The 72,089-nt window shown below is 44.8% G+C and overlaps 1 long non-coding RNA gene across 2 annotated transcripts; it reads left to right on the top strand.

Annotated features, from left to right (window-relative positions):
- Window positions 1-14,319: 14,319 nt before the first annotated feature.
- Window positions 14,320-37,302, top strand: LOC120941434. Of its 2 annotated transcripts, none has more exons than XR_005749541.1 (2): window positions 14,320-15,106; window positions 36,829-37,302. It is a non-coding gene; the product is annotated as an uncharacterized LOC120941434 (long non-coding RNA). The 2 variants fall into 2 exon arrangements; XR_005749542.1 differs by lacking the exon at window positions 14,320-15,106 and adding an exon at window positions 15,683-15,818.
- Window positions 37,303-72,089: the final 34,787 nt, after the last annotated feature.

The following is a 72,089-nucleotide window of genomic DNA, read 5'->3' as shown; positions in this document are numbered from 1 at the left end:
GTTTCTTAGCATGCTAAGAAACATGTCCGCTGGAAGCCTGTCCGTCGGACATGTTCGGTCGTCTGTACCCGCCATGTAGAGCTAACTGCGCAGGCGCCATATAGAGCCGACTCGCAGGTCGGCTATTTACGGAAAACTGGTGATGTGCCTTATGCACCATGGGAAGTTTTTCACCAGATGTCAATCATCTACCTCTGAATAGGAACGCCCAGTCCCGCGGGAATCAGAACCTGGAAGCTGGGGGGAAATAACAATAAAACGGTATGTACGGCGGGAAAAAAAATACCAGCATACTGTACATGTCGGAAGTATACTGGATGTAATGTTATATAAATGTTTTAGGGTGAACCTCCACTTTAAGTTTATGTTTATTTATTTTTAGATGGTAAACACAATGAATGGTATATTTATGCTTCACATACACAGCGCAACTAATTTGGAATGCATCTAATTAGCGGTTTGGTATTTTGTGTTATAGAGTGCGGCTATGGAGATCACGTATTGTTAAGTGTTATTTGATTTAAGGACATTATAGTTCTTTAGTTTAAGGTACTAAAAGCTGTTTTTCTTCATAGAATAATAATGATGTGTACAATTCCTCATTTTGAAAGAAAAAAAAAGGAAAAACTTGATCTCTCATGTCAATCGCAAAGTCGCATCTCCCCAGTTCGTTATACACTGTGCATATCTTATGCCAATGTTACTTTTGAGGCATAACGCTTTCATGCAGCTGTAGACTGCGCATTGAAATCCAAAAAGAAAGGACAGGTGCTCGCACACAGAAATGGCAAAGTGAACAGAACGAGCAATTATTTTTAGCATGATGTGCTAGGCTAGAATGGAAAATCGAACTGACCTTCTGAAAGCAGACAGCCATAAAAGAAGAGCCATCCGAGAGATTTCAATTTAAACCTTAACCATGGAAAGATGAGGCTCAGTTGCCTGAACAATGGAACCTAAAAAAATATCAGTTGATAGGTTATTTAAACCACACAGTGCTATCTAAAATGAACATGTGGAATCTTGTACGTACTAAAAGCAATTCGCCTTATTAGCTCTGACCACGAGCAGATTTATGGATGGATGATATCTGTGAATCTTTCTCAGTCTGCCAACAGCTCTACAAAACCTTGTAAAATACTTGGATTTTTTTCATTTTTTAGGGTTTTGTTAATCTTTCAAAAAAAAAAAAAAAACTCCAAGCCCAGGACTCCAAACTTACACTATATTACCAAAAGTATTGGAATGCCTGCCTTTACACGCACATGCACTTTAATGACATCCCAGTCTTAAGCCTCGTACATACGATCCAATTTTTGGCCAACCGAGCTTCAGATTTCCGATTTTTGGCCAAAAAGCCTGTGCCAGGAACTTGTCTTGCAACTTGTACTGACATTGGTACACAATTGTCGGCCAACAGACACGAACGTAGTGACGTAGTAACGTACTACGAGGAATTTAAACTCTTGAGCGCCACCCTTTGGGACCCTTCTGCTAATTTTGTGTTTGGTAAGCATTGATTCCGAGCATGCGTGTTTGTACTTTCAACTATTGTGTGCCGGACTTGTTTACTGACAATACGAAAATCAGACAGCAGACCGTTGTCCGCCGAAAATTTACTAGCCTACCATCCACCCACCATCCTTGGACAAACCATCACCCCAAGCACTAAAGTCAACAGACTCTGAGTTATCTTTGACTCAGACATGACTATGGACGCACAAATAGGATCAGTAGTCAGCGGATCTCACTATCTTCTACACTTGCTGCGTAGACTCATCCCCTAATCTCGGAAGAGGACACAGCGGTAGTAGTTGGAATAATCATTAAGTCCAGACTCGACTAAGCAAACTCCCTCTACCTAGGACTACCGAAATACCAGATTTCTCATCTACAAGTCGTCCAGAACACAGCAGCCAGACTGGTAACGGGAAAAAAAACCTGGGAATCAACCCCCCCGGTCCTGAGGACTCTCCATTGGCTAGCCATAAAGGATCGGGTTACATTCATGACCCTCTGCCTCACCTATAAATGCACACAAGGAAATGCGCCTCAATACTTATGCGAGAAAATAAAACACTCCTCCGATCAACTAACCGAAACCTCCTCCGCATCCCCAAGTCTCGCTACAAATCTAAAGGAGAACGAAGATTCGCAGTCCAAGGACCACGGCTATGGAACGCTCTACCCACAGATATCCGCATGGAAGAAAACCATCGGGCCTTCAGGAAAAAATGCAAGACCCACCTCTTCTGAAGGTTCTGGACGACATTGGACACAAAGCACCTTGAGGCGATTTAGTTCGCATTTGTAGCGCTATACAAGTTACTCACTCACTCACTCACTCAAAATTTTGCCGGAAAGTTGGACAACAATTGTTTGGAGGAGCGTACTAACGGTCAGATATTAGGACAACAGTCTGTCAGACAATCCCCTGCCAACAATCGGATTGTGTGTCCGAGGCAATAGTCCGTAAGGTTCAATATTGAGTTGGCCCACCCTTTGCAGCTACTATAACAGCTTCAACTCTTCTGGGAAGGCTGTCCAAAAGGTTTAAGAGTGTGTCTATGGGAATGTTTGACCATTCTTCCAGAAGCGCATTTGTGAGGTCAGGCCCTGATCAGGACAAGGCATGGCTCGCTGTCTGTGCTCTAATTCATCCCAAAGGTGTTCTATCATGTTGAGGTCAGGACTCTGTGCAAGCCAGTCTAGTTCCTCCACCCCAAAAATTGCTCATCTATGTCTTTATGGACCTTGCTTTATAGCCTAGTGTGTTCTGTGGTCCCATATACCACCCCCTCTGGTTCTCAAAAACTGAGGTTGCACAGCAGAAATAACAAAGATGCAGAAATTTTGATCAGCAGGAACCAGCCAAGATTCAAACCATGTTTGAACAGGCTGAACGTACCCAAGCTGATTGATTGATTGCTCGACTTGGGTACAACCAGCCTTCCTTTTAAATGTGATTATTGCTAGCCACTAGCCTGGCGGGGACTTCCGCTACCCCCCCCCCCCCACTGGTAGAACACAATGGCTTCACAAGAGGGATTCAGCACTAGTGTTGATGGGGGAACCAAATACATTTCTTTCCTAAAACCGTGGTTGCAAGAAACAAATTCGCTCCATCATTGGTCTAACTGGCTCTCGTAGACCAGCAGTTAATTAATGAGTGTGGTCTTTAAACCTGCCAGACCGAAAAGGTCATGCCATCAAAATACAGAGAAGAGTGGCAAACCAAAATCAGATAAAAGATTCCAAGATCATTTTAGTTGTTGGAAAATAAGTCATATAAAAACAGCCATTGCTTTTCGGGGGCAACATTACGCTCACTTCATCAGGTCTACAAGAATAAGCAAAAAACATAGTCATGATGAAAAGTTATTTTTAGATATGCATATGAATATATATCACAAAATCTAGAGCAGGGGTAGGCAACCTGGGGCCCTCCAGCTTTTGTGGAACTACATTTCCCATGAGGCATTGCAAGGCTCTCAGTAACAATTACTCCCAGAGGCACGATGGGACTTGTAGTTCTGCAACCGCTGGAGGGTCCCAGGTTGCCTACCCCTGATCTAGAGCATTACATAAGAACAGACTCGTCACATGAACCTCTGTTGTTGCAATAGAATTTGAAAATGTTAAAAGATACAATTCATATACATAGTAAACCATCCAATAAAGTGGATATAAATGCGAGGTGTGACAATTAAATTCCCAGAATGCCCACGGCACAGCACTATGGTGGTGAGTCACACAGCTATTCGCACTCAAGTGTGTTCTGATATGTTCTAACTTGCACTCGCCTTGGTTGCAGACTAGTTGACTCTGTCTTTACAGAATAATAGAAAAAAAAAATAACAAGTGTGTGCATTGCACTGTTAGCAGTAAAAGAATGACAGGAATCTGGAGCAGCGGATTAACATCAAATTTTGCGTGAAAATTGGCAAACATGAGAGCAAAACTTTAGCTTGGTTACAACAGTTTTTTTTTTGGAATGAATAGATGAGAGGGAGTGTGAATGATATACAGAAGACATTTTTATTAAAAGGATCATGATAACTGAGGAGGGGAAGAATTAAAAAAATTAAATAGAGGGATAAAGATCCCTAATGCCGCATACACACGATCATTTTTAATGGTCTAGAAAAAACAACGGGCCAGATTCACGAACAATTACGGCGGCGGGCGTAACGTATCCCCTTTTGCTTGATTCACAAAGCACTTGCGTGTAAACTTGCGACGGCGTAGCGTAAAGCCGTCCGGCGCAAGCCCGCCTAATTCAAATGGGGCGTGTACCATTTAAATTAGGCGCGTTCCCGCGCCGAACGTTCTGCGCATGCTCCGTTAGGAAATTTCCCGCCGTGCTTTGCGCGAAATTACGGCACCCCGACGTGTTTTTTGAACGGCGACATGCGTTACGTCCTTTCGTATTCCCAGACGTCGTGGATCGCCGTAAACAGCTAATTTGCATACCCGACGCGGAAAACGACGCAAACTCCACCCAGCGGTCGCCGAAGTATTGCATCCTAAAATCCGAAGGCGTACGAAGCCGTACGCCTGTCGGATCTTAGCCAAAAGCCGTCGTATCTTTGTTTGTGAATTACAAATAAAGATACGACGTGGCAAATTTGAAAGTACGCCGGAGTATCAGCAGATACTCCGGTGTACTTTTTCTGTGAATCTGGCCCAACGTTTTTTTCAACTCGATTATTGCTAAGCTGTCCTTGCCTACACACGATCGTGAAAAAAAAAATGCTCTAGCAAAGCGCGGTGACGTACAACACGTACGACGGCACTATAAAGGGGAAGTTCTATTCGGATGGCGCCTTGGGACTGCTTTTGCTGATTTCGTGTTAGTAAAAGTTTGGTGAGAGACGATTTGCGCTTTTCAGTCTGTTACAGCGTGATGAATGTGCTATCTCAATTATAAACGCTAGTTTTACCAGACCGATCGCTCCCATCTCATAACTTGCTTTTGAGCAGGCGCGTTTTTTTCACATTGTTAAAGCCCACACACGATCATTTTTTACGGCGTTTAAAACGACAACGTTAAAAACGACATGAAAATTTAGAGCATGTTCTACATTTTTAATGCCCATTTTTAAAAAAAAAATGCTCTGGAGCCCACACACGATCGTTTTTAATGACATTAAAAAAAAAAAATGTTTTACATCCCGAAATACGGTCGTGTGTACGCGGCATTACAGAGTTAAAATATGCCTCCCTTGATTCAGTTAAAGTGTAAATGTTTATAAATGTAGATTTTTTTTATTGAATGATTTGTATTATGTAAATTTTGATCAAATTAATAAAAAGATATTGAAAACAATAGCTTTAAGGTATACATTCCATGAAGAAATCAAATGTTTTAAAATGGCATATGTGGTTTAAGGAGGGTCTGGAAGATGTCCATGAGGATGCAAGAAATGGGCAACCAAAAAAGGAAAAAAGTCAGATGAAAATGTGAACAGACTTTAAACCCAGGGTCGTTAAAAGATATAAAATGTTACTTGTTGTTTGTACGTTCCTCAGAGCCCAAAAAGTCCCAATTGTTAGGGGAGTTCCCTTTCTCTCAATCTACCAGGAATGTGGTCGAATTTCAAACAAATTTCAACCTTTTTTTTCAGAGTTTGAACCCACGTACATGTCATGCTGGTGTGTTTTTTGATCACAAGGGGATAGTTCACTACAAATTCATAGAACATAGTACAAAGGTCAACCAACATTGTTGTGTTGTGGATAACTCTGTGCTGCCAATGAAAAAGTAAAGCTGCTAACACAGCTAATTGAAATAAAACAGTGAAGAAAATGGTATGGTATATGTGTAGCGCCTAAATAATACAATAAATAATAAAATTAATATATCCAAAATTAACATAAATATTGCTATATGAGGCAAGACAATTGTGAAAATTATTCAGTGAAAATCTCAAACAGATGTGAACCAAAAAATGATGATATAAGTCCATGTATGACCATAGATGGCCAAAAACATCCACCACGTGTCATAAAATAGTCTGAAACTCAAACATTGAAGTGATGAAAAAATCAAGGTGACTTCTTATGTGCAGTAAAAGAACCCTCCACCGATAAGGATGCAGGCTTACCGGAACATATGGACTCAATGAAACGTATATCTCATATGAGTCAAACAAGCTTAGGGACTGATGTAACTTCCAAAGGCGTCTTGAGAGACCATGAATCAACCAATAGGACTTCAGCAAGGATGGGTTCCACCAAGCAAAGAGTAGACAATAGCCCCAATGGCTTACAACTTGCCCTCAGTGTATTTCAATGGTAGAAGGATGTGAGGAAGGAGAAAGGAAGCACATAGCGTAATTCCGTAAAAAAATCTTAAAATGTAATAAGCGGTTGCACCTACATTTGAAGCGAAAGTACAGCGCATATAAATGTATTTAAGTGAGGCGGCAATGGAGTCCTCTCGACGCGTTTCGTGTCATTACACGTCGTCTGGTTTTCTCAACCAACATTGTTACCTGGAAATTCTCAAAAGGTTATGGAAATCTGTTTGGAGGAAAAAACAAGAACTCTGCCCTGACAAGTGGATTCTCCATCACGACAATGCTTCGGCACAACATTTTTACAGTCCATTCCGTGAATTAAAGGGGTTGTAAAGTTTTTTTTTAAATTGGTTCCTTTAAACTTGTGCATTGTTGGTTCACTTACCTTTTCCTTCGATTTCCCTTCTAAATGTTTTTTTTTTTTGTTTTCTTTGTCTGAATTTCTCACTTCCTGTTCCTCCTCAGTAAGCTGTTCAGCGAGCTGTTCTGGCTGACTAACCACCGCTCGGTTGATGGGGGCAAGTTTACTGAGTAGGAACAGGAAGTGAGAAATTCAGAAAAAGAAAAAAACATTTAGAAGGGAAATCGAAGGAAAAGGTAAGTGAACGGGCCGGATGTGGCCCTTTTGCTAGCCTTTATCCGGCCCTTGGGGCAGTATTGCTTCCAACAATATGAGGCACTATTCCTCCCAATGACACCAACAATGGGGTTCTATTTCTTCCACTAAAAGCAATGATGGAGCACTATTCCTCCTCCTACTGCCCACCAACACCTGGGCCATGTTTATTCTCACTGATGCTCGGCCCTCGGGAATTTTCTACCCCCATTGGTCAGAATCCGGCCCCCCTGAAGTCTCAAAGACAGTAAACTGGCCCTTTGCTTGAAAAGTATGGAGACCCCTGCATTAGCGTATAAGAACCTATTTAGAAAATAAAAAACTAACCTTTACAACCCCTTTAAATTGTGACTTCGTGTATTGTAGACGCGTGTTAATTTCCATCAAAAAGTTAAAAATGTAAAAAAAAAAATCAGGCTGCTGAAATACTTTAGAAGTAATTGGCTACTAGAACTATAACAAGTACTAAACAACAAAGTACTAACACTGAATGTGATGTAGATTTTGTGGTATATATTCAAACACATAGCCAGACATCATTTTTAATCATTATCACTATAGTTTTTGTTTATTCTTGTAGTCCTGGTGGGAGTGGTGGTGCCTCCAAAACGCATTGACTGTTTTATATGATTTTTTTTTACCAACAATTAAAATGATCTTGGCCCCCTAAGGCCTAGTACACACGAGAGGATTTATCCGCGGATACGGTCCACCGGACCGTTTCTGCGGATAAATCCTCTCGAGGATTTGCAAGGATTTTGATCCGATGAAGTGTACTCACCATCGGATCGAAATCCACGCCGAAATCCCATCGCGATGACGAGTCGCGCTGTCGCCGCGATGATGACGCGGCGACGTGCGCGACGCTGTCATATAAGGAATTCCACGCATGCGTCAAATTATTACGACGCATGCGGGGGATCCATTCGGACGGATTGATCCGGTGAGTCTGTACAGACCAGCGGATCAATCCGTTGGGATGGATTCAAGCGGATAGATTTTAAAGCATGTCTTCAAATTTTTATCCGCTTGAAATCCATCCCAGGGGATAAAAATCCGCGGAAACAGATCCGCTGGATTGTACACACCAGGGGATCTATCCGCTGGAGCCGGTCCGCGGATCAATTCCAGCAGATGGATCCTCTCGTGTGTACGGGGCCTTACTGATTTTAGTCTGGTGCTCCTTTCTATATTTCTATGGCTTGAGCTAATGCTAGGTGCCCGTTCAGGGAAGCCTTGCTGTGTGGGAGTGACCATGCCAGAGTTTTTGAGCTTACTTTCCCTTCATCTAACCACACTTGCAAGTCTAAAGCCTCGTATACACGACCAGTTTTCTTTCCAGGAAAACTGCAGGGAGAGCTTTTGGCCGGGAAAACCGGCCATGTGTATGCTTCCTCTCAGTTTTCCCGATAGGGAAAATTGCTGGGAATCCCAGCGGGAAAGTTGAGAACCTGCTGTCTATTTTCCCGCCGGGATTCCAGGCGGTTTTAAACTCAGCAGTTTTCCTATGGGGAAACACTGCGAGGGAGCATACACATGGCCGGGATTCCCGGCCAAAGCTCTCCCCGCAGTTTTCCCAGACGGGAAAATCTCTCATGTGTACACTGGGAATGTTACGAGCAGGTTCTTGGTTTTCCCGTCGGGATTCCCGGCGGACTTTATACCGCTGGGAATCCCGGTCGTGTGTACAGGGCTTAAAACTCTGAGTATGTTGTTCTGGAAACGTTCATGTGGGACAGATCAGGTCATTAGCAGACAGAGGTGGTCCAAGGCTGTAGAAAGTACAAAGAGGTCCGATGTCTAGAGTACATACAGATTCATTTAGCTGAGATGTGTTAGATAGCGAGAGGGCTCAGGGAAACCCCAAAACCCAAGAGACCCAAAGAGTGGGCAAGGAGTAATATTCCGGTACAGAGTGAGTACATAAACTCAGAAAAGAGTGGATATATCAAAAAAATTATAAATTTATTAATACAATATCAAAAAATAAAAAACATCAAACACCAAAGACAATTAAAGCAGTACACGTATCGTGACAGCCAATCAGATCAATTAATTTATAGTTGAGATGTGTATTACAATGTGGTAGACCTGATACTTTTGAACTGTTTTAAAGCAAAAAGGTGTAAACTGCAATTCCCAGTTGAAGTGTACGTACAGCCCACCGATGTCATAATTTTTTTCCTGTGTGTTTCCCCAATGGCAAGCTTCTCCTTCTTTATTTGTCTTGGTGGCCATTGTCTAGTGTACAGAAAGTAATAGAAAATCCTACATTTTGAGCCATATAAACAGGAAGCTAAGGCAAATCCCCTTACTTTGGACAGATTTCCTCTCACTTCTTGCTATGCCTCTTAGACAGGAAGCAAAGAGAAATGTCCCTAAAGGCAAACAGACAGCAAAAACTAAAAAAACTGACAGAGAACTTAAAGCTTTATTGCAGGTATGGCAATTTTCACATAGTTACATTGGTACAGCTTGTATTAGCCATGTAAAGCAAATGGTTGTAGGAGGCTATTAAGAACTTTGGGCCATATTCTCAAACAAATTACGCCGGTGTATCTACTGATACACCGGCGTAAATCGAATTTCCCGCCGGCGTATCATTGTTTTGTATTCACAAAACAAGATACGCCGGATTTAGGCTAGGATCCGACTAGTGTAAGTCACTTACACTGTCGGATCTTAAATGTAATTCGCAGCCGGCCGCTAGGTGGCGTTTACGTTCAGGTCTCATTTGTTTATGCAAATGAGCCTGATACGCCGATTCCCGAACGAAATCGCGTCGCGTAACCGTCGCTAACGTCGTTTGCGTAAGCGTAAGGTTACCCCTGCTATATGAGGGGTAACCTTACGCCAGTCCCACGTATGCCATGTTAAGTATGGCGTCGGGTCCGCGTCGTCTTTTCCCGTTGGGTACGTCGTTTTACTAAGTCGTTCTTGAATACGACTTTACGTCAATGACGCACACGTCGGCGTCATCGACGTTTTCCGTCGAGAACTGGAGCATGCGCACTGAGCTATTTTAAGCCCGGCGCATGCGCAGTTCGAACGGCACGGGGGCGCGCTTAATTTAAATACAAGCCGCCCCCTTGGAATTACGCGGGGATACGCCGAGCCAATTACACTACGCCGCCCTAAACTACGGAGCAAGTGTTTGGGGAATACAGCACTTGCTCCTGTAAGTTGGGGCTACGTAGTGTAAATGGCTTACGCGACGCCGCCGCAGGAACTACGTGAATCTGGGCCATTGATGGTACTGTACAAGGACATTCACACAAATGTAGATCTAAAAAGTATATTTTTATTACAACAATTTTGATTAAACACATAAAAACCAAGAGGGTGTGCCAAAATAGGGCACAGGAAACTCACTCTATTAACTGGATATTGGTAGGGTGAAAGCAAAAGGCTGATACTTATGACCTATCACATAACATGTATCCAGCTCTTCTCTCTCTACATGTTTCACGGAGGAACCCGCTTCTTCAGGAGTTTTAGAGAGCGAATACATTTGACTATAAGAGAATAATAAGAATTATGACACAAATATAATTCAAAAAGATTGTAAATCTACAGAGGCTGTACAAACTCTTACCCCACCCAGAGAGTGACTACACAAATAGCGCAATGGAACACGTCTGTCCCGAAGGGTATGGAAGCACTATAATGGGGGATATACACTCTCGGGCTAGGGGTGCAACATTTTGTAGTTTTAGGACACAGGTACTTTCAACTTTGATACTTCTTTGATACAACTTTGATATTTGGGTTGTTGTATGAGCCACACCTATTACAGTGATCACCAGCTTCCAGATCCCATGCCAAGCAGCTGCCCTGCTGCTCATTGAACACAGGAATCCATTCCCTTGGCATGAATGCCATTCAGAGAACACTTTGCATATTCTCAATGGATGCAAAGTGTTTTATCTTCGGATGAGATGGATAGGCGGGGTGGTAACATTACAATTCCCACTTCATTCAATCAGAGAATGCAAAGCATTCATTGACAAGATGCGAACCATTCCCTGAATGGCACCCATGCCAAGTGAGTGACCTCTCATATTTACAATGCTGCAGGGCAGCAACTTGGCACGGGACCCACAAGTTGGGGAGATCACTGGAGTAGCAGTGCCTACTACAGGGATTTCGGGCTTCCACAGGGATCCCACAGATATGACACATACAGTACATACTTGTATTGATCCAAGCTGGACCAATGTAACTTTTTAAAAAGCACCACACCTAGAATTCATCCTTAGCCATACCCTTTTCTATCCAAAACAAACCTTAGTTTTACATACACTTTAGAGATAAATTAGAATTTTGTCATCATACAGCCGAGTCCAGTTCAATTTGTCATTTTATTTTGATGAATGAAAATAATTGGTACTCATTGCTTCTGTCATTGTAATGAATTAGTAAATTGGACAGTGATTTGAGTTTTCTGTTTTGCAAAATGTTCTGCTACATTTGATCTCCCATTATCTGTCTAAAAAACAGTTCTGTTTTTTGCCCAACGTCACAGCACCGCAGTATTATTTGTGAGGCAATTTATTATAAGTGGATTTACCACATGATACGGAAGACAAAATCTAATCCTTTGTAGTGATCCACACAGAGTCATTAGGATTTCAGGCACACAGGTCAATTAGCAGCAGAGCATCAAAATCAGTGAAATTAAAGATAAAATGATTGGCCTGTTCTCTTTGAAAGGAAATAGAAATAGCTCCTTTGAAGTTAATCCAATTGTCGTCACTCTTTTATCATGGCACCGAGGAAACAATATCAATCTGTTGCAGTGTGACAGAACCAGCCATCACAAGTACCTTCTATGAACTTGTTTTTATGTTATTTACAGGCCTAGATCTGTCCATAGGTACATGGGAACAAATCCTAAGGGCTAAATTGGTGGGAAGATGACTACATGGCCAACACTTTAGGCTTAAAGCTTATCTTAATACAAAAACAAAAATGTTATACCTTGCACCACCCCATGTGGTGGCCGCGTTAGTAACACACTTCATGTCCTAGGATGACAACGCTCACTTACAGTACTGTATCTATGTAAGGAACAAAGTAGTCATGATAGACTGTACTTCTAACTTGGAATACAAACACCTCCTCCTCTCCATTACATGGGAAGGAGGGCTGTTTTGTAGTTCACATTAAATAGCTGGAAAACTGATAACATTGTCTGAGATATCAGTTCAGTACACTGGAAGTTACAAAGACACGCATGTGTCTGCACTGGAGGAAAGCCGAAGAGACAGAGGAAAGTCAAGGACAGCAGGAGCGGGACTGAACTGCAGTTGTGAGAGTGCTACAAACCCAAAAATGAAGCTCAGCAGTAGATAAAAATTACCATTTATCAGAAATTAATAATGTTAGCTAAAGATTCAAAAGAGCTATACCTGCTCATACAATGAAAGTTATACTACAGCATACATAGTTGTTAAAGTCAAGAAAAGGGAAGGAATAAATTTATTGCTCAGTGTGCTGTTTTGATAATTTAATAGCTCAGGTCTTGGTGACTGAAAAGTACAATCCATAAAAATAAATCAGCAGTGAGAGAGGATGGAACACCACAAAGAATTCACTTTTGTAGTCTAATAAGTGATTTCTTTTGAAAAACTATAGAAGCTGAAACACACGTTTTTGATCGAATAAGCCTACTCCTGGGTATGTCTGACCGAGTAGGAACACTTTTTACAGACTACGTGTAGTGGATGGTTGCTACTAGTTACTAACATCCACCATATCACCCTGCTGCCAGACCGCCATATATCACTCTCAGTGTCAATGAACAGTCATTGCTTTGTTTTGTTTTTGTTTATTTTGGGGTATATAACTTGGTTGGGGAAAGGGGTTATGGGATGCCCATAGAACAGATCACTTTGCCATCATAGTTAGAGAATCATTGAATGAATTGAACCTTGAAGAACTGATGGACTCTAGTCTCTGATGGACGGCGAGTCGGCGCTATACTGCGCATGCGCATCGCCGTTCGGCTCCTTTCGCCAATCGTGACGCGGCTTACGCGACGGGGGGAGAGCTCGTTTTTGGGCAAAACGTCAATCAACAGCCTGTGAGGAACGCCCACTCCCGCGGGACTCGCAACCCGGATGCACGGGTGAAGATGCTGTACTAAGGTATGTACAGCAGGAAAAAAATATTAAGAGCATTAATCGTGATGGAATGTGGGGGGGCAGTGGAATAAAAAAATGTTGTTTTTAAGGGGGAACCACCGCTTTAAGTGTTAAAAGGGGACTTTTTATGTTGCGTGTGGATGCAGATTATACTGTAACCATAGTTTTCTTATTTTCTTTTTTTTTTTCTTTTAAGTACTCAAAGAATGGCACACTTGAAGAGTTTTAGTGACTTCTGCAACATGAAATACTCAAACCTGTAGCAACATGTTGGCTTTTACTTGAGAAAGCTGTTAGAAGAATTTTGAACAAAATGCCTACTATCAAATCATATATGGAATCACAGAGAGGAACAGATCCTCAATTAACCACTTGAGCCCTTAGGCCTTTTTCTCTCTAAACCCCTTTGAGTCCCAGCGCATTTGAGATGCCTCGGTTCCGCACATTATGTCTCTTAGCATTTAAAGCATACCCTAATTTAGTATACATTTTATTCATCTATTCATTTAGACATCATTTTTTTTTATTATTTATTCTTAATAAAAGTCAAGAAAATAATACTAAAAAAAATGTATCCAAATAGGCTAGCAAATGCTAGCCTATTTTGATAAAAAAATTGCATTATTTTCTTGACTTTTATTAAGAATAAATAATAAAAAAATAGAAACAATGCATTTTCATGTAATTTTTCCTATAGCACAATTTGCATACCTCCATATCACAAAATATAATCCACAAAGTCTGCTGAATAAAAAATATATTACTTTAGTGTGACATATTTGAGTAATGTAGTGGAATAGTATAGCTCAAAGTGAATGTATGCTTTTTTGCATTCCGCTTTTGAGGCTACATCGTCATGCACACACTAGAAGAAAAATGGTTTGTGTATATTTTTAGCACAATATTAAAATAAGGGATATCGAGGGCACAAATTAGCATGACAGTGACTTTTTCACAGGTTTGAGATCGCTAAGAATTCAATGACATTGTATTCACAAAGGTGAGCATTTATAACGTATGCAGTGGACATAAATGTTACCCAGATCATCTGAGGATATATATATCGATATATATATAAATATATCCATATATATAAATATATCCATATATATAAATATATATATATATATATATATATATATATATATATATATATATATATATATATATATATATATATATATATATATATATACACACACAGTATATATATCACTAATTTGGTGATTTCTCCTCAGGAGCATAGGTATCCAAAAACAAACAAAAAACACATATAAAAAAATATGTTTACATATCAATTCTGTTAAAAAATAAACATAAATCAAAATCACAATTCAAACCAAATGGAGAGACTTTTTAGTGATTGTAAACCTATTTTTTAAAATAACAAACATGTTATACTTACCTGTTCTGTGCAATGGTTTTGCACAGAGCATCCCCTGATCCTCGTCTTCTGGTGTTCCCTGCCAGCACTTCAGGCTCCTCCTCCCTGCCAAGTGCCCCTACAGAAAGCCACTTGCTATGATGGCACTCATGCAGGCTCAATCCTGAGTCATGCTCCGTGTGTCCATTGATACCCAGCCTGCCTCCTGCTCTTTCCTAACTGGCTGTGATAAGGTCAAACATTTGCAAGGCCATGTTTGACCGCCATCTTTTTGTCTGATGTCCTGTGAGGGTAAGTTTGGAAAGAGCATTGTTCTAGGAAGAGCATCTGAATAGTGTATTGAAGTATAGTGACATGGATATATGTTTTGATTCTTATTTTTAGATTTACTTCTAAAAGATTTGGGTAAGAAATATTAGACAATAGTTCGGGACTTAGATGCTATTATTACGGTTTTGAAATGCTCTATCCTGATGCATGATATCCTTTTATTATTTAACATACATCAGATCATCTTAACTCATTATGAAGTTTCCCACTGTTACTCCCTGAGGTTGTTGGACCCTTCCTCCCCATGGACCGGCAAAAGACTGGGCACCGGCAGATTCCTCTCCCCCTTTTTTTGGGTGGTCCCTTGAATTGTAGTTGGAGATTAGAGGTAAATTACTAGATTGGAGATAATTGACAATATTGATTGATTTATTTTCACTTATGTATGTATTTACGTATGTACATTTAGATACTTGAATATACATATATAAAGTGTAAGTTTTTTTTCTTTTCTGTTGGCCTTCCTACTTACCCTTCCCAGGATGCATAAAATATTGTCAACATGTAATTTTGTTATGTTTATAATTTATGTATTGTATTATAGTTTATGTGAAATATATTTAAATTATATTTATTTAACATCTATCACATCATTTGGGGTCATTTGGTCCTGAAGAATTGGGGGATCCCATGAAACGTGTAGACCTTGACATCGACCAACTTTCATGTTATATGACAAATGTTTGCTGACATGACACCTGTAACTATGAGTATTGTTAAATGATTTTAGCGTAATCACCATAATGGTGACTTTTTAACATGGTTGAATAAAATATTGTAAATATATATAGTTTAAAGTCCCACTATCCCACTATCATATTGGATGGTTATACCATATCATGGAAGGGATAGTGCCCCTAATGGCAAAATAAAAATTAATTGCTACACTTCCCCCTGAAATTTCTCCTTAACCTTACAGGCTGTGATTGACAGCAGCAAGAGTCAATGGCCTCTGCTGCTGCCTTTCTGTCCAGTGATGAAAGAGAGAGCCGAGAGAAGCGTTGCTCTTGGGCACAGCCCTGAATCAAGATTAGGCTCAGGTAAGTGTAAGGGAGGCTGGGAGGAGCTACATACAGAACTTTTGCTCAGAAATGGAAAACGCAAATGGAATAAATCGGAACGTGATAAGGATGATTATTTGAAAAATCATGTGTATAATTGGGGCCCTGTAAATATGTTGACAAAAGACCTGTGCCTCCGTAAACAATAATCTTAGTAAATGCAGCTGCTGTCTGTTATCCCCAACAGGAAATCCAACCAATTAAATACTTTACCTAGGCAGCGCTTGCATTAACGTGCATAAACTTATCTGAAATATACCACCATAAATTATCACAACAAACAAACAATTATGACGTAAGTATAGTGAATACAGCAATAAATTGGCAAATAAAATAATAATAATAATAATAAAAAAATTATAACAAAAGTCCTTAAAGTAGACAAGTGCAAATGTAAAAACTTAAGTGCTTGAACACCAATTCCCAGGACATCCTGTATAGTGAATATTCCAGCTTGTGCTTGGTAATACACACTGCACTCACCAGATGTCAATGACCCCCTTACTATACAGCAAGGAAAGTCATCATCTCTTTAGGGTGATTGGGGAACCTATCCCGATCTTCTTGGTGGCTCCTGGCACGGATCCTTTCTCCTCCTCAATGTGATCCTGATGTTTCTCCAGTGAATTCAAAAGGCAAGGACTATGGTAAAAATAAAAATGAAGAGGAAGTCTTTCATAGTATAAAACCTATTTTTGTATTTATTAAAAAACGTTTAAAAAAGCACTACAAAATCCATTAAGCATCATACAGATCGGCCCGCTATTACAATAAGATGGATTTCACCCATTACCAGGTGTGCATTCCACCTACGGACAAGAACATCTGCTTAACACGTTTTGACATCAAACAGTGACGTCTTTCAATAATATTGAAAGCCTATGGTTCCACATTTCAAAACATAATTTGGTTATTACAGGATTACCGCATGTTCCACTGCTTTGGTGAATTATGAAACACCTTTTGGTTCTATCACACAGCAATACGGACATTGAAAGAGGTTTTTCCATGATAAAATAACAAAACAGAATACAGAGCATAACTATCAGTGCACACCACTCTGGCATCTTTTAAAATGAATATGAAAGAAAACAAAGAACATAAATAAAACTACTGTCATTGTGGAACAACTTTTTTAAATTAAGCTAAACGAGCCACCAGAGGAAAGGGGTATGCCTACCAACCTTTAATTCCAGAGCAGACAAACTTGACTGCTCACCGGCTATGGCTGGCAGCATTAATCAAGTGTTTTCTGATTTTGGGGAAGTCTCCTCACTGTCAGAATACAAAGGCTAAGCATTGAGGGTTCCCCCATCCACAGAGAATGTGTGGATGGGGTAATCAAGTCTTTTTTTTTTTTATTCAATCCACATTTTAGTGTTGTAAGATGCCTGCCTCCCCAACCAAAGAACCTCGTAGAGCCTGCCACAATGAAACAAAGATGTGGGGTAGGAGACACAGGCCACCAGAAAGGTGGGTGAAGGAATTCATCTATAGCAGTTAACTTTCAACAGGACTTTGTGGTAAACCGAAAGAGTCCCTTTCAATGGAAGAAAGGTAATCCTAAATCTAAAATTTGCATTTTTTTTTACTTAGTCAAAAGGGAAATTAATAACTTTATGATTATTTGCCATAGCATGGCATTTAGATTGTAATTTTACTCTTATGTCATTCAATAGGTAGATCATTTTTATTTGTCAACTGGTGATTCCATAAGCACTTTTGAGTTCCTGTGACCAGTTAAAAGACTTGCGTGCATACAGGATATTCAAACACACTGTTAATAGATGCTGTTACAGTGTTACATAGTGCTTGATGTGCTGTAAAATCCTTACTTTTTTCAGGTTTCATGCTGATTTCCATTTTGTGATGCCTACGCTGGGTTACTTATCATGTAGCACTTCAAAAACAACTATTCTTCCAAACTAGTCTATTACAATACCGCTTAGCCAGTGCTTGCTTCACATGACAAGGGAATATGATGCACAGAAACCACAGTGGGGTGATGATAATGATAACATTGAATGGCTTATAAGTGGGTCATTTTCTTTGTAGACTGTTACTTTGTTGAGTGCATGCAGTGTGGAACGCTTAGACACCTGCAACTAAAAAGAAAGTCTTGGCAGTGTGGGAGAATTGAACTGGAGTAACTAAAAAGAAAGTCTTGGCAGTGTGGAAGAATTGAACTAGAGTAACTAAAAAGAAAGTCTTGGCAGTGTGGAAGAATTGAACTGGAGTAACTAAAAAGAAAGTCTTGGCAGTGTGGAAGAATTGAACTGGAGTAACTAAAAAGAAAGTCTTGGCTGTGTGACAAAAATAAATAATGATTTAGTGACTGTAAAAGTTAGGCTGTACTGTGGTTATAACAGGGCTTTCTGTCCAGGGGAAGGGGTTGCTGCACACAGAATGAACTAGTAAGTGGTCCTTGGGAGGGCTGGCACAAGTCACACTCAAGTGAGTGGTATATGCTGGTTGCATCCAACTGTTATACACCTCTGCGGCGTTCACAGGGCCTGCTCATACCAGGCTGTGGCCTACTTTCACCACTGTATCATCTTTCACACAGCTCACAACCACTGTTGGGGAATTCTAAGGATTTCATAGCAGGTTGCACACAAACGCTGTACATCTTTAGATGCACGTCTTACTTAAAGTGGAGGTTCCATAAAAAAAACTATTTTGCTTTAAATTGTAGCTTACGACTAAAAAATAAAAAAAAACATTTTTTACTCATCTGGAAATGCCTGTTGCTATGCGGTCCCACAAAATCTGCCTTTGAAAGCACCTAGGATTCTGACATCATCTCCCTCTAATGCTCCTGGGAAATGTGTGTCATCATTTCCCAGGATGCAGTGCGCTGTCCAATTATCACTCCCCATCCAAGACTTCCAGGAAGTAAGTGTCTATAGGCTTCACAATGCCCACAAGCAAAATGACAACGGTGTAGATATAGTTTTATAAACTATCTTTTTTGAATACCTATGCGGATCGGCGGCGGATTGTAAAATAGTAAGTGACCAGATTTATATTATAAAAACGCAGGATGAAAGGACATACATTTAAACAATGCTAATTGTGGTTGGAACTCCGCTTTAAAGAGTTGAGTGCAGCTTCTGAGTCTTACTAAATCCCACCCCACTCTGGTATTCCTGTTCTTTAGCACTTTAAATCTAGATAGCAGGTTCTTTGCATATCTGTCTAGAGCAGGAGTCTCCAAACTTTAATAACAAAGGGTCAGATTACTGTCCTTCAGACTTTAGGGGGGCCAGGGTGCCGCCAGCCAAAGTTGAAAATGTCCTAGTGTCAGTGGAATTAAATGTAGCACCCTTGTCCTAAACAGGACTGATAGTAAATTTAGCTGTGCTAGGTGGTAGTTAGCCTGGCTAATTTGTAGTCTATTGATCTAATGGGTTTCTACTAAGCCTGGTGTTAACTGTGATTTGTCCCTTTTGTCAATAGGTGCAACTGTTACCTTTGGCATCAGTGTGATGAATTATAGTAGATTCAGGTTATGAGTGTATATTCTTCTCTCAGCCAATCAGCAGGAGTTTCTTTGGCTGCCTAGGATGCTGGGAGAATGTATTTATTCAGAGAAGGTCAGGTGATCTGGGTTCTTTTCCACCTGGGCTGAGGCCTGGGTGGGTGTGTGCGGAGCACCAGCAGAGGTGTAGGCCTAAAGCCTAGGGTCTTGCCACATGTGTCAGGGTCTCTGTCAGAGAAAGCCTGGCTGTTGCCAGGAGGCATAGGAGAGGAAGAGGGTCAACTACTCTTGTTGCCGGAGGCATGTGTAGAGGGATGGAGTTTTGAAGGAGTACCAGAGGAGATGCTTTATCAGTCGGGGACTGTGAAGTGGCTGGGAAAGCTTCAAGAGAGAACTTATCCAAAGAATCCAGCGGGTAACTGTGAGTTAAGCTTGTTGCTATAGGAGACAGCAGTTGTTACAAAATACAGATTGCAGAATTCAGCTTAAAGGCTTTTTCTGTATAGCTGTCTGCATAGTTCTATTTTTGTCTAAAGAGTCTGCCAATTTGCTATTGCATTTTCCTAAGGGTGTCCTGTGCCCTACCCTTTCTTTCACATTTTCCTGTTAGAAGAAATAAACCTGTCTTTGTTCATTTTTAAAAGTGACTGGTGCCCATCTTTCCACCTTGAATAACACCCACCATGCCTAGTAACCTGCACCCTGAGGAGGAATGTCCGCCCTCCCTGTCTCTGGGAGTCACCACCCAGCCTCTGGAGGTCAGGGAGAGCGCTACATAAACAATGCCTCAGGTTTGGCGGTTAGATGGAGTAAGAAAATGACATGGTGCCTGTGGTCAGTAGGAGAAAGAATTGTGCCTTATCATTGGTGTCAGTGGGAGGAATCATGCTCCATTGTCGGTGTCCATGGAGGAAATAGTGCCCTATCATTGGTGTCTGTGGGAGTTATAGAATCCTATTGTTAGTGTCAGTGGGAGGAATAATGCTTCATCATTGGTGTAGGTGGGGGAATCGTGCCCAGTCATTGGTGTCAGTGGGAGAAATCGTGCCCTGTCATTGGTGTCAGTGGGAGGAATCATGCTCCATTGTCGGTGTCGATGGAGGAAATAGTGCCCTATCATTGGTGTCTGTGGGAGTTATAGTATCCTATTGTTAGTGTTAGTGGGAGGAATAATGCTTCATCATTGGTGTAGGTGGGGGAATCATGCCCAGTCATTGGTATCAGTGGGAGAAATCATGCCCTGTCATTGGTGTCAGTGGGAGAAATTGTACCCAGTCATTAGTTTCAGTGGGAGGAATAGTGCCCCATGATTGCTGTCAGTGGGATGAATAGTGCCCCATGATTGCTATTTTTGGGCGGAACAGTGTTCCCATCATTGGTATCAGTGGAAGGAATAGTACCCCATCATTAGTATTAGTGGGAGGAAGAGTGTCTCATTATTGGTGTCAGTAGAAGGAATAATGCCCCAAGGGCCGAATAAAGGCAAGCAAAGTGCCACATCTGGCCCATGGGCCGCAGTTTGGAGACCACTGGTCTAGAGGTTATATTCATTAGACTGGAATTAATTTCTCCTACTCTTATGCCCTGTACAAACTATCAGAATTTCCGATGAAAAAAGTCAGACGGAATTTTTTCATCGGATATTCCGACCATATGTGGGCCCCATCTGACTTTTCTCATCTAAGTTTGGAAATAAAACATGTTTTATTTTTTTCCAATGGGAAATTCCGATCCTCTGTGTGGAACTCCGAGGAGAAAAAACACGCATGCTCAGAATCAAGTCGACGCATGCTCAGAAGCATTGAACTTAATTTTTCTCGGCTCGTCGTAGTGTTTTACGTCACTGCGTTTTGTACGGGCGGAATTTGGTCTGACAGTGTGTATGCAAGACAGCTTGAATGGAATTCCGACGAAAAATTCCATCGGATTTTAGGCTATCGGAAATTCTGATCGTGTGTCCGGGGCATTACTGTTGGATGTAAGTTGCCCAACACACACCATGAAATCAGTGCTTCTGCATCTCCTGGAATATCTGTAGGTGGATATAAAAGTTAATTAACAAACTTCCAGATACTGGAAAAGGAAATTACAGTATAATGGGACAAATCCTCCTTAAATTATCGGTAAGTCAAACTAAGATGCGTATCACAGCAGTTAACATCACACAAACAATGTGCTCCTTCTACACCAATACGTGAGATCCCGAGCACTGCCCTAGAGGGATTTTTATTTAAGGAATACTCTAGAATTAGATAGCGAATAGGCTAATTTAATCAAACAATTGGCATCCGCTAATCATAACCGAAGAGAGCGCTTCTTAACTTAAAGATATTATCAGCGTTTTAGCTGAAACAAATTAATAAGTACATCCGAGGATATTACATATTTTTTATTAAAAACGCTCATCTTCCCTATTTTGGCATGTGAATTTTAGAGCTTACAGCAGGAAAACATAACAAGGAAAGAAGATGATTAATTACAGATCTGCATAGCAGTTGATATTGTTGTCATGACAGGGAAGTAAATCTGTCAAAGATTGATGGTTTGGGAAGTAACTGTTCCATGTACAGTGACAAACTTACAGACTTTTACATTAAAAACCTGCCAAGCATCAACAGACTCGTGAAGGCTAAATCCAAACAAAGAAGTTATTTACATTTTGTGTGGGTGCTGGCAAGTTGAATATTATATGGGCAGCTCAGATCTCTCAGGGACTTTATTGATGAGAGACCCCCAACAGAACCTGCAGATCCATCCATGCCCTGCAAAAATTACAAAAGTCACAGTGTTCTCATCTATCTTCCATAATATTAAATAAAACAAAAAAAAGTAGAACTGTGGTCAGGTGATGGACAATCCATATTTGCACATTCTGAAGAAGCAGTAAATGAGCTTTAAAACAATCCCCCCTCCCCATCCTCTTTCACTGTAGCATACCTTCCAACTTTTTTAGATGGGAACGAGTGACACCAATTAGCAAAATTTAGCATAGGACACCCCCTGCCACATCCCCTTAACAACCTAAAGGGGTTGTAAAGGTAATTTTCTCCCCCTAAATAGCTTCCTTTACCTTAGTGCAGTCCTCCTTCACTTACCTCATCCTTCGATTTTGCTTTTAAATGTCCTTATTTCTTATGAGAAATCCTCACTTCCTGTTCTTCTTTCTGTAACTCCACTCAGTAATGCAAGGTGTGGAGTGTCGTGCTCGCCCCCTCCCTTGAGGTGGGAGTGGGCAAGCAGGAGTGTCAGGACGCCCACTTACACACAGCTTCTTCCTCTATCTGCAACGTAGAGAGTGTCCCGACTCAAGGGAGGGGGCGAGCACGACACTCCACACCAGGGAGAAAGCCTTGCATTACTGTGTGGAGTTACAGACAGAAGAACAGGAAGTGAGGATTTCTCAGAAGAAATAAGACATTTAACCTGCTTAGCAGTATCCCCGAGCGTGACTCGGGGTGTTTTGTTCATGCTTCTATCGGTATCCCCGAGTCACGCTCGGGGTAGATGTGCAGAGCATGCAGTGGCGCGGCTTACCTTTGGCAGAATCCACAGACAAAGTTACTTACCTTGTCCCCGGATCCTGCAATGCATCCCTGCTGTGTGAGCGAGCGGGTCCTCGCTCGATTCACAGTGTCCCCGTGTGCCGCCGATCTCCGTTCCCTGCGACGTTACGACGCACGGGGGCGGAGAACAGCGCCAGATCCGAAAAAGGAAACAAACACATTACATACAGTATACTGTAATCTTATAGATTACAGTACTGTATGTAAAATACACACACCCCTTGTCCCTAGTGGTCTGCCCAGTGCCCTACATGTCATTTTATATAATAAAAACTGTTCTTTCTGACTGCAAACTGTAGATTGTCCATAGCAACCAAAAGTGTCCCTTTATGTCAAAAATGGTTTTAGAGCAGCTAGAAAACAGCGATAATAAATTATAATCACTTGCAGAATTGTGCGATAGCGATTTGTGGGGAAATTCATCATAAAAAAATAAAAGTAATGACAGCGACAATTCTGCAACTGAGCAAATTTCAGTGATTTTGAGTTGATTACATTATTGAATAATTTTTATTATAATTATATTATTATTTGTTATAATTATTTATAATTATTTATTATATTATAATTTATCATTTTGTTTTTAAAAAAAATTCATACCCGGGATGCCTACTAGACTCTTGTTTGGTCAGATTTAAATGAGTTATTCCTATGAATTACAGGCCTACAGTATAAAACGCCAAATTTCCTTGCAAAATAATTGTACCGCTTTTGGTACGTAATTCCAGACAGAATCATACCGCCAGGGAGGTTAAAAGCAAAAATGGAAGGATGAGGTAAGTGAAGGAGGACTGCACTAAGGTAAAGGAAGCTATTTAGGGGATTTTTTTTTTACCATTACAACCCGTTTAAGGACCATCCCACGTACATATACTGCGGCAGAGTGACCCTTAAAGGGGTTGTAAAGGTAACATTTTTTTCCTAAATAGCTTCCTTTACCTTAGTACAGTCCTCCTTCACTTACCTCATCCTTCGATTTTGCTTTTAAATGTCCTTATTTCTTCTGAGAAATTCTCACTTCCTGTTCTTCTGTCTGTAACTCCACACAATAATGCAAGGCTTTCTCCCTGGTGTGGAGTGTCGTGCTCGCCCCCTCCCTTGGACTACAGGAGAGTCAGGATGCTCTCAGATAGAGAAAGGAGCTGTGTGTTAGTGGGCGTCCTGACTCTCCTGTAGTCCAAGGGAGTAGGCGAGCAAGACCTTCCACACCAGGGAGAAAGCCTTGCATTACTGATAAGGAAGCTATTTAGGGGGAAAAAATGTACCTTTACAACCCCTTTAAGTGCACAATCACATAACTGTACATGACTTTTTCCTATGTAAACAAGGCAGACCGTCGTTCTTTCAGACAGAAAGAGAGAGATCTGTGATTCCTGCTAATCAGGAACACAGAATGTTTTAAACTGCATGAATTAAAAGCAACTCTGTGGTGGAGTTTTCCTTTGTAAGTAAGCAGTTTGTAAATCATAGCTTAGCACAGCTGGGGTTTTCCATTGTTTGCATCTATTGTTATTGTCAAATTTTCAATTGTGGCAATCAACTATTCATGCCGTTTAAAACATTCTGTACTACTAGTGAATAGAAATGTATATTTATGTCTAGTAAATATGTTGCCACTTTTTGAATTTGGTGTTTGTTGAAATAACAGTACAAAAATACAGCAGGAATTTGTTTTTGTGTAATGAATTCCAATTTTTGATTATCAAAGAGACCCTGACTAGAAGGTAATATAGAGCTGAACAGTCAGAACCTTTCATTTGTATTCCATTAACAAACACGTACAACCTCTGGTTAACAGTTCTGTTATTGTATGGACAGTCTCATGATGTTTAATCACAATCACAAAAATCACATTTGCTATTAACCAGATCACCACTGTTCACAGTCTCACGCTCAGGTGTGACCAGCCAAAAAAGCTCCGAACCAGTGTTGCAGCCTTCACTATATCAGAGTCTTTGCAGCCATCCCTTCAATTGAAAAACTAAAACAAGTGTGTGCAATCAAAACAAAAACAGACCAGGGAAGCACATGTCCTAGTAGCGCAATAAATGTCTTTATTAAGCAAAGCTCAAATGACACATCAGGGATGTATCTTGGCCTAGGCCGACAAGGCCTAGGCCTAGGGCGGCACTTTGCTGGGGGCGGCACGGGCACCAAAGCCGCCCCCCGCACGAAAAAAAAGACCCCTGATCCGTCCTTTTATTTAATCGGCTTCCACAGCCGCCTTCCAGCTCCCTCATAAATTTAGCCCCTGGCGCGGCGGCCTGTAGCGCGGCACTTGCGCTAGCAACATACATGGGGCATATTTGGCCAGGGGGAGGGAGCGACTGACGCCCGCATTAAATGGCCGGTGATTGGCCAGACTGGGTGCATGTCATACCAGAGGCGGACATCAGTCCCTGCCCTCAAGGGGCTTACAATCTAAAGTCCCTAACTAGCATTCATACATACATACACATGGTAAGGGCAACAATTTAGACAGGAGCCAACTGGATTGATTGATTGATGTAAGTATGGAGTGACTGGTGCGTGAGTGTGCTAATGTACAGAAAGTAAGAGGCGGAGCTCTAACAGGAAAAGGTGGAGCCGAAAGTGGAAGGGGTGTGGTTTACAGATGATAGGGCGTGTCTTAAACAGGAAGGGGTGGGTCATATTTAAATTAGGGGACGCATGAGTTTAGTCAGGCCTAGGGCAGCACAAAACCTAAATACACCTCTGTGACACATGATGCACTCACATGCTCCCAGAATGACACCAAGCTCATTCCAACGGCGGATCCAGCAACAGGGCAATTGCCCCCCCCCCCCCCGAGACAATCATGTCACATTGGCTTTTTTTTTTTTTATAATTTTTTTTAAAAACTGCTTTGCGGTGCCTACAGCTGCCACTGCCGAGTCTCTCACTCTCTCTCATCACCAGGGCCACTAGCCCAGCCAGGTAGGCTGCCTGTCCTGAGGCTGCTTTGAGCTGTAGCTGACTGCAGCGCTCCCCCTCTCTCCTGCGTGTATGACACCGGGCATCTCTCGCTGTGTGTGAGAGCTGGATCTCTGTTCGGCTGTGCTGCCTGTGCTAGACCTGCTTGTGTGATAGTAGATGGAGATGGAACACTGATTGAATCAGTGTTTTGTCTATCACACAAGCCAGTCTAGGGGGGGACCTTGCTAGAGCACACTGCCCTGCCGAACACAGACCTACAGCTCCTGTTTGTTCCATGACACACGTCGGGAGAGGAGATACCTGCTGTGTGTGATCAAGGCAATGCCATGGTGAGTGCCATGCACAGTGGGGCTTCATATACAAAAGTGGGGCTGCATTCATATACAAAGTGGGGCTGCGTTCATATACAAAGTGGGGCTGCGTTCATATACAAAGTGGGGCTGCATTCATATACAAAAGTGGGACTGCATTCATAGACAAAAGTGGGACTGCATTCATAGACAAAAGTGGGACTTCATTCATAGACAAAAGTGGGACTGCATTCATAGACAAAAGTGGGACTGCATTCATAGACAAAGTGGGACTGCATTCATATACAAAAGTGGAACTGAATTTATATACAAAAGTTGGACTGCATTTATATACAAAAGTGGGGCTGCCTTAATATACAAAAGTGGGGCTGCATTAATATACAAAAGTGGGGCTGCATTAATATACAAAAGTGGGGCTGCTTTCGTATACAAAAGTGGGGCTGCATTTGTATACAAAAGTGGGGCTGCATTTGTATACAAAAGTGGGGCTGCATTTGTATACAAAAGTGGGACTGCATTTATATACAAAAGTGGGGCTGCATTTATATACAAAAGTGGGACTGAATTTATTTACAAAAGTGGGACTGAATTTATATACAAAAGTGGGACTGCATTTATATATAAAAGTGGGACTGCATTTATATATAAAAGTGGGACTGCATTTATATACAAAAGTGGGACTGTATTTATATACAAAAGTGGGACTGTATTTATATACACAAGTGGGACTGAATTTATATACAAAAGTGGGACTGCATTTATATACAAAAGTGGGACTGCATTCATAGACAAAAGTGGGACTGCATTCATAGACAAAGTGGGACTGCATTCATATACAAAAGTGGGACTGAATTTATATACAAAAGTTGGACTGCATTTATATACAAAAGTGGGGCTGCATTTGTATACAAACGTGGGGCTGCATTTGTATACAAAAGTGGGGCTGCATTTGTATACAAAAGTGGGACTGAATTTATTTACAAAAGTGGGACTGCATTCATAGACAAAAGTGGGACTGCATTCATAGACAAAGTGGGACTGCATTCATATACAAAAGTGGGACTGAATTTATATACAAAAGTTGGACTGCATTTATATACAAAAGTGGGGCTGCATTAATATACAAAAGTGGGGCTGCATTAATATACAAAAGTGGGACTGCATTTATATACAAAAGTGGGACTGCATTTATATACAAAAGTGGGACTGCATTTATATACAAAAGTGGGACTGAATTTATTTACAAAAGTGGGACTAAATTTATATACAAAAGTGGGACTGCATTTATATATAAAAGTGGGACTGCATTTATATATAAAAGTGGGACTGCATTTATATACAAAAGTGGGACTGCATTTATATACAAAAGTGGGACTGCATCTATATACAAAAGTGGGACTGCATTTATAAACAAAAGTGGGACTGCATTTATAAACAAAAGTGGGACTGCATTTATATACAAAAGTGGGACTGTATTTATATACAAAAGTGGGACTGAATTTATATACAAAAGTGGGACTGCATACATATACAAAGTGGGGCTGCATTTATATACAAAAGTGGGGCTGAAATGTACAGTGAGGCTGCAATGATGGGCACTGATGAGGCTGCATTGATCTCTTGTACCATGTCTTCAGTCTCTGACTATCTCTTGTACCATGTCTCCAGTCTCTGACCATCCCTTGTACCATGACCATCCCTTGTACCATGTCTGCAGTCTCTGACCATCTCTTGTACCATGTCTGTAGTCTCTGACCATCCCTTGTACCATTTTTGCAGTCTCTGACCATCTCTTGTACCATGTCTGAAGTCTCTGACCATCCCTTGTACCATGTCTGCAGTCTCTGACCATCTCTTGTACCATGTCTACAGTCTCTGACCATCTCTTGTACCATGTCTGCAGTTTCTGACCATCTCTTGTACCATGCCTACAGTCTCTGACCATCTCTTGTACCATGTCTGCAGTCTCTGACCATCTCTTGTACCTTGTCTACAGTCTCTGACCATCTCTTGTACCATGTCTGCAGTCTCTGACCATCCCTTGTACCACATCTGCAGTCTCTGACCATCTCCTGTATCATGTCTGCAGTCTCTGACCATCATCTGTATCATGTTTGCATTCTCTGACCATCTCTTGTACCATGTCTGCAGTCTCTGACCATCTCTTGTACCACGTCTGCAGTCTCTGACCATCTCTTGTATGATGTCTGCAGTCCCTGACAATCGTCTACAAACTATAGGATAGATTTATGGCATTTATATTTAAATATCCAAAAAGTAGTTAATATACAGAAGTAGCCCTTAAAATCGCAAGATTTTTACAAGATTTACGCCTTATGAATTCAGAGGCATTTACCTCTGAGTTTGATGAATTTTGAACAAGATTTGTCTAACCACTGGAAAGGTTTGCCCATGACTAATGCAGTTATGCATTATACAGCAGGGGGGGACATTTATCAGATTTTTTTGCTTACATACACTTTTTAATACATTCAATCATACATTTCTATTATAGTTAATTTGTTTCAATGCATTACGTTTACATTTTGTAGCGAGGCTTCAAACACATGCTTATGTAGCAGAGCCATATTTCTCACTGGGTTCTATAGAATATAGCTTAGGGTGCCATGATTGCCAAGGTCAGAGCCTAGCCACTTACGCCACTTGAAATTTATGCTGTCACTGCTATTTAAAGGAATGCGGTGAGACAGATTATTGTCTAAGTACAACAAGCCTTTCTACCTGTTATAACTCTGTCTTGTGGCACAGTGTGTTCTGGCTAGTGAAGACCATTGTATCTTTCTTCAACTAAATCTAGTCTATTAACATTCTATGCCTGTTTCTAATTTGGTAAGCTGCACATAGTATGCTATTATATATTCTGAAAATTATGTTCTTGCCGTATAAAGCTGGCCATAGATGGATCTTTTTTTTTTTTTCATTTAGCCACCAGATTTCTTCATACACACAAGCAAGGTGGATAACTGAAGCTCCCCTGCTAGGACATTGTATTTTGAGAGCGGGACTCGGAATATACTTATTAGCAGCTGTAGCTGATTGGGTGCTGTTGTTGATGCTGGTCCAATGTTCCCATTCAGGCCGGGTTCACACTTGTCCGACAAACGCTCCGACATTGGAAGCTCATGTCGCATGACGTGTGAAAATCAATGGGCTAGATTCAGGTAGCTGCGCTTTAGCTTACGGCGGCGCAGCGTATCGTATTTACGCTACGCCGCCGCAACTTACAGGAGCAAGTGCAGTATTCACAAAGCACTTGCTCCGTAAGTTGTGGCGGCGTAGCGTAAATGGGGCCGGCGTAAGCGCGCAGAATTTAAATGTGGAAGGGGGGCGTGTTTTATGTAAATCGATGATGACCTGACGTGATTGGCCTTTTTGTACGAACGGCGCATGCGCCGTCCGTGTACATATCCCAGTGTGCATTGCTCCAGAGTACGCCGCAACGACGTATTGGTTTAGACGTGAATGTAAATTACGTCCAGCCCTATTCGCGAACGACTTACGCAAACGACGTAAAAAATTCAAAAATCGAAGCGGGAACAACGTCCATACTTAACATTGCGTGCGCCTCATAGAAGCAGGAGCAACGTTACGCCGTAAAAAGCCTTACGCAAACGACGTAAAAAACTACCGCCGGGCGCATGTACATGTGAATCTGCGTATCTAGTTTGCATACTCTACGCCGAAAACAATGGAAGCGCCACCTAGCGGCCAGCGTGAGAATACACCCTAAGATACGACGGAATTACAGATCTTAGGCTAATGTCGGCGTATCTTGCTTTCTGAATACAGAAAGAAGATACGCCGGCGCAGATTTGAATTTACGCGAAGTATCAATAAATACGCCGGCGTAAATTCTTTCTGAATCTACCCCAATGTTTCCCTATGAGAGCCATCTTAACTGGTCCGACACAAGTCGGTCCGACTTTGAAAATGCTCCCTGTACTACTTTGGTCCGACATTGATCTTACTTCAGCCCATTGAATATCATTGAAGTCGGACCAAAGTAGGAGCTATGTCCTTACCATCGACTTTTGCCATCTGACATTGTGATTACAGCAGCAGTAAAGGGAATTTATCTCACTCTGGGATTGTTTTGATTGGTCAGAGAACAAGTCAGACTGTCACAAAGTCGGATCAAAGTCATATCCTGTTCATGAAAGTCGGATGGATGTAAGACCAATGTAGGACTGATGTCGCAGAGCAAAGTAGGATGAAAGTCGTACAGCTGTCGTGTAGCATAGTGTGAACCCGGCCTTAAAGGGTCACTAAAGGAAATTATTTTTTTTGCTGAAATGACTGTTTACAGGGCATAGAGACATAATAGTTAACTGATTCCTTTTAAAAATGATTAAAAATAGATAAAAAAACAATCATATAATGTGCCTGCAGTGTAGTTTCGTTTTTGCTGTTGTTTCCTGGTTCTCTGATGTACAGAGAGCCACTAGAGGGCAGTCAGCCAATAGAGAGCAGTGATACTTTGTCTAAAACTCCTCAGCACCAATCCAGTTTAGTTTTACTCACACCTCCTTGATTAGTGACCACCGTGAGAAATCTCCCAGTACTGTGGTCATCAGGAAACAGGCAACCAGGAAGTGTCCAGAACAGAGAGGATTTACAGCAACATGAATGCAAAAACGAACAATGAGGACATGAAACCAGGACTGCAGCAAGGTAAAGGAAGCTATTTAGCTAAAAAAAAAAATCCTTTAGTGACCCTTTAACAGAAGTTGCTCTAATAAATGAATTTTGTCAAACATGAACAGATACATACAGACCAGAATTCATCTGGTTCCTGCTAAATCCACCAAGTTTCAATTCATCTATAGACAGCTTAAGGAGTGTTCTAAGTAGTTGCTCTAGCAAGGACTTTAGCCTCGTACACACGGTACGATTGTTTGAAGGGGATTGTCTGTTGACAGACTGTTGTCCTAAATTCTTACCGTTAGTACGCTCATTTAGACAACAATGACATTTATACACATTTTAGGGGTTGTTTAGGGTAAGCCCCAAAATGTAGCTGACAAAAAACTTTGTTAAGTTACCAGGCTAGGTGTGTATGGGCCCAGGATAACATGCTAGGGAGGTTATTGAAGGAAAATATGCATGTAGGCCAAAAAAGAGCAGGAAAAACTTACAGCATGCATGAGGACAAAGAGGACATTCACAGCATGTTACAATTTTGATATTTATGCAATCAACAAATTAATAAAATACATTAGCAAACATAAATACATAGAATGTGATCTTAAAGGTAAAAACTTACCCTAATATAGTCCTTCTGCAGGACTTGAATGATGGCTGAGCAGGTCTCTGAAATAATGACTCCCAGAGCCTGGGGGGAGATCCCAGTAGTAAACTTGAGGTCCTGAAGACTTCTGCCTGTTGCCAAGAACCACAAGGTGCCTATGAGCCTGTGCTCTGGAGTGATGGAAAGCCTCATACATGTGTCCTTCTTCTTAATATAGGGGGTCACCAATGCCAAGAGGTGGTGAAAGCAGGGATCCGTCATCCGGAGATAATTTCAAAAATCATCCGGATTATTCTTCTGGAGCTCCCGCAGGAATGGCATATGACATAATTGTTCACGATTAAGCAACCGATTTTTGGTCCAAGAACTCCTCCTCCTGTTCCTGGACTGGACTTGGGTCAAAGCAATAACTCCTAGCCCAATAATCACATGTTCTCTCCTCCGATCACGCAACATGGCGGTTTGACGAACGGCCATTCAGAAACGAACTGAAAAGCACGAATCAACACTCACCAAACTTCTACTAACACGAAATTAGCAGAAGGAGCCCAAAGGGTGGCACTGGAGAAATTAAGGGCCAAATCCACAGCCAGCGGCGCAAAATAAGTTTTTACTAACTTATGTCATTTAAGTTACGGCGCCCTAAGTTGGTGTCGTAATTGCCGTATCCACAGCGCATTTGCGCCCAAAAGTGCGCCTGCCGTAACGTAAATACAGAGGCGTAAGGCGGGGTTATGGCAAGTGGGAAGGAAGTGGGCGTGCTTCATTGTAATGAGCCGTGACCCCATGCAAATGAAGGTCCGGCCGTACTGCGCATGCGCGCACGAATCTGCTGCTCACTGCGCATGTGCAGAACTTTGCTTGGCGCAATCAGTGAGATAGGTAAAAGGCCAAGTGTACTTAGTTTGAGGATCGCACTGTGCTTAACTAGCTCCAGTCAAACACACTTCATTTGCAAAAGTATTTCCCTGTGTTCCCTTCCATGAGCAATTTGCTTCTGCTCTTAGTTTGTCAGTGTTTGTTGGTAAGTTGTGTTTGATAGAGAAGTGTTGGAGGAGTAGTAGATAGTAGTTGTTGTTTGTTTGTGATAAGTGTAATTTTTGTTTGATTGTTTTAGGTTTTTTTTTTTTGTTCTGCTTGGATTTTGTGTTTGGTTTTTGTGTGTTTGTATTTGACTTTGTAGTAGCTGTCTGCTTGTGTGTGTATTTTTGTGTGTTTGTCCTGTTTGGCTTCTTGTTGCTGGGTGGTGTCTGTGATGGCCCCCAAACGCAGGAAGCTGAATTTTTCACATGTTGAAAAGCAAATCCTAGCCAGGTATGTCATACAATATGGAAGATATCTACATGGGCCTGATAGCCGGAACACCTCCCCGGCCCAAAGGAAGAGGATATATGCCAAAATCACAGATCACATAAATGCGGCGGGGGGAGGGGAGACGAGGACCCCCGCTGGCATTAAGAAAAAGATCAATGATCTGAGGAGCGTGGTCCGCAATAAGGTGGCCAAGCTCACTGCGCATAGGAGGGGCACTGGAGGAGGGGGACCATGCCCCATCCGGCTGACTGAGGAGGAATGGGCAGTGGCCCGGTGTTTCGAGCCAGAGCAGGTGGTGGGCCTGCCTGGTTATCAGTCTGATGTTCCTGTGAGGCCAGGTAAGGTTTTTTTTTTGTTTTTTTGGTGATTAGCATGTGTGGGTGGGGGAAGGGAACATGTGGCAAGTGTGTGGATCCTCAAACCTGTGATTGTTTGGTGTCTTCCACAGATGACCAGGAGATTGCTGGGCCATCAGGCCAGGCTGCTGCACCACCCCAAAGACAGGAGGCTGCTGAGGAGTCCCCAGGGGAGGGGAGTGGCCAAACCTCCCCTCATGAGGAGGCTGAGGGGGAGGAGGATGAGGGGGAGGAGGATGAGGGGGAGGAGGAAGAAGATCTCCAGATTGGCCGGGAAATCATTATTGCCACTGATCTGATGACCTTTGATGATACCCTTGAGGCTAGCCTTGAGGCTCCCCTTGAGGCTACCCCAGAGGCTCCCCTTGAGGCTCCCCTTGAGGCTACCCCAGAGGCTCCCCTTGAGGCTCCCCTTGAGGCTACCCCAGAGGCTCCCCTTGAGGCTACCCCAGAGGATCCCCCAGAGGCTGGCACCAGTCAGGCCACCATCAGGGGTAGCCCCTCCCACTCCTCCCACAACATGCCGCAACCCACAAGGGTCACTCTATCCCCTCCTACCTGGCCACAAGCCTCAGGGGCAGGCAGGATGGCGACCCAGGACACCAGGGTGGGGTCTGAGCATATGCCGGCCAGTCTGCTGAGGGACAATGCCAAGCAGACCCGCAGTCTGGGTGACATCAAAAAAACTATGGCCAAGATGGAGCACAGCCTGGATGTAATGAGGGAGTCACTCAGTGATGTGGCCACCAATTCATTGGGTGTCATCACCTGTTTGTGGTCCCTGCATACCGCCACAACAGGCGTGGGCCAGGAGGTGACTGCCCTCACCCGGGCTGTGCAGGACAACACCCGGGCTGTGCAGAAGAACACCCGGGCTGGCCAGGCCAATACGGCTGCCATCACTGCCTGCCTGACCAGGATAGCAGTGGCCTTGGAGGGCAGGCCAGCCGGAGGTCAGACACCAGGGGAGGCTCCTCCCTCCCCTGTTCCCCCCCCCAATGAAGATACTCCCTCCCCTGTTCCCCCCCCCAATGAAGATACTCCCTCCCCTGCTCCCCCCCCCAATGAAGATACTCCCTCCCCTGCTCCCCCCCCCCGTGAAGATCCTCCAGGTGGCCGTGCCCGTGGCCGTGCCCGTGCCCGTGCCCCTGCCCGTGGGCAGCCTAGACGGAGCACTCGCCGCCGGACTTAAATACCAGGGGTACTTTTTTTTTTTTATTTTTTGATTTAAAACTTTTGGTTATTATACTGTACTTATGATTTGCTTTATGTGTGTGAATGATGTGTGAATGTGGGGGGGTGGCATTCCTGACAAAATAAGGGTGTCCCCCTCAGTTTTGGTGGAGAAGGGATCCCCAGGACCAGGGAAAAGTCATCCTAGGTTCCTGAATGGTGTATGAATGCACAGTGACATAATTGGAGCCGTGGCGGGGCGTTACTGCTCCCAAGTACCAAAGGGGGGGGGGGGGGGTACTTGGATCTAATCCAATTCGATGTGCATGTGATGTGTTTGTGCTAGGGACCACAGTGGTGTGCATTCATGCATTCTCATTGTGACATAAATCATGTGCGTTTCCAGAGACAAAAACATTCTCAATGTGTCATTAAACATGTGCGTTTACTGTGCAAAGCAACATTCTCATTGTCACATAATTCATGTGCGTTTGCAGTGAAAACAAATAATAACATTGTCACATAATTCATGTGCGTTTGCATCGAAAAAAAAAAAAACATTGTGACATTTTTTCTGCCCATTTACTGAGAAAATATGCCTTCTGCCAGGCGTCTCCTGGCTACTGTGCCCTCAGTAGACCGGGTAGAGTGGGCTAGGGGGGGATTGCCTGGGTGGGGGGTCAGGTCAGCACGCAAGTTAATCTCCAGTCCCCTTCTCGTTGCAAAGTTATGAAGAATGCAACAAGCCCCTATTATTTGGCACACAAAGTCGGGGGAATACAGCAGTGTACCCCCTGTCTTGTCCAGGCATCTGAAGCGGGACTTCAGCAGGCCAAAAGTACGCTCCACTACTGCCCGGGTGCGAATATGAGCCTCGTTGTAGCGTTGCTCTCCTGGGGTTTGGGGGTTCCGGAATGGGGTCATCATGTGAGGGCCCAGGGCATATCCAGAGTCACCTGGAAGGCAAAAGACAGGAGGATATTAGTCATGCATGTGCCCCATGTGATGTCTGCATCATGGGGGGGGACATACCTGACACACATGTCACTCACCAACCAGCCAGCTGTCTCCATACACGTTCTGCTCCAATTCACGTGCTATGTTGGTCTGCCTAAAGATGTAGCTGTCATGGCACGAACCTGGAAATTTGGCACAGACATGCCAGATGAGGCCATGGGCATCCACGATTACCTGGACATTGATTGAATGCCAGTTTTTTCGATTCCTGAACAGGTGCTCTGTTTCATGGGGGGGCTGTAGTGCCACATGGGTACAGTCAATGGCCCCGATGGTCCGTGGGAATCCAGCAATCTGATAGAAATCAGCCATGCTCTTCATTCGCTGGTCCTCCTGGGTGGGCTTTTCAAATTGACTGCCCATGCGTCTCAGTATTGCAGGGACAACCTGGTGCACACACCTGCTCATCGAGGACTGTACCATCCCAGCCAGACCTCCACATGTTCTCTGAAAAGACCCAGTGGCCAGAAAATGCAGGGTGGCCATAACTTTAATATGAGCTGGCAGGGCATGGGATCGTTGGGTTGGGGTGTTCAGATCATCCTGCAGGATCCTGGTTAAGTCCAGGATGGCTTCCTGGTTTAATCTGAAGTGGCCAATGACCTCAGACGCAGTCATGCCAAAGAGATCTTGGCGTGGCCGGTAGATCCTCTCCTGTGCCCTCCTCCTCCTCCTCTGTGCCCTCCTCCTTCTCTGCGCCTGTAAAGTGGCGAGTGCCGTTATTATCATTGATGGCCCAGGCATTTTGGCAGTCTCAATGAAGTGTTGGCAGCTCTTCAGAAATCGTGTTGCTTCAACAGACCTTTACAGGGCTGGTGTAAAATTAGGGCTGCTTTTATAAAGTCTAATTTTGCTCCAGAAAACTAACAGGTGCGCACAGGGCGTTATCTACGGCGCACTCGGCGTAATCTACGGCGCACACACTTAATTTTGAGGATCGCCCTATCTCCCTCATTTGCATCTTTGCCTATCAAATAAAGCGGCGTGACTAGCGTAATTTGCGTCAGAGGATGCGCCAGAGTAATTATTTTAAGTAGGACGTAAAAACCGGATTTTTCGTTTTGAGGATCGGGCGCAAAGATACGCACGGAGTAAAATTAGAAATCTCGAGTTAAGTCGGCGCATCTGCTTTGTGGATTTGCCCCTAACTTCCTCTTTATAGTCTCATAGTAAGTCTGGTACATGACTACGTTTGTGTTGTCGAACGACAATTTGAGTACCGTTAGTATGCAAGACAAGATCCTGGCACGCTCGGTTGGCCAACAATCGTACCGTCTGTACGAGGCTTTAGGTTACTTTATCATTTGGTCAAATGTCTTGTGTCAGTAAATTACTAATTGCGTCTCTGCTTACTTATTAATAATAATTCTTTAAAAAAAATATTTCTTTGGTATTTTTCTAATTATTCGGACATCATAATTTTAAGAATGAAGCTTGCTCTTGCGTAATATTTTTTCGCAATTCTCCTTGGGCTGTTTTTATACTCAGACTCCGGACATCTTTGTTTCATGAGCTTTGCCTTATTTCTTACCTCATCATTAATTTATTGTCTTCTCCTCTGTTTACAGGTTCCTGGTGAAGTTCAGTTCAGCTCAGCGGAAACAACTAACAAATAAATAGCCCCATGTGTCTTGCTCCATTGAATCTGTCCAGCTGTGATGCATTTTGAAAGTGTTAATTTCCTTATAAAGATTTCATGTGTTAGGGTGAAATCTGCAACAAGCAGAAAAGTTCCACTTGTAAAGTGAACCCGACAGCCCTGTGAACTGAACCAAACCCTGACACGATACTGAATTTTGATGCCACAGATAGCGAAAGAGTAGCTTCAAAACTGTCAAAGTTAGCCTTAAAAGTTCATTTTAAAGAAGTATTTTTAAGCACTTTTTCTGGTGACCTTTAACAAATCCTAGATTTACTTAATTGTAAAGATGACATATTACATTGAAAATTCAGGGAAACTAAGATCAGCACTCAACAGCAGGCACTGTGACAGCCTCATGTACCTTCTAGCCTTTAAGAAATAAAGAATCCTTGTAAATGTATAGTGGTGAATTTTTTTATAAGATACCTTCTGGAGACCCACTGTTCATAGTGCTGTTTCTGCATTTATATATGTAGCACGACACCCTTGGGGACTGCTTGGATTTACCTGCTCATCTGCATCACCATGACCCTGTAAACATTCCAACCCACCTGACACTCTGGGTTCAGACATCTTTGTACCACCTTGAAGTAATAAGTCAAACAACTTAGTGTATTTATATTCTTATAATGTTTACTGGAGTACTTCAAATAATATCTTATTGCTGAGAGGAGCTAATACATCAACTGAGCTTTGAATAACAATCCTAGTTTAGCAAAAGAACTCCTCTATAATAATACAAGTTAAGGCAGTTTGGCAATGACAGAATATTATATACAAGTATGTACAATGAAATACCACTTGAACGTGACCTGAAAAGATAAGCAAGAGTTAAGCATTAGTTCTGACAATACTTCTAAAGGTAAAACAATTATGAAAATACCCGTGCTACGGAGACAATTTCTTAAATCAATAAAAATATAAATGTGTATTTTTGGGCTGCTGCTGTAGTGCAAGGTAAAAGAACCCAAGTGAATGAAAATAAATATTATACTCAGCGCTGCTCCAATAAACAATTAATAATAAAGTGCCTACATTAATACAATCAATATCATAATTTTAGTAAACAAGATAAAGTGCTCAGTGCAGTTATAGTGCAAAACATATATAGCCAGATTCAGGTAGCTGTGCCTAACTTTAGGCGGGCGTAGCGCATCTCATATACGCTACGCCGCCGTAAGTTAGAGAGGCAAGTACAGTATTCACAAAGAACTTGCGTCCTAAGTTACGGCGGTGCAGTGTAAATGGGCCGGTGTAAGCGCGCGTAATTCAAAGTAGGCTGTAGTGGGCGCGTTGTATGGTAATGAATTGTGAGTTCACGTAAATGACGCGTCTAACGAACGGCGCATGCGCCGTCCGTGAACGTATCCCAGTGCGCATGCTCAAAATCACGTTGCAAATAGTCAATGCTTTCGACGTGAACGTAACCTACGCCCAGCCCCCTTCTGAATCGGCTTACGCAAACGACGTAAACGACATGAAATTCGACAGCTGTCCCGACGTCCATACTTAACATTGGCTGCGCCATCTTTTTGGTGGTTTATCTTTATGCCTGAAAACGCCTTACGTAAACGGCGTATCTTACTGCGACGGGCGTGCGTACGTTCGTGAATAGGCGTATCTTGCTCATTTGCATATTCTCAGCGTAAATCAACGTACACGCCCCTAGCGGCCAGCATAAATACGCAGCTAAGATACGACGGCGTAGGAGACTTACGCCGGTCGTATCTTAGCAACAGAGAAGCGGAAGTCCGAAGCGGATTCGGACTTACGACGGCGTATCTACTGATACGCCGTCGTAAGTCTTTGTGAATCTGCCTAATAAAGTCCATCCATATAACCATATGGTGTATTGACTAATACAGTTGGTGTAGATCTTGGTGACACTCCGTGTTCCCCTCCTGGGTCCCCACTAACCAACAATATTCTTTAAATATGCCTTGTATTAGGGTTGGAATATTGCCTTCCACCAATGGCTAGGACTGATATATTCTGTGTATAGGTGAAAATATCACCTTTCTTCCACCAATATATTAAAGGTATATCCTATATCCAGATGTACATCTCACCTTCCAAACTTTCCCTGTGATCACATATCCATATAGGACATATGGCAATAAAGAGAAAGGATATAAAGTGAAATACTGCAATTTTTTTTTTTTAAAGTCAAAATCATTACACTTACATCAAAACTTTAAAATTGTGCATAAAAAACGCCACCGTGGCGTGCAAACAAGCGTCACTTGGTCTCCTCGCTTGACGCGTTTCGTCCTTCCCACTGGTCGTCTTCCGAAGCTGGGAGTGCCTGTGACTGGTTGTCACGTACCTGATGGTGGTGAGCCTGATATAGCAGAGGGAGGCCTCCCTTACTGCTCTTACTCTCGGCCCCTGGTAAAGTAACAGGAGGCGCAGGAGTGAGGAGTGGTACGAGTGCCTGGCAGGATCAACAGAGGTAGAGGTTATCCGGACGTTCAGGAACTCCTCAGGAACTGGGAAGCTGAAGCAGCTGACAGGTTAGGCAGACAGGAGCTGGATCACTGGACCGGAACCAGGAACAAGAGGCTCAATTCAGCAGACTGGAACAACTTGTACTGGAACCAGGACAGACAGGAGTCGTTCAGCAGACTGGACTGAAACTAGGAACAGACTGGAACCTTTCAGCAGACTGGACTGGAACTAGGAACAGACTGGAACCGTTCAGCAGACTGGACTGGAACTAGAAACAGACTGGAACTGTTCAGCTGGACTGGAACTAGGAACAGACTGGAACCATTCAGCAGACTGGACTGGAACTAGGAACAGACTGGAACCGTTTAGCAGACTGGACTGGAACTAGGAACAGACTGGAACCGTTCAGCTGGACTGGAACTAGGAACAGACTGGAACCGTTCAGCTGGACTGGAACTAGGAACAGACTGGAACCGTTCAGCTGGACTGGAACTAGGAACAGACTGGAACCGTTCAGCTGGACTGGAACTAGGAACAGACTGGAACCGTTCAGCTGGACTGGAACTAGGAACAGACTGGAACCGTTCAGCAGACTTGACTGGAACTAGGAACAGACTGGAACCGTTCAGCAGACTGGAAAAGACTGGATGGTCAGACAGGCCTAGTCGGTTATCAGGTGGTCGGCAAGGTACAGAGGTGCAGACAGAAGGGTAGCCAGAACAGGCCAAGGATCAGGTGCAGGTGGATGGCTGGAATAGTCACAGGTAAGCCGGAGTCTTTCACAGGTTAAGTCACAGATCAGGTTTCAGATACATAAACGCTGTAGAGCAGACAGCGCGGATGGTGTGTGAGAGGCCAGCTTAAATAACCCGTCTGGCTCCAACAGGGGTGTGCACGCACATGCATACGCGGTTGCATCCGCGATCAGGAACCGCAAAGTCTGAGGCACCTGTTTCTGGCAGGATCTTCATGACACTGGCTGTCCTTTATATATTAAGTCCCGCCTACTACACCAGATGACTCTAAAGGGAAACTCAGGCCAGCCTATTTAACCTTTAATCCTAATGAGAGTTCAAGCAAACAAGAATAGTATGGAATGTTGTAAACCGTGTGGTAGGCCGTAACCTCACTCTCCCTGTACAGAGAGGTCCGTCACACAGCGGGCCCAGGAGGAAGAGAGCGTGGGGCAAAAAAAGCTATATTTGTGTGAAAAAAAGGACAAAAATGTCATATGAGTACAGTGCTGTAGGACAAAAATTTCATATGGGTATAGTGCTGCATGACTGAGTAATTGTCATTTAAAATGTGAGAGCACGAAAAGCTGAAAATTGGTCTGGTTAGAAAGGGGGTTTAAGTGCCCAGTGGGAAAGTGGTTTACCACTTGCCAACCAGCCACTGTCATTCAAAGGGGGCAGGTCGGCTCGTTCCTGCAAATCGCATATATTTACCCCAAAAGGTGAGCGTACCCCTACTGATATTCTATTCATCATACCCAAAGACCCTGTTATGTAGTCACTCCAAATCGCATGCCTGCTGCATGGCAGGGGACCCCGATCCATGTGGCCGGTGGCCACGATGTCCGCCGGCCGCCCATGATCGCAGGCACGAGAGCCAGAATGGGGATTTGTGTGTGTAAACACACAAATCCCTGTTCTGACAGGGGAGGAGAGACAGATCTGCTGTTCCTTTTAATTAGGAACTGTGATCTGTCTCCTCCTCCAGTCAGTCACATCCCTTCACAGTTAGAAACACACATTTAACCCCTTGATCGCCCCCTAGTGTTAAACCCTTCCCTGCCAGTGACATTTACACAGTAATCAGTGCATTTTTATAGCTCTGATCGCTGTATAAATATCAATGGTCCCAAAAAAGAGCCAAAAGTGTCCGATCTGTCCGCGACAATGATGTAGAAATCGCAGATCGCCATCATTACTAATAAAAAAAAAAAATGCCATACATCTATTGCAGGGATATGCAATTAGCGGACCTCCATCTGTTGCAGAACTACAAATCCCATGAGGCATAACAAGACTGACAGCCAAAGGCATGACACCCAGAGCCAGAGGCATGATGGGACTTGTAGTTTTGCAACAGCTGGAGGTCCACTAATTGCATATCTCCGTTCTATTGCCTATTTTGTAGATGCTATAAATAAAAACCGCAGAGGTGATCAAATACCACCAAAAGAAAGCTCTATTTGTGGGGGAAAAGGGCATCAATGTACATAGATCACCCAGATGGGAATGTTTTTTTCTCAACAAAAGTGGAGTAACGCTTTAAGATAAAAAACCTTCTGCCTTTACAACCCGTTTAATGTTTTACATAGCTATACCTGCAAAAGCGGCCAGCCTGAAGTGATAGAACTAAACCTAATGTTCTGACTAAAGTTCCACTTTAAACCAACAGACTTCAAACCATCAAATCAACATATCCATCCAAGAGAGGTACAGCACTCCAGGTTATCATGCTCAATGTGAAGATTTCATATACCAATTGCACAACAGTTGTGTGATTTGTATGTGTTTATGAATTAAAAATAAAGGGCCAGATTCTCGTAGTTCGGCGTATCTTTGTGCGGGCGTAACGTATCCGATTTTCGTTATGCCTCCGCAACTTAGACGGGCAAGTGCGCCGTCCGTGGAATATCCCAGTGTGCATTGCTCCAAAGTACGCCGCAAGGACATATTGGTGTTGACGTGAACGTAAATGACGTCCAGCCCCATTCACGGACGACTTACGCAAACAACGTAAAATATTAAAAATTTGACGTGGGAACGATGTCCATACTTAACATTGGTACGCCGCATGTACGCCACCATATAGCAGGGGTAACTTTATGCCGGGAAAAGCCTAACGTAAACGGCGTAACTGTACTGCGTCGGCCGGGCGTACGTTCGTGAATTTGGGTATCTAGCTGATTTACATATTTCTAGGTGTAAATCAGCGTACACGCCCCTAGCGGCCAGCGTAAATATGCAGTTAAGATCCGACGGCGTAACAGACTTACGCCGGTCGGATCTAATAGAAATCTATGCGTAACTGATTCTAAGAATCAGGCGCATAGATACGACCACCCCAGACTCAGAGATACAACGGCGTATCTGGAGATACGCCGTCGTATCTCCTTTGAGAATCTGGCCCAAAATCTACACACTGGGCAAGAAACTTTGAAATGAGAGGTTTCATAAAAATACCCTGTGAAATACAAATTGTTTATAGCTTTTTCTCTAACAGAAAATACATGTATTGACATAATCAATTTGATTTTAGGATATCTTATATTCTCATAGCATCAGTCATTTAGAATATCAGCTTGAGAAATAACATCAGCATTGATTTCTCTTTCAATAAAGAAATTTAATTTGTATTTTGAAGAATAAAAGTCCCAGCTGTGTCTCGTTTCTGGTGTTGAAGACGGAATTATAAGTCCACATGAAGGCTTTAGTGAATGAGGAATCCATACTCTGAAGAACAAGAGACGGGACTGTGTTCATTCCTCTGGAGAACTGTGTCATCACAGTGCTGGAGGCCTTCCTTCAGGCTCTCTCACTTTACTTTCAGAAAGAAAAAAACATATTTTCTACTCAACTTTGGGCATTTTTTACTGGTTATTGAAGACGTCTGATTGTCTAGTATCTTCATTCTGGAGTAACTAACAGAACTGAACAAATAATATTTGAGGGAACCTATAATTCAATTCCTTTCCTTCTGCTTTACTGCAATACTTACCTTTAATCTGATGCTGCCCCCAACAGTGTTTGTCTTCTAGGTACAGGGACAGCCAGTGTCATTCAGCTGACTTTCTCTGAGCCCAAACTGTCATGGACCCACCCATGAGGTTCAAATGTATTAAAGGATTGACAAAGCACTGTGGGTATTGTATAGAGAGTGTCCAATAATAGAGCTGTTCCATGTAAGATCTCATATTGAATCCTCATGTGCAGGCAAAAATCTTGTTTTTTTGTTGTTTTGTTTTTACTTCCCTTGCACATGATTGGGAATTTAGAGTGAACAAAGCTTTACTTTATTCATTACATCATGTAAAGATTGTAAAGTGAACATTCTTTAAACTCTTTTAGTTTACATGTTTGTGATTTGGCTTGAGCTACTGGACACTGGGCCCCCTTAGTTCCAGTGAAGGGAACTCTTAAGGTCCTTTCACACGGCCATTCTGCCCAGCGGGCTCAGTTTTACTCCAGATTGCTCCACATACCCCTGCAGAGTGGGTGGATGACAGGTCCATCTCTGCACACTGTACAGAGATGGACCTGTAAGAGCCCTGCTCTCCTCTATAAGGAATTTGGATGGAAAACAGGATCACCATCCATCTGGATTTTACAGAGAGGATCGGATAGCAGTAGGTGTCAGCGGACATGTCACTGCTGACATCCTGTCATGGTCTTACCTCTCTCCTGTCTCCTTCGTTTGACATGTGCTGGCGGCCATCTTGGTTTCTAGGTCTCTTGTAGCCTCCCACCCTGCGGCTCCTCCTTCCCACTGGGAGGAGCTGGATGTCTGGCTCACATATATAGGAGGTCTGTGACTTCAGTTCCTTGCTTGGTCCTCCTGTGTGCACATGCTTCTAAGACTGCTGCTGCTTCTGGTTCTGATCCTGGCTTCGTCTGACTTCTCTGCTGGTTCCTGATCCTGGCCTTGTCTGACTTCCCTGCTGGTTCCTGATCCTGGCTTCGTCTGACTTCCCTGCTGGTTCCTGATCCTGGCTTCGTCTGACTACCCTTCTGGTTCCTGACCTCTGGTTTCACCATCCGTTGGACTTTTGCTTTACAGCTTGATTTTCAATAAAGCCTTCTTATTTTCACTTATCTCTTGTTGTACGTCTGGTTCATGGTTCCGTAACATTAGGACCAAGCCATGAATTTTGACGGTACAGAGCCATCCTCGCTACCCACGCTGGTTGCCAGACTTGATCAGCTGGAATCCCTGTTGGGTCAGTTCGCCGTGGCGTTGCAAACCCTGCTTGAACGCACGGCTCATGTCGCTCCCGTTGCCGATGGGTCGGTTGTCGCTCCTGGGCCCGCTCCTACTGCCGCTCCGGTTGTTGCGCCAGAGTCTACCCCGACACCTGATGTTGCGCCTGCGGTGTTTCGGGGTATGTCCGGTTCTGCCCCCCTTCCACAACGATTTGGGGGAGAGCCAACTCAGTGCCGAGGTTTCCTTAACCAAGTGGGCATTTATTTCGAGTTGCTGCCACATGCCTTTCCCACTGAGAGATCAAAGGTGGGCTTCTTGATCTCGCTGCTCTCGGACAAGGCCTTGGCCTGGGCCAGCCCTTTATGGGAGAACAACAATCCGGTGGTTGCCGAGTTTTCCGGTTTTGTTGCTTCTCTTCGGAAGGTATTCGATGTGCCGGCTCGCGCCGCCTCTGCTGCGAAGCTCCTTATGTCCGTCAGACAGGGTTCACGATCCGTAGCCGAATACGCCATTGAGTTTCGTACCCTGGCAGCAGAGGTAGGTTGGAATAATGAGGCTCTGGTCGCTGCTTTCTCTCATGGTCTCTCGGATGCCTTGAAGGATGAGGTTGCAGCTAAGGACCTACCAGTGGAGCTCGAGGCTCTTATTTCTTTCCTGATTTTGATTGACACCAGACTCAGGGAGAGACCTTCCTTTAAGGAGCGCCTGCGGAGGCCTCCTAACAGTTTGGCGCCTACTTTTGCTGTCCCACCCGTGCCTCCCTCTCCTCCCACGCCTCCTGGTGTTGACTTGTATGGGGGTGAACCCATGCAGCTGGGGTTTGCTCGCCTGTCCGAGGGGGAGAGGGTACTCCGGAGACGCGAGGGCCGATGCATGTACTGTGGTCTCGGTGGGCATTTTCGGTTGGCATGTCCGAACCGTCCGGGAAACGCTCGCACCTGAGATCCTGTCGGGGGCAGATCTTGGGTGGAGTCTCCTCGTCCCCGGTTTCCCGTGTTGATAAACCACTGATCACTGTTGTCCTCTCCTGGGTCGGGGGCTCGGTGACGACCCAGGCGTTGGTGGACTCTGGTGCTGGTGGTTTTTTCATTGATAGTGAGTTCGCTGCCGCCAATTCCATTCCTCTACAGGCTCGAGGTTCCCCGCTGGCTCTAGAGGCGATAGACGGCAGACCCCTCCAGCCGTCACACGTGACTCATGAGACCCTTCCAGTGGGGATAGCCATTGGTGTCGCTCACAGAGAGTCGGTCTGCTTCCAAGTTATTTCGTCTCCACACTACTCGGTGGTCTTGGGGTACCCCTGGCTCCAGAAGCATAATCCGACTTTCGACTGGAGATCGGCCGAGATCCTCTCATGGTCACCACAGTGTGGGGCTAAGTGCATCCATGGACCTGTCAAGTTGCTGTGTACTTCCTCGGACTCTCTGTTGCCTCCTGAATACGAGGAGTACCGGGATGTATTCGATAAGGTACTCGCAGTTGCCCTACCTCCGCACCGCCCCTATGATTGTGCCATAGAGTTACAACCTGGTGCCGTTCCTCCTCGCGGCAGGGTCTATCCACTGTCGGTTGCGGAGAATGAGGCCATGGAGGAGTACGTGATGGAGGCGCTGTCCCGTGGTCACATTCGCAAATCCTCGTCCCCGGCAGGGGCTGGATTTTTCTTTGTGAAAAAGAAGGGCGGTGAGTTGAGGCCTTGCATCGATTACAGGGGTCTCAATCGCATCACGATCAAGAACGCTTACCCGATACCCTTGATTTCTGAGCTGTTCGATCGCCTGAAAGGGGCCACGGTCTTTACCAAACTCGACCTGAGGGTGGCATATAACCTGGTAAGGATCAAGGCGGGCGATGAGTGGAAGACCGCGTTTAACACCAGGACCGGTCATTATGAATCCTTGGTTATGCCCTTTGGGTTGTGCAATGCGCCCGCAGTCTTTCAGGAATTCATCAACGATGTTTTCCGTGACCTGTTGCAGCAGTGTGTGGTGGTCTATTTGGATGACATCTTGGTATATTCTGAATCCATGGAGGCCCACATTCTGGATGTCAAACGAGTGTTGCAACGGTTACGAGAGAACAAGCTGTTCGGTAAGCTTGAGAAATGCGAATTTCACCGATCCCAGGTAACCTTCCTAGGTTACATCATTTCTGCTGAGGGGTTCTCCATGGATCCTGAGAAGGTCTCGGCTGTCTTACAGTGGCCCCAGCCCAGTGGTCTTCGTTCCCTGCAGCGCTTTTTGGGCTTCGCCAATTATTATCGGAAGTTCATCAGGGACTTTTCCATGCTGGCCAAGCCTCTCACGGATCTGACCAGGAAGGGCAGTAATTCCCAGGTCTGGCCGCTCGAGGCCATCCGAGCTTTTGAGGCCCTAAAGTCCGCCTTTGTGTCGGCTCCGATTCTGTCGCATCCCAACCCTGGGTTGCCCTTTGTCCTCGAGGTGGATGCGTCTGAGACGGGAGTAGGCGCTCTTCTGTCTCAGCGTAGAACACCAGAGGGTCCTCTGCTTCCTTGTGGGTTTTACTCCCGGAAACTGTCTCCCGCGGAATGCAACTATCAGATTGGTGACAGGGAGTTATTGGCCATCGTGCAGGCCCTTAAAGAATGGAGGCACTTGCTCGAGGGCTCGGTGGTTCCGGTTCTCATCCTGACGGACCACAAGAATCTGACCTACCTTTCTGAGGCCAAGAGATTGACACCACGTCAGGCCAGATGGGCTCTGTTCCTGTCACGTTTTAATTACGTGGTCTCCTACCTACCCGGTTCCAAGAACATCAGGGCGGATGCCTTATCACGGCAGTACTCCGAGCTGTCCAGGGAGGAATCGATTCCGACTTCGGTCATACCTCCGAATCAGATCCTAGCCGCCATTCGCACCAGCCTGACCTCTCCCCTGGGTGAGCAGATTTTGGCGGCTCAATCTGGTGCTCCCTCTGGGAGACCCAACGGCAGATGTTTTGTGCCTGAGGAGTTGCGCACTCGGTTGTTGCGAACCTACCATAACTCCAAGACCGCGGGGCATCCTGGAAAGAATCAGCTGTCCTGGGCTGTTTCACGTCTGTTCTGGTGGCCTTCCCTACGTTCCGACATCGCCGCATATGTAGCGGCATGCTCTGTTTGTGCCCAGAGTAAGTCCCCTCGGCACCTTCCGTTGGGCCTTCTGCAACCCATAGCCACCGGGGACCGCCCATGGTCACACCTGGGGATGGATTTCATCGTGGACCTCCCTGCATCCCGAGGCCATACGGTCATTCTCATGATTGTGGATCGGTTTTCCAAAATGTGCCACTGTGTTCCTCTCAAGAAGTTACCCTCTGCACAAGAGTTGGCCACGATTTTTGCCAGGGAGGTCTTCCGGTTGCACGGTTTGCCCTAGGAGATTGTGTCAGATCGGGGGAGTCAGTTTGTGTCCAGGTTCTGGCGCGCCTTTTGCTCCCAGTTGGGGATTCATCTCTCCTTCTCCTCGGCCTACCACCCTCAGTCCAATGGGGCCGCAGAACGATCCAATCAGGCCTTGGAGCAATTCCTTCGTTGCTATGTCTCCGATCACCAAGACAACTGGGTTGACCTCCTGCCTTGGGCTGAGTTTGCCAGGAACACGGCGGTGAACTCTTCCTCTGGGACGTCTCCCTTCATGGCCAATTATGGGTTCCAACCTGCCGTGTTACCGGAAGCATTCTCTCCCCAGGATATTCCGGCTGTGGAGGATCACCTTTCCGTCCTACGTGCTTCTTGGGTACAGATCCAGAAGTCCCTTGAGGTCTCTGCGCAACGCCAGAAACTCCAGGCTGATCGCAGACGAGCGCCTGCTCCTTCCTACCAGGTCGGAGACCGTGTATGGTTGTCCACCCGCAACCTCAACCTTCGAGTGCCCACTCCCAAGCTGGCTCCTCGCTTTGTTGGTCCCTTCAGAGTACTTCGCAGGGTAAACCCGGTAGCCTATGCCCTTGCGCTTCCACCTGGCATGCGGATCTCCAACGTGTTTCATGTCTCCCTGTTGAAGCCACTGGTGTGCAATCGCTTCACTTCCTCTGCCTCGTCCGGTCCAAGTGGGCAATCACGAGGAGTATGAGGTGAGCAATATCCTGGACTCACGCCTGGTCCGCGGTCGGGTGCAGTTTTTGGTCCACTGGCGTGGTTATGGCCCTGAGGAGCGTTCCTGGGTTCCCTCCGCAGATGTCCATGCTCCTGCCTTGCTCCGAGCCTTCCACGCACGCTTCCCTCAGAAACCGTTTTTTGCACCGCGGAGGAGGGGCCCTTGAGGGGGAGGTACTGTCATGGTCTTACCTCTCTCCTGTCTCCTTCGTTTTACATGTGCTGGCGGCCATCTTGGTTTCTAGGTCTCTTGTAGCCTCCCACCCTGCGGCTCCTCCTTCCCACTGGGAGGAGCTGGATGCCTGGCTCACATATATAGGAGGTCTGTGACTTCAGTTCCTTGCTTGGTCCTCCTGTGTGCACATGCTTCTAAGACTGCTGCTGCTTCTGGTTCTGATCCTGGCTTCGTCTGACTTCTCTGCTGGTTCCTGATCCTGGCCTTGTCTGACTTCCCTGCTGGTTCCTGATCCTGGCTTCGTCTGACTTCCCTGCTGGTTCCTGATCCTGGCTTCGTCTGACTACCCTTCTGGTTCCTGACCTCTGGTTTCACCATCCGTTGGACTTTTGCTTTACAGCTTGATTTTCAATAAAGCCTTCTTATTTTCACTTATCTCTTGTTGTACGTCTGGTTCATGGTTCCGTAACACATCCACTGTTGCATAGAGGTGAATGGAGGGTCCGATGAGGTCTGCTGAGAAAAACTGACAGGCGACCTGATCGGAAAGCCTGTGTAAAAGGGGCCGTAAAGTGTTGGCGACATTTTAAACTATTTTTATGCTCTCAACTTTGTGGGAACAGTTTGGGGTTGGCCCCTTCCTGTCCCAACATGACTACGGACCAGTGCACAAACAAGGTCCATAAAGACATGGATGAGCGAGTTTGGGGTAGAGAAACTTTACTGGCCTGCACAGAGTCCTGACCTCAACACCCACCAGGAGAACACAGTGATTATTGCTAGCGACAATAACAGCTATAACCGCTAGTGATAATCGTATGTAAAATCCTGCAGGCTGAATTTACCCAAGTTGATCGTTAGGCCAGCTTGGGTACATTCAGCCTGCCCATGCATGGTTTGTATCCCAGCCGGTTCCTGCTTAACTGGCCAAGATTCGAACCATGTCTGACCGGCTTAAGTCCACAGCATTCAGCTTCCATTACCAAGTCACAGAACCCAGAGCTGTGGGTCAGGGGCAACAAGGTGCTTCCATTAGTATACCAGTCTCTTCATAGTGTCCCTTCCCTAGCTTTGTCCAGCTGGGCATGCTCCCAGATGACAGTCTCATTCCCAGACCTTCACAACTAATCACACATGAGTACTCTGTCCAGGCCCCCAAGGATTTACGCATCCTTCTACAGGACCCACAGAAGAAGGTCAGGGTGGATAGCTCTTGCTAACATGATTTGTACCACCTTGCCTGGAAATTTGTGATAAGCCCTTTGGATAGGCTCTGTATAGGACTACATTTTAGCAGCTCTGGGGTATCCTATTCCCATGTCTGGGCTACACTGGGCCTCACCCAAATCTGGCATTTATGTGGGCACCAACTTCACTCATTACATAACGACAGGTGAGTCTTTCTCTAAAAGGTGAGCAAACACCTTTAATTTTGCAATACCTGCTAGCCATTGCAAATATTTGTTAATCTTTGCAGCAATAAAGCAAAAGCACTGTGAGTGGCCAGAGCCACGGTGATGTTACTCCTGCACGTGAGCGCAGGAGCCATTGTTTACGTCACAGGACTCTGAAGGAACGGCACGGGTGTACAGTATACAGTGCATGTTTAGGAGATATTTACAGTGCCTATAGGTATTGGTAAGCCTTAATATAGACTTACCTATAGGTAAGAATCATGCATGGGAGTTTACTCCCACTTTAACTAAAGTCAGTCTGGTTTATTCAATAAAAGCAGAAATGTGCATAGTAAGCACTTTTAGCTAGATTCAGTAAGAGTTAGGCCGGCGTATCAGTAGACCAGTTTCAGCAGACATGTTCGGTCGTGTGTACGAGGCCTCAGTGTATTCTCAAACAGAGATACACTTAAACCTATCTAACATACGACGGCTTGCGCCGTCGTATCTTAGGGTGCAATATTTAGGCTGGCCGCTAGGTGGCGCATCCATTGCGTTCGGCGTAGAATATGTAAATCACTAGATACGCCTATTCACGAACGTACGTCCGCCTGTCGCAGTAAAGATACGCCATTTACGTAAGGCATTTTCAGGCGTAAAGTTATTCCATCAAATAGCTGGACTAGTGATGTTAAGTATGGGCGTCGTTCCCGCGGCGAAATTTGAAAATTTTACGTTGTTTGCGTAAGTCGTCCGTGAATAGGGCTGGACGTAATTTATGTCCACGTCGAAACCAGTACGTCCTTGCGGCGTACTTTGCTGCAATGCACACTGTGATATGTACACGGCGGCGCATGCGCCGTTCCTAAAAAAACGTCAATCACGTCAGGTCAACCCATATTAACATAAAACACGCCCCCTCAGCCTAATTTGAATTAGGCGCGCTTACGCCGGCCACATTTACGCCGGCCACCATGGGAGAGACCTGTCAAAGTGGGCCAGTCTGGATGAAGTCCAGGGCCAAATTTCTGTCCCAGTCCAGCCCTGAAGGAGCCTCTTTAGTTTTGAACATCAAACCTTTGGCAACAGTTATAATTTTATTATATGGTCATGCCTAATTTTACAAGCCCACCCATGTTTGTTTAACATTGTCATTTATTCCGCAGAAAACGCCTTCTAGATATAAGCGAAAGCTTTTAATGACTTTTGAGGAAGATAGATATTAAACTCATAAGTTTGTTTCGTTTTGCTTGGCAACACGTTTATAACATATTTTTATTGCAAAGTTAATTGAGAAAGGATTTTTTGATGTTTACTTAAGCGGCATCACGCGTTGTGCAGGAGTCAACACTTATAGTGGTTACAGAAATGTTTATACAGGCAGAACAAACTAAGTGCCGGTTCACACTACAGCGACTTGGGATCCGACTTGTGTCGCCCCAAGTTGCGCGAATGAGAGCCGTCTTAATGTACACTACTGAATTCGCTCCGACTTCAGAAAAGGTTCATGTATAACTTCAAGGCGAATTCTAGGCAACTTGTAGGCAACTTGTACCCAATGGGGTAGATTCAGGTAGCAATTACGCCTGCGTATCCATAGATACGCAGCGTAATTGCCAAGTAGCGCCGGCGTATCGACTTTCTGTATTCAGAAAGCTCGATACACCGACTGTAGCCTAAGATATGACTGGCATAAGGCTCTTATGCCGTCGTATCTTAGGCTGCATTCTGACGCTGGCCGCTAGGTGGCGTCCCCGTAGTGGTCAGCGTAGAGTATGCAAATTGCATACTCACGCCGATTCACAAACGTACGCGCGCCCGGCGTTTGAGTTTTACGTCGTTTGCGTACGGCGCTTCCGTCGTAAGGCTGCTCCTGCTATTAGGAGGCGCAGCCAATACTAAGTATGGACGTCGTTCCCACGTCGCGTTTTTCAAAATTTGCGTCGTTTGCGTAAGTGGATCGTGAATGGCGCTGGACGCCATTTACGTTCCCGTCTAAGCAAATGACGTCCTTGCGACGTCATTTACCGCAATGCACGTCGGGAAAGTTTCCCGACGGAGCATGTGCACTACTTTCGGCGCGGGAACGCGCCTAATTTAAATGATCCACGCCCCCTACGGGATCATTTAAATTACGCGCGTCTACGCCGGCCACTTTTACGAAACTCCCCCGCAAATTACAGAGCAAATGCTTTGTGAATGAAGCTAGCTCAAGTAATTTACGGAGGCGTAGCGTAAAAACGGTACGCTGCGCCTCCGTAGTAGTGCGCGCCCCTACCTGAATCCACCCCATTGATTTCAATGGAAGTTGCCTCCAAAGTCGGATCACAGTCTTAACTGAAGCAACTTTACAGGAAAAGAAAATAGTTTACTCAGGCAAACCCCTCCCTCCCACAGAACTGATTATTCTGTGATTGGCCACAGCTAAAGTCGCCTGCCCTGGAGGCAACTTTAAGTCGCGTTGTAAGTTGCTCCAAGTCGCGCTGAAGTCGCGCTGAAGTCGCCTTGCAAAGTCACGCTGTAAGTTGGGCTGCCCCTGTGTGAACCAGCACTTACAGGGCTCAGTGGGTTTATTTAATTTAAAGTAGAACTAAAGCAAAGCTAATTTTTCTATTTTGGATAGGCTAGGGTAAATGGAGTGTCCTACTGGGGAGATTCCTACTCACTACCCGTCCCATAACTAAAACAATAAGTGGGAGAAAATCCCTCCAATGTGAGGGAATCCCTGGTTGTCACCAGAACTAGTGTCCCCATCAGAAGATTTCCTGTTCTGGTGACGTGGATGGACACAGGGAAACCAATGGCTTCACAGCTCGGCAACTGCTGTCAATTTGTTACGCCATGAGGAAAGCCCAATGCTGGTTCTAACATAGATCTGTGAAATCACAGTTTGTTTGTTTTTTGCATTCATCCAAGTTTTATCCTGTGTTGAGTGGATGAAGAAAGAGTAATGTTGCCCCGGAAACTCATTGGCTGTTTTAATATGACTTATTTTTTTTACCAACAATTAAAGCGTTATTTAAATGACTTAGGACTCTTTTATCCGGTTTTCTTCTGGCATTCCTTTTTGTATGTCTATGGTTTGAGCTACTGTTGGGTGTCCATTAAGTGAAAGCCTTTGCTGTGTGGGAGTCGCCTCATCAGAGCTATTGAGCTTGTGTGAAGTTTTCTTTCATCTGACTACACATGCCCACCCACTGATGTCACTACAGGAGCAGTGACATAGGGGTTCAAGGATGGGTGCATAAAGGGAAGACAGAACACAAGGGCTGCTAGAGAGGTGAATAAACAGGGGTTGATTTACTAAATCCGGAGAGTGCAAAATCTGGTGCAGCTCTGCATGGTTACCAATCAGCTTCTAACTTCACATTCAATTACATTTTGACAATAAGGATACTTTCACAATGAGGCAGTTTTCAGGCATTTCAGCTCTAAAAAAAAGTGCCTGTAAAGCACCTGAAAACTGACTCTCATGCCTCCCCAGTGTGAAAGCCCAAATGCTTTACATCCTTTCATACGGGACGCAGTGGCGGTTCGTCTATAGAGGGTGCTGGAGCGCCGCCCCCTCTGGCTCTCACCGCCACTGAGTCTAATAACATAGATTCATGCATTGCACGAATCTATGTTATTATCGGCGCTGCCGCTGTTCTATTCAGATGGTCGGCGCTCATGTCCGGCCATCTGAATAACGGCAGCTGGTTGGCTGTATGGAAGTGCCTATCAGAGCCAACGGCTCTGATAGGCTTTTCCGAGTACAGCCCTCGGGTCCCGGAAGCTTATACAAGGAACGCACTAGGGATGAGCTCCTTGTATAAGACTGACAGGCGTCTCAGCCAATCAGGTTGGCCTATTCTGGCTACCGGTAACCTGATTGGCTGAGACGCCTGTCAGTCATCGAGGGCGGTAGAAGACATCGAGGGACGTGGATGGCTGACTCCAGTAAAGGTAAGTGCTGGGCAGGGGGGGGCACTTTACAGGGCACAGCGGCGACATCAATGGGCACAGTGGCGACAATAGGCACAGTGGGGACAATTAAAGGGCACAGCGGCGACAATTAAAGGGCACAGCAGTGACAATTAAAGGGCACAGTGGTGACAATTGATGGCACAGTGGCTGTGTTTGATGGCATGGCACAGTGGCTGCGTTTGATGGCATGGCACAGTGGTGACAATTGATGGCACAGTGGCTGCGTTTGATGGCATGGCACAGTGGCTGCGTTTGATGGCATGGCACAGTGGTGACAATTGATGACACAGTGGCTGCGTTTGATGGCATGGCACAGTGGCTGCGTTTAATGGCATGGCACAGTGGTGCGAATTGATGGCACAGTGGTTGCGTTTGATGGCATGGCACAGTGGTGACAATTGATGGCACAGTGGCTGCGTTTGATGGCATGGCACAGTGGTGACAATTGATGGCACAGTGGCTGCGTTTGATGGCATGGCACAGTGGTGACAATTAATGGCACAGTGGCTGCGTTTGATGGCATGGCACAGTGGTGACAATTGATGGCACAGTGGCTGCATTTGATGGGCACAGTGAGGCTGCAGTTTTTTTTCCGTTTGCGCCCCCCAAAAATTTTGAGCACCAGCCGCCACTGACGGGACGGTAAAAAAGTCCTGCAAGCAGCATCTTTGAGGCGGTGTAGGAGCACTGTATGCATGAAAACATTTAAAAAGGAGACAAGAGCTCACCCTTCTGGTTTCATAAAAAATTGCAACATATTTATGTCTTGTATTTCATATTCATCTATTTACAAAAAGAGAAAAGGGAAATTTTATTTTTTAGTGCTGACCATCATATATTTCCTTTAAATCGGCCATCTGTCCTGTGAAACACAATGCAATCCTGTCCATTTGGACACATTGGGGGGGGGGGCTCTGGTGCAGCTCTGCAAAGAGATCAATCGGCTTCCAGATTTTACTGTCAAAGCTTAATTGAACAAGCTAAAGTTAGAAGCTGATTGGCTACCATGCACAGCTGCACTAGATTTTGAGTGCTCCCGTTTTAGTAAATCTCCCCCAAAATAAGTATTGCAGTGGATTCTTACTGTTGGATTTCCATATGTGCAAAGTACTTTTAAAATAAATGCAATTTAAAAAAAATGATTACCAGCAACAGACCTTTTATATTAAAGTCATTAAGATTTACCTACTAAGCCCTTCGCACCCACGCTATAGCCAAAAATACGGCTACAGCGTGGGCTTACAATGCTGTGAGGGCGTCCATGGATGTCCTTCTGTGCTTGCGCTGCCTGAAGTGCTCGGCGATCACGGATCGGAAGGAGACAAGAGAAAAGCCAGTAACCGGCATCTGTTAAAGAGACATTGGTCCCAACATTGTGGACCAGTGCTGCTAATCAGTGCCCACCAGTGCCACTTATCAGTGCCCATCAGTGCTGCCAATCAGTGCCCATCAGTACTGCTAATCAGTGTCCAACAGTGCCACCTATCAATGTCCATCACTGCTGCCAATCAGTGTCCATCAGTGCCTCATCGTCAGTGTCACTTATCAGTGCTGCCTATCAGTGCATCCTACCAGTGCCGCCTCATGAGTGCCCATCAGTGCAGGCTATCAATGTCCACCAGTGCTGCCTATCAGTGCATCCAACCAATGCCGCCCCATGAGTGCCCATCAGTGCAGGCTATCAATGTCCATCAGTGCTGCCTCATCAGCGCACATCAGTGAAGGAGAAAAGTTACCTGTTTTACAAATTTTATATTAAACTTATGAAAAAAAATTATCGAAATTTTGGGTCATTTTTTATTTGTTAAGTAAAAAAAATAAAAACCCAGTGGTGATTAAATACCACCAAAAGAAAGCTCTATTTGTGTGGAAAAAAATGATAACAATTTGGGTACAGTGTTGCATGTCCGCGCAATTGTCATTGAAGGAGTGAGTGAGAAACTTGTAAAGCGCAACACATGCAAACTGAATCGCCTCTGGGCGTTGTAGTCATTTCATGGGTAAGGAACATCCCTTGACCACAGAAGAGGTCAAGGGGTGAGAGCGCTGAAAGCTGAAAATTGGCCTGGGCAGGAAGGAGGTAAAAGCGTCCAGCAGGCAAGTGGTTAAAAAGTAAAAAACAGCGACCTTCTGGCTGAAAATGTAATTAGAAAATATATTTATGCAAATTTTTTATTACCCAAATAAAAAAGAAGGCAATGTACCAACAGGGTATATGTGCATGCATAAAAGACAGAGCAATAAAAAGAGATGGCCGTGACAAAACAGGATCAGAATACTTTATTAATCCCAAAGAGAAAATTATTGTAACATATGCCACACTCAACAAAGACAACACAAAATCACAGCAATGAACAGAACAAGACACAAAGACATAACATGATTCCCAATAACAGCCAATAGCACAAAATAAAACAAATTAAAACTACACTCTAATAAACCATCCATACAATTAACCACTTCAGCCCCCAAAGGTTTTACCCCTTAATGACCAGGTAATTTTTTTTCGATATGGCACTGCGTCGCTTTAACTGTCTTAGCCTCCTGAAAGCATGCAAAAAGCTAATCTGAGGATCCAGGACACAGGCAAAAAGTACAGAAGCTGACTGGAACTGCCGGTGGAAACACAGTGAGCACCTGCCTTGTGGATTCCAGAGACTTTTCTTTGCCCTATTTGGGAGAGCTTACACAGTAGACCCAGGACTATAGTCTTGTTGAGGAGTTCCTGTTTGGTATCTAGTTCAGTGGCGGAACTACCGCCATAGCGACCCACGCGGGCGCTATGGGGCCCGCAGCCAAGTGGGGCCCGGCAGAGCCGGCCCTACCATGGGACCCGATGGAGTAGACTACTTGGACTCCGTAGGAGCCGCCCGGAATCCTAGATCAGTAAGCAGGGGCAGAGCAGAGCGAATGCTTGTCGGCGGTGCGCTGCCTCCTGCACTGGTTGCCAGAAAAGCTTGCCGACCAGCGCCTAGCAACCAGTGACATCAGAGGACAGGGCCGCCCCAGCATTAAGAGCCTCAGCCTCCGCGCCAATAAGTTGCTCCGCCCACCTCCTTCATCTTCCAGCGTGAGATCTGTTAGGAGTGTCAGCCCGTGACAGTGTGAGCCAAACCTGAGGCAGGGGTGGATGAGAGCGGGGGATGCAGACCCCCCCATCAGCCGTTGCTGACAGGCTCTGTAAAGGGAGAGAGCCGCAGCTGCGGGGGATTTCCACCCCTCCTTCTCCTCTTTGAGCTGAGCAGCTGGGAAACTAAGAAGAGAGCATTATGGGATAGATAGTCCATGATACCAGCAGGCCTAGGATGCAGCCCTGCAGCCCCCAACATGCCGAGCGGGAGGAGGAGAGAGGCAGACTGTGAGAACTTGAGAAGAGAAGAGGAACCATGAGGCTGTAGGGTGGAGGGAGCCAGAGAGAAAGTGACAGTGATTTTACTAGGCAAGGTAAGAACTTAACTGGGGGGGGGGGGGTGCAGGCTTCCATAGAGGTACAGGACTTTATCACTGGCTGCTCTTACTCTGTCCTCCACTCCAGCTGGCTGCTCCCACTCTCTCCTCCCCACCTGGCTGCTCCCACTCTCTCCTCCCCACCTGGCTGCTCCCACTCTGTCCTCCTCCCCACCTGGCTGCTCCCACTCTCTCCTCCCCACCTGGCTGCTCCCACTCTGTCCTCCTCCCCACCTGGCTGCTCCCACTCTGTCCTCCTCCCCACCTGGCTGCTCCCACTCTCTCCTCCCCACCTGGCTGCTCCCACTCTGTCCTCCTCCCCACCTGGCTGCTCCCACTCTCTCCTCCCCACCTGGCTGCTCCCACTCTGTCCTCCTCCCCACCTGGCTGCTCCCACTCTGTCCTCCTCCCCACCTGGCTGTTCCCACTCTCTCCTCCCCACCTGGCTGCTCCCACTCTGTCCTCCTCCCCACCTGGCTGCTCCCACTCTCTCCTCCCCACCTGGCTGCTCCCACTCTGTCCTCCACTCCACCTGGCTGCTCCCACTCTGTCCTCCCCACCTGGCTGCTCCCACTCTGTCCTCCTCCCCACCTGGCTGCTCCCACTCTGTCCTCCTCCCCACCTGGCTGCTCCCACTCTCTCCTCCCCACCTGGCTGCACCCACTCTGTCCTCCTCCCCACCTGGCTGCTCCCACTCTGTCCTCCTCCCCACCTGGCTGCTCCCACTCTCTCCTCCCCACCTGGCTGCTCCCACTCTGTCCTCCTCCCCACCTGGCTGCTCCCACTCTCTCCTCCCCACCTGGCTGCTCCCACTCTGTCCTCCACTCCACCTGGCTGCTCCCACTCTGTCCTCCCCACCTGGCTGCTCCCACTCTGTCCTCCTCCCCACCTGGCTGCTCCCACTCTCTCCTCCCCACCTGGCTGCTCCCACTCTGTCCTCCACTCCACCTGGCTGCTCCCACTCTGTCCTCCACTCCACCTGGCTGCTCCCACTCTGTCCTCCACTCCACCTGGCTGCTCCCACTCTGTCCTGCACTCCACCTGGCTGCTCCAACTCTCTCCTCCCCACCTGGCTGCTCCCACTCTGTCCTCCTCCCCACCTGGCTGCTCCCACTCTCTCCTCCCCACCTGGCTGCTCCCACTCTGTCCTCCTCCCCACCTGGCTGCTCCCACTCTCTCCTCCCCACCTGGCTGCTCCCACTCTGTCCTCCACTCCACCTGGCTGCTCCCACTCTGTCCTCCACTCCACCTGGCTGCTCCCACTCTGTCCTCCCCACCTGGCTGCTCCCACTCTGTCCTCCACTCCACCTGGCTGCTCCCACTCTCTCCTCCCCACCTGGCTGCTCCCACTCTGTCCTCCTCCCCACCTGGCTGCTCCCACTCTGTCCTCCACTCCACCTGGCTGCTCCCACTCTGTCCTCCACTCCACCTGGCTGCTCCCACTCTGTCCTCCACTCCACCCGGCTGCTCCCACTCTGTCCTCCACTCCACCTGGCTGCTCCCACTCTGTCCTCCACTCCACCCGGCTGCTCCCACTCTGTCCTCCACTCCACCTGGCTGCTCCCACTCTGTCCTCCACTCCACCTGGCTGCTCCCGCTCTGTCCTCCACTCCACCCGGCTGCTCCCACTCTTTTTTTTTGGAGGGGGGGCCCCATACAACATTTTGCTATGGGGCCCTGTGATTTCTAGTTACGCCCCTGATCTAGTTACACTCTATATTCAAGAGAATGATTCTCACCCTAATGGAGCAGTTCAGACTCAGACTATTACAGTGGAACCTTGGATTATGAGTATAATCCATTCCAGGAGAATGCTCGAAATCCAAAGTACTTGCATATCAAAGCGAGTTTCCCCATTGAAGTCAATGGAATCGAAAATAATTTGTTCTGCATTGACTTCAATGGCATGCAATACTGCATGCGGCCAGAGGTGGGGGGGTGCCAGAGAGCTTCCGAAAAGGCCGGAAAGACCCGAGGACAGCTCGGCTGACCTCTGCAAACCTCGGGAAGGCTCAGGAATGGAGTATTTCCATGTCTTACCGAGTATTTCCGAACAGCGCCGATCAGCTGCAATCGGCACCGTTCGGCTCCGCTTGGCTCCGGCGCCCCCCACCTACGGCGGTACTGCACACTCGCCAACCGAGTTAGGATTCTTTAAAATACAGTGCTCGTATTGCGAAACGCTTGTTAACCGCGTTACTCGAAATCCGAGGTTCCACTGTATAATTTTGTTAGAAATCTTTGGAGTATCCCAAGGCTCAGCCTCAAGCTATTCAGTTTCTTTCAGCCATTAAACTGTAAAAAGACACGTACAGCCTGTTTTCTGATTTGAGTGACTGTGAACTACCATGTGCCTGGCTGCTATGTGCCTATCAGAGAATGGAACCTGGGATCACACAGGCAGAACAGTCCTGGGTCTGCACTGCACATGAATGTGTAAATTACAGGAACATGATGTGCGGGTGCCTGTGTGCTTCGCTTGGAAGCCCTATCTCCCTGTAGGCTATGCTGTTTCAAGCTGGCCATGATCAAAATTTAGCTGGGACTGGCCACATTTTTATTTTGGCTATCCTCACTTAAAGGGGTTGTAAATAAAAAAATTTCCCCCCTAAATAGAATCCTTCACCTTAGTGCAGTCCTCCTTCACTTACCTTATCCTTCCATTTTGCATTTAAATGTCCTTATTTCTTCTGAGAAATCCTTACTTCTGTAACTACACACCGTAATGCGAGGCTTCCTCCCTGGTGTGAAGAAAGCCTCTTGAGGGGGGATGGGGTGAGCAGCCAAGTCAGGACACTCTCTACTTTGCAGATAGAGAAAGGAGCTGTGTGTTAGTGGACATCCTGACTCTCCTGCTCACCCCCTCCTCCCTCAAGAGGCTTTCTCCACGCCAGGGAGAAAGCCTTGCATTACTGTGTGGAGTTACAGACGAACAGGAAGAACAGGAAGTGAGGATTTCTCAGAAGAAATAAGAACATTTAAAAGCAAAATGGAAGGATGAGGTAAGTGAAGGAGGACTGCACTAAGTAAAGGAAGCTATTTAGGGGGAAAAAAATGTACCTTTACAAACCCCTTTAAAGCGGAGCGTAATTGTCAGATAACATAGTCCCCAAAACATAGCACTATCTCCCCAGCCATGAAAGTAATCTTTGTGCACACTTGCCTTAGTTTCTTTCTCTCCAGATCTGGCCGTATCCATGTTGTGTGTGGGCATTGAAGCCCAGTTCGTTTTCCCTTCCTGGTTATCATGCTGAGGTGCATGCTGGGTAACCTCGCGATCCCGCACATGCACAGTAGAACGGCGCTCATAGCGCCGTTAGTTTGTTTCATTGTCATGACAACGGGCGGCGACGGAGGAGCGTCCTGCCCCGTTGTTATGACAACGCAGATAACAGATCTCGCGCATGTGCAGCCGGTTTTCGCCAGAGAAAGGCGCACAGTCTCCTGGGAAATTATGACACTCATTTCCCAGGAGTCTGTGCAGCTTAGGTAGCATAGGAGAACCATTGCGGTCCAGGAAGAAGGCAGATTAGCAATTATGCCTAGCAACAGGGTGTTAAAGGCAAGTAAAAACATTTTTTTGCACACAACATTTTTTAACTCATTAAAAGGAAGCTAGTGCAATAAAGTTTAATTATAGGGTGGAGGTCCCCTTTAAAAGAAGGTGCACAAATGACAGGTTGGAAAATGTTCCTTGAGTCACTGACTCAAGGACAAAATAAAATGTCCAGGTAGGGGGGATTCCTCCATCCACCTTGTTTTGTGGATGGAGGAATCTGTTTATTTTGGCCAGCTTAAAGGGTCACTAAAGGATTTTTTTTTTTAGCTAAATAGCTTCCTTTACCTTACTGCAGTCCTGGTTTCATGTCCTCATTGTTCGTTTTTGCTCTGATGTTGCTGTAATTCCTCTCTGTTCTGGACACTTCCTGGTTGTCTGTTTCCTGATGACCACAGTACTGGGAGTTTTTAGTTTCGTTTTCCAAACCATCACTGCTCTATGGCTCTGTATAGCACAGAGGCAGGAAATAACATGCAAAAACGAAACTAGATGCAAAAACGAAACTAGAAACTACAGGTACATTATATGATTGATTTTTATCTATTTTTAATCGTTTTTAAAAGGAATCAGTTAACTATTATGTCTCTATACCCTGTAAACAGTAATTTCAGCAAAAAAAAAAAAAATTCTTTTACAACTCCTTTAAGTCCACAGAACAGGAAAAACATTATGGGGTAGATTCAGAAAGAAGTTACGCTGGCGTATCTATTGATACGCCGCGTAACTTCTAGGATGCTCCGGCGTATCTTTTTTCTGTATTCAGAAAACAAGATACGCTGGAATTTGGCTAAGATCCGACTGGTGTATGTCTCTTACGCCGGCGTATCTTAGTTGCATATTTACGCTGGCCGCTAGGTGCCGCTTCCGTCGATTTACGAGAGGAATATGCAAATTAGGTAGATACGCCGATTCAGAAACGTACGTCCACCCGGCGCATTTTTTAACGTCGTTTACGTTAGGCTTTTTCCGGCGTAAAGTTACCCCTGCTATATGAGGTGTATCCTATGTTAAGTATGGACGTAGGGCCAGCGTAGAATTTTCCGTCGTTCACGAATAGGGCTGTGCGTAATTTACGTTCACGTCGAAAGCATTGGCTTTTTGTGGGTTAATTTGGAGCATGCGGGTTACGTTCACGGACGACGCATGCACCGTTAGTCAAAAACGTCAATTACGTGGTCTGCCTTCATTATCATACAACACGACCACTACATGGATAATTTGAATTCCGCGGGCTTACGCCGGACCACATACGCTACGCCGCCTTAACTTAGGGCGCAGGTTCTTTCTGAATACAGAACCTGCCTCACTAAGTTACGGCAGCGTAGCGTATCTGAGATACGCTACGCCCGCAGAAATTTACGCTGGGCTATTTGAATCTACCCCTAAGCATTTCATGATTCTGCATTCTCCTATTCCTCATTCTTCAAGGTATAAAATACATAGGCTAGTGTTTGGTCTGGGCCCCTTCCAGTAGGTTTGTCCTTGGCTGACTGACCAGCCGGAAACAAAGAGCAGAAACGTGGCATTACACCAAAGGAACAAGGCGGACCCGGATCAATGACACACAATTATTACAGTAACTTCGTCTAAAGACAATGTTTAAATCAAATTATCTTCTAACTTCTTCTGTGAATAGTTTTTAAAATGTAAATCTTTAAAGTTTTATCATCATAATGAATTTCCTTTAAAAGTTTCAGTAATTTATTTTACTAATATTATTTACTCTATATTTATAAAGTGCACTGTACAGAATGTGCCCATAATGCAAACACGGTGTACAGCACACAATACTCAGTGAGGGCATCCAAATGGCACACCTTCTGTACACAGTTCACTATTTGGCTTGCAGTCCATTTCAGGTGATCACCTTGTGGCTGTTCAATTCATTCCTTCTGCTAAATGGGATGCTGTTAAATCAAGAACATGAATATGCCTTCCTGTAGATGTTAACTGTTTATTTTATATATATATAGATATATATACGCACACACACAGTATCTAACAAAAGTAAGTACACCCCTCACATTTTTGCAAATATTTTATTATATCTTTTCATGTGACAACATTGAAGAAATGACACCTTGCTACAATGTAAAGTAGTGAGTGTACAGCTTGTATAACAGTGTAAATTTTCTGTCCCCTCAAAATAATTCAACACACAGCCATTAATGTCTAAACCGATGGCAACAAAAAATAGTACACCCCTAAGTAAAAATGTCCAAATTGGGCCCAATTTGCCATTTTCCTTCCCCGTGTCATGTGACTTGTTAGTGTTACAAGGTCTCAGGTGTGAATGGTGAGCAGGTGTGTTAAATTCGGTGTTATCGCTCTCACTCTCTCATACTGGTCACTGGAATTTCAACATGGCACCTCATGGCAAAAAACTCTCTGAGGATCTGAAAAAAGAATTGTTGCTCTATATAAAGATAACCTAGGCTATTAGAAGATTGCCAAGACCCTGAAACTGAGCTGCAGCAGGGTGACCAAGACCATACAATGGTTTAAGAGGACAGGTCCCACTCAGAAAAGGGCTCGCCATGGTCAACCAGAGGAGTTGAGTGCGTCATATCCAGAGGTTGTCTTTGGGAAATAGATGTATGAGTTCTGCCAGCATTACTGCAGAGGTTGAAGGGGTGTGTGTGTGGGGGGGGGGGGGGGGTCAGCCTGTCAGTGCTCAGACCATACGACGCACACTGCATGAAATTGGTCTGCATGGCTGTCACCCCAGAAGGAAGCCTCTTCTAAAGATAATGCATAAGAAAGCCTTCAAACAGTTTGCTGAAGACAAGTAGACTAAGGATATGGATTACTGGAACCATGTCCTGTGGTCTGTTATACAAGCTGCACACTCACTACTTTACATTGTAGCAAAGTGTAATTTCTTCAGTGTTGTCACATGAAAAGTTATAATAAAATATCTCCAAAAATGCGAGGGGTGTACTTACTTTTGTGAGATACTGTGATATATATACACACACTTTACTTTTCTTAAAATAAACTGCAAAGCTAACTCCCCTGATCAGCAGTGGGTCCGTGTTGGTTAGTAACCTTCAGGGGCACCATATCTCTAAGGCCGCGTACACACGGTCGGTCCAAACCGATGAAAACGGCCTGAAGTCCAGTTTCATCGGTCCAAACCGACCGTGTGTACGGCCCATCGGTCTGTTGTCCTTCGGACAAAAATTAGAGAACTTGCTTTAAAATCGAACCGATGGACAGCGGACTATCGGTCAAAACTGATGGTTAGTACACAAACGCATCGGTTCAAAACCCGCGCATGCTCAGAATCAAGTCGACGCATGCTTGGAAGCATTGAATTTCGTTTTTTTCAGCACGTCGTCTGTTTTACGTCACCGCGTTCTGACCCGATCGGTTTTTGAACTGATGGTGTGTACGCACATCAGACCATCGGTCTGCTTCAGCAGTGAACCGATGAAAACGGTCCGTCGGACCATTTTAATCGGATGGATCGACCGTGTATACGCGGCCTGAGTCTTCAATGTTGAACTGTCGCGTAGATGTTTGTGTCTTTGCATAACCCACGGGGCGATGGAATAGCGGAGAAGTCATCCCAATGAAGCTGGATCCCATAATTATTTACCTACTATGTAATTGTATGTCTTATGGTAAATTCATAAAAAGCCAACAATGTTCTTGTTAACGCATTGAGGTCTTGTATCAATGGCATCAGTTGGCCATCAGTCTGTGAAACTTCTGAGATCATTCAGTATTCATTGACAGGTGCATGTGACTTGCAGTTGACTCCCTTCTGACATGTATTTGACTTGCTTCAAGTGCGATTTGCATCACCATAGACCTACAGTATATATGAATGCAAAACCTGTTTGAAGCAAAGAAAAGACACTAAACTTCAGAGCATAGACAGACCCATCAATGACCTTCTAATGTTTTTTCAGGAAACACTCAAGTGGACTTAAACCAATAAAGTCCACTTTTTAAACTGGGGTTCATGAAGCTGAAATTAACACATATTTAGCAATCTTTCATCAGGGGTTTTGGGTGAGCTGCATCTAGGGTTGCTGCTTACCCAGTAAATAAATGTGTGCTGCCAATCAATAGGAAAGAAGAGAGAAGGATCATATTTTCTATCCCAGAAAACATAGCAATCCTAGCTGCAGCCTCTGGTCACATGACAACTTTTTATGATGTGGACAACAAGGGGATCCTGTGGAAATACCTATCCTTCATATAAGTTTGGGTGAAAGAAAACAATCTCAGAAAAGTATGTATCAATCTCTCTATATACCTCGGAACTTGATTTTTACATAAGCGCACCTTTAACGGGGTTGTAAAGCCTTGTGTTTTTTCACCTCAATGCATCCTGTGCATTAAGGTAAAAAAAACACCTTGCACTGTCCAGCGCCCCTGAGCCCCCGTTTTACTTACCTGAGCCCCGAACTTCCGTGGACGCGATCATTCTCCCCGCGGTTTCTTGGCTCTTCATTGGAAAGATTGATAGCAGCACAGCTATTGGCTCCTGCTGCTGTTAATCAAATCCAATGACGTGGCCACCGGGGGGCGAGGCTGAGTCATACACTCGGCGGCTATGTACACCGTGTGTATGACATGGGAGCGCAGTGGCGTATCTAGGGTATGGCAGCCATGGCAAGTGCCATGGGCGCCATGAGTAGGGGGGCAGCAAAAAGCCACCCCCCTGCATGAAAAAACCCCCACCTGTCCTCCCACGGCCGTCTCCCGGCGCCGCGCCCACCCCGCTGAAGCGCAACGCCGGCACAACAATTGCTAATATTTTCTCCTTCTGCCTGGGGAGGGGAACAAGATGGCGGCCGAGTGCGGAGAGTTGTGAGCATTCCAGAGTTCATCTTGGTGACGGAGTGAGTGAACGTTAGATTTGGCCTGTTGCTGCATCATTTCCAGAACACATCAGGACTTGCACATCTCCGTGGTCTCTGGGAGTGCTGAGCCGTTTTGCTGCCTGCTGCCTGCTGTACATCTCTTTAACTTGGAAGTGTCCTGTGCTTGCCTTGGAGGTTTTCAAAAGCTGTGTGACCTAGCCATGGTCGAATGGCTGAGGTGAGGGGCCATCTGTAGTTAGTGGTGGAGGAACCTTCCTGTTGATCACCGTTTCTGATGTTTATCACGAATAGTCACTTCATTATTTGGAGCACCTTTGGAATTTTTTCACCGATGCACTTTATGGATTTCTCTTTGTGTCATTATCAGAATTTTTATATTTGATTATTACTTTTGATGTTGTTTAAATTTTATGTCTTTGCGCTGCACTTTATTACCATTGGGGAGGGGAGTGACATGTGCACCCAAGACGGCCGATGACTGGCCAGACCGGATCCACATAGGGTAGTGGCTGCGTTTGATTGACACAGTGGCTTAAATTTATGGGGGGGTTTTTTTCAGTTTGTTTGCGCCCCCCCAAAAAATTTCAGTACCAGCCGCCAGTGGTCCCAGTGTCCCTCTCTGTCCCCGCCGTGTCCCTGGTTATCTGAAAGATGGGTTTAAATGTTTTGACAAGGGCGCAGTTTTAAGTGCTTGCCATAGGCGCCATTTTCACTAGATACGCCTCTGTGGGAGCGCACCCGTAAGGTAACCTCCCTGGGAGGGCGCTTCCCAGAGGAGGTTAGCTATTGCGGAGAGGAGCCATGATAGCCGCCGTGGGACCCCAGAAGAGGACAATCGGGGCCACTCTGTGCAAAAATGACCTGCACAGTGGAGGTAAGTATGACATGTTTGTTATTTTTTATTATTTATACGTGGTTTAGTGCCACTTTAATTGCATCTAAGAAGTTGTTGAAGTAACATTACACACTTCATCTAGATTTATGCTGTGTCCTGACATGAACTTAGATTGTTTTTAGCATTCAAAGGTGTTGATCCTCAAGGCTAACACGTAATGTTCCGGTGTTTACAATTTAATCTCTAACCGTCTCCTTAAAGTCCATCAGGAACAGAACTTCCACTAGCAGAATTACGAAGATGGATCAGAGAGCTATGGACTGTGTTTAGGCACAAGCAGCCACTGTACATTTATCACTTAGATGTAATACACTGATTTCTGTTTTTATTTTATCTGTGATAATAAGAGTATTAGATGACATCTCCGCTAAATGCAGCGCTCTTCCCTGGAAGCAACACTTATTTACAATAATTTATAGAAGATATTTCAATACTGGAATAAAATGAAATATTCACAACAGCTTGTGCACATTCGATTAAGGGAAGCAACCTAGTTTATGAATTGTGTGCATTCAATACAAATTAGATTGTTTATTTCAAGTGTATCTGCACATGTTGTTAGGAGTATTTCATTTTATCACAATATTGACACTTTTTTTTGTATAACCTCTTTTTTTCGTACGTTTCAAATAAACATACAGTGGTCTGATAACCTTAGATAGTTTACCATTTTATAGGGTCTAAAGCAAAAAACAAAGGGCCAGAGTCATAAAGAATAGCGGCGGCGTGACGTATCGTCTTTACGTTACACCGCCGCAAGTTTTCAGCGCAAGTGCCTGATTCACCAAGCACTTGCGTGTAAACTTACGGCGGTGTAACGTAAAGCCGTCCGGCGCAAGCCCGCCTAATTTAAATGGGGAGTGTACCATTTAAATTAGGCGTGCTCCCGTGCCGAACGTTCTGCGCATGCGGCGTGCGAAAATTTCATGCTGTGCTTTGCGCGAAATGACGTCGCCCCGACGTAATGTTTTGAACGGCGACGTGCGTTACGTCGTTTCGTATTCCCGGACGTCTTACGCAAAAATAAATAAAAAAATTGGTATATCGGCGTGCTAACTGGAAACTTTTCCCCCAAACCGTGGCAAAGCATGTGCAAAAACAAAAAGGACCATCCCTGTCCCTAAGGTCCTACTCATCCGGTAGTTTGTGGAAGTAATAAATGCACTCAGACCAGACATCATGAAACTTCACAAGTCTATTATGTGCTGCATAAACCCAGCATTCAGCCTCGTAATCTGATCGACTTCCCTCTTCCAGGCAGCAAAGGTCGGGCAGGACACTGGTTTCCAAAAGCGTGGAATCAAACATTTAGCAGTATTAAAGTGTAAGTAAACCCCCCCTATCGTTTCAGCCAAGGAAGCTGCCATCTTTGCTTCCGTTTAATCTACAACTGCCATGATGCTGCACATGTGATCAGTTATGACACCAACCATTGGGTGGTTTGACAGTTTGCATGAGAGCACAACCAATAGGAGTGTTACATTTCCGGCATGTGTCGGAAATGAAACTGTTAAGTTGTTGGGTTTATTTCTGCTTTAACATCCCTGGCGGTATGATTCCTTCTGGTTTTAGGTGCTGAAAGCGGTACAATTATTTTGCATGGAAATTTGGCGTTTTATACTGTAGGCCTGTAATTCTTAGGAATAAATCACTTAAATCTGTCCAAACAAGAGTCTAGTAGACATCCGGGTATTATAAAGTTTGAAACACAAAATCATAAATTATAGTATAATAAATAATTATAACAAATAATAATGTAATTATAATAAAAAGTATTCAATAATGTAATCAAATCAAAAACACTGAAATTTTCTCAGTTGCAGAATTGTCGCTGTCATTATTTTTATTGTTTGATGACGAATTTCCCCACAAATCGATATCGTTCAATTCTGCAAGTGATTCAAATTTTTTATCGCTGTTTTCTAGCTGTCTAAAACCACTTTTGACATAAAGGGACACTTTTTGGTTGCTATGGACAATCTCCAGTTTCCAGGCAGAAAGAACAGTTTTTATAATATAAAACTGCATGCAGGACACTGGACAGACCACTAGGGACAAAGGGTGTGTGAAATTATTTGATACAGTAATGTAATCTGTAAGATTACAGTATACTGTATGTGTATTGTGTGTTTGACTTTTTGAATTTGGCGCCGAACTCCATCCCCATGCGTTGCAACGTCGCAGGAAACGGAGCTCGGCACTGTGAATCGAGCGAGGAGACACAGCGGAGGAGCTCGCACACACAGCAGGGAGACATCACAGGATCCAGGGACAAGGTAAGTAACTTCCCCTGTATCCTGCAATGCTATCCCGAGTCGGGCTCAGGGTTCCCGCTTTTGGTATGTAAAATTCACCCCAAGCCAGACTCGGGAATACCACTAAGGATGTTAAGTAAATGCTGTGTCACACTGTGCTTATACACTTCAGAGTCAAATATGTCTTTATTAATATTTTGATTAAACAAAATAACATGACATGAGTGAAGACCAGATGGTCAATACAGAAAGCAAAACAATGTAAATCACATATTGAGCACATGTCAGAAGACATCTCCAATGAGATTGCATGTAGTCATCACTCAGGATCATACACAGAGAGTCTATACGTATCGCAAAACTAAACAACAGAACCGAGTGGAAAAACATTTGAGAATGGAGTAAAGAAAAACAGACATAGGGGAAAATATAAAGAGAGAGAAAGAGGGGATAGGGGAGAGAGGGGAGGAGGGAGAAGACTAGGGAGGGTTCAGGCTAGCTGCAGGGGAGAGGAGAGTTGAGGGGGGTGCTGGGCAAACCTGTGAGGTGGAGTCAGGAGGCGAGTCCAGGTGGTCTGTGGGGTGCCAACCTCGCTTTTAAGAAATCCGAGGTAGAGTAATCGATCCAGATGAGCCAAAGGACCTTGAATTTGTCAAATGTGTCATTGTCTAGGGCTATCATCTCCTCCATGCGCACAATGTCGTTGACCATGGAAACCCATACGGCTGAAGGTGGAGTGGTAGTGGTTTTCCAAAACAGGTGTATAAGTTGTCTAGCGGACAATAGGAAAAAAACGTAGCAGGGAGTGCTTTTGGGAGGCGATTGACCCTGGGAGCATAGACAGTAAAGCTATCTCTGGGGTGGGTGACAGTTTCTGGCCATATAGGCTGTTATATTAAAAAAAACTGTGACCATAGGGATTGTATGGCTTTACAGTCCCACCAAATGTGTGGGTAGCTTCCCTCAGCTACGCCGCATCTCCAGAACAAGGGAGGTATGGACGGAAATATTTTATGGAGAGTTTGAGGGTCCCTTGCTTATACACTTTAAAGGAAGAGGGAGTGGAGCGGCTTAAGCCTTATCGGTTGGAGAATGGTCTTCTGGATAAGAGGGAATATAGAATCCCAAAACTTCTTAATCTTGGGGCATGACCACCAGATATGCAGAAAAGTACCCCTTACATTGCAGACCTCCCAGTATCTCACATCTGTAGCAGGGAACATTTGTGCAAGGCATGCAGGAGTTTTATACCACCTACACAAAAATGTATAACATGACACATGCACTCTAGACTAGAGCATATAGAGGAGGTATGGGGTAGTCTTAAAATCTTTTAGAGTTGGGGATGGGGAATACTCCAAGTTAAGTTCATGCTCCCATTCTTTAATAAAATAAGAAGGATGATAGAATGATAGAGGAACTCATGAGCAGTCTATACAATCGGGACAAGAGATGACCTGACCCTGGGAGTGAGGAACAAAGGAATTCAAATGCAGTAAGGGAATAACTAGCTCTAAATTTAAGGAGAGTCTTGTAAGTCATGTCAAGGATGTCCGAGAGCTGCCGGAGACTCCAATAGTCCAGTGGAAATGAGCTGTAGTTATTTGCATACAGGGGAAGCAGAGAGTCGGTGGGGGCCAACTTATCATAAGTAGTATCTCCATGCATGAAAAAAAGCGCACATCTTTTCCTGGCTCAAACCAGGGGAAACCCTCAGAGGGAGTTAAGGTGAGACATCCTAGGTCAGACTCCACCAGCCCCCAACCCATCCCAGACCTTCAGCATCGCAAACATAAGTAGCAAGGTCCAGTCAGAGAGCACCCAATACCAGACAGGTATCAAAGGGGCTCCTGCCAAATTTTTACCCACCATTGATTTTTCTAAAGGTACCCAGATCAAATGTAGAACCCCAGATCTTATGAGTGACATTATGGCACCTGCTCAGTATATAAACCAGAGCCATAACTTTATAATATATGGCTACATCAGGGAGACCTGTCCCTCAATCCATCTTCGTCCTACATAATAATGTGTAGGCTAATCTGGGGTGCTTTCCAAGCCACACAAAAGTAGCAAACCTCTGCAGATGACAAAAAAAGGTCTGTGGGAGAGTGATCGGGACAGTATGTAACAGGTAGATGATCCTCGGAAAGATTGTCATCTTAATGACATTGATATGGCCAAACCAGCTTAGCGACAAACCTTGCCAAGATCAGGGATCATAATTTGATCTGTCTATTAGAGTACCGTAATTCATTTTGTACAAGCGGCTATAATCTTCTGCAATATGGATCCCTAAGCAAGGTAATGACACTGAACGCTGTACAAAAGGAACGGCACTTTGTAAACGGTTTGCTAAGTCCTCTGGCACATTAAGTGGTAAAATCTCAGATTTATTATAATTAATCTAACCGGACAGCTGACCAAATCTATTAAATTCCAAGGGTCGGGAGAGTAATAAGCGGCTGAGAGATATAAAATAAAACATCATCCACATAAGCAGAAAGCTTATGTTCTCTAGAGCCTATACAAACATCCTTAATATCACCATTACATCGAACTAGACATGTGCACAACAAAAACAATATTTTTTTTTGTTTCGTTTCGTCTCATTCCCTAGATTCATAAAGATTCGTAATTTTGTAAGACACAAGTTTTCCTATTCGAACCCGTTCGTATTTCGTAAGACGCAAGTTTTCCTATTCGGACCAGTTCGTATTTTCGTAACAGTTTTATTTTCGTTGATACTGAATGATTCTTAATTCTGTCTAATTTATTTTCTTTGATTCGAAATTCGTAATTTTGTTAGATAATAATTTTCGTTTAATGGATTCGTAATTTTGTACTTTCGTAAATACATCACAGTGCGGTCATTGGCAATCTCGTATTTTTGTTTCATTTTCAACACGCGGCTAAGCCCCGAACACACGGTCGGACTTTTTGCCAACAAACTTCAAAATGAGCAAGTTTTCCCAGATCCGACCGTATGTACACTGCATCGGACAAACTTTTTTGGTTTTCATCGGACAAAAGTTCGCTCTGCAAACGGACAAACTTTTAGGCAACAAATGTCCGGCCAACTCCCTTCGGACAAAAATCCACGGAAAAGTTTGTTTGAAGTCCGATCGTGTGTACGAGGCTTTACATTGTCCAATGTGACTCAGCACAAAAGAGATAAGCTG

This window comes from Rana temporaria, chromosome 5 (assembly GCF_905171775.1).
Source record: "Rana temporaria chromosome 5, aRanTem1.1, whole genome shotgun sequence".
Classification (NCBI taxonomy): domain Eukaryota; kingdom Metazoa; phylum Chordata; class Amphibia; order Anura; family Ranidae; genus Rana; species Rana temporaria.
Note: the sequence above shows the minus strand (reverse complement) of the source record. Positions and strands in the feature narration are given on the sequence as shown.